Raw genomic sequence first — 72,089 nt, 5'->3', positions numbered from 1 at the left:
TCCTTTCTTCGAAAATCTCTTTAGAAAAGTCACCATGAATTAATTTGGACATTCATTCAGGGATTCCTTCAGAAAAACCTCCGGAAAGGCCATTATTTTTTCAGAAATTCTTTTGGAACTTCCTTCATAATGTCCTTAGTAAATTCCTTTAGTAAACCATACAAAATTCCTGCAGGAATAACTCCGGAACGAATTCTTATTTAGAGGAACTTTTAAAGGAATTTTGGAAGAAATTCCTAAGGGATTTTGATTGTTAAACTTATTTTCAATTAAAAAAAAAAACACTTAAACAACGGTTCAAAAAATGAGGTGAATGAATTTACAAACAAAATCTCCGAAAATTTACCAAAAGATTTTCAGAAAAAGATTTCCGAAAGAGTTCTTAAAGAATTGTTTAAAGAAATTTTCGAAGATCTACATAATGTCCGAGGGAACTCCTATAGAAAATTCGGTAGGAATTCCTGGAGAAGTTGGAATTTGTTTACTAAAGGCAAATTTCGAAAGAATATCAAAACATCTTCCTAGAGATTCAGAAAAAAATCTTTGAGGAATTACTGGAATTTTTATTAGGAATTACAAAAAAAATAATCCGAAGGTTTTCTCCTAAAGGGATTTCCGAATGTATTCCTAAAATAGTGTTCGTAATTCTTGAACGATTTTCCATGGGAATTTTCAAAGAAATTCCCAACAAGTTTTTGAGTGAATTTCTGAAGAAATTCCCAAAAGATTCCGTAAAGGAATTTCCGAAGCAATCCCCGAAGTAATTTCTAAGGAAATTCTTGAAGAAACTTTTGGAGAAATTTCGGAACGAATTTCCGAAGAAATACCCAGAAAAAATTCATGGGATGCTTCGAAAAAGTAATGAAGTAATTTCTCAATTAATTCTTAGAATTCCTTATTATTCGAATTTTTTTTTTTTTTTTATTCGTATATTTATTTGGCAGGCACTCTGTGTTCTTAGCCGCTACTGTGCCGTGATCTACTGTGGTACTCTGCTGTACAGAGTCCACACAGAATCTATTTTTAGATGTCCATAAATCGTTATTGTTGTCGTTGCCAGTCCATATAATCGTGAGTCCATTGTGTTCATTTGTCCATGTGGTGAATCCAGTGATCGTTGCTTTGTTCGGTTGCCATTAATCGAAGAACGTTGGAGGAATGCCTCCGAGAAGAACAGGTCTGTCAGTCGTCATCAGGCAGCCGTGTCGGTGAGGCGCGTTCCCCAAAACGCCACCGTACGGACTGCGCTTCTGGCGACTGACAAGGGTTTGGTGGAGGGGCTGGGAATCGAACCCATGACCATTCGCTTATGAGGCGAACGTGTAGCCAACTACGCTACGGGACCCCCTATTATTCGAATTATTTCTGAGAAATATCTTGATAAATTTCCCAACGAACTTCTGGATTTAAGTCCGAATTACTCTTTAATGAACTTATGCGTTGTGATGCGGCAATGTTTAGTGGAGGATGTAATGTAAACTTTTGCTGTGGAGTTACATGATATAGCTATTAGGATGTTCACCACATCATATAAGTCTGACTGTAGCTTGTAATTGTACAAAAAAAAACCATAGAATTCATAAAAAGCATCGTAAGCCTCACGAATTTCTCAGCTCAAAATTATTCACGCCAATTCACGCCGCCGCCGAACATTGCTTACGGCGTGACGCCGCCGACGCCGCCGCCGCCGGTGTAAAAATAGCCTTACGCCGCCGCCGTTCATAAATACTTCGGCGCACAGGTCTACTTAAGACAGGTGAAGACATTCAGAATAAGACTTCATAATTTTTCTCACTGGTTAAGGGCTAGGACGGCCATTGCGGCAAACCTATTAGGTCTCTTTCGCGGTTATCACAAACCTGTTTTCTCTTTATTTATTTAAACACCGTCTTCAATTTATAGATTGTACAGACTGATTGTTTGTTCATGCCGACGAAAAGTGATAAATCTTAGAGCTGTGATTGTCGATCAACCACCTCATTTACTAATTTATTAAGCATATACATCTAAACAGATAACACTGTATCAACAATTTGATGCCAGAAACACGGTTCGAAGCCACATCTATCCATCCTCGATTGCGTCTCACGCACGCCAAGTTCTGGTCGGCCCACCTCGCTCGATGCGTTCTTGTGGATGAGCCACCTAATGATGGCAAATAAACTTCAAAGTTCGCGTAGCGCTTGGCGCATCGTGAAAATGACCACGCGTCTCCATCAATGACATCAACAGCAACCACAGTCAATCATCTGACAAACGCACATTGTGAACTTCAACGGGAGACGAGCAATTCAAAATTTCGACATCTAGTGCTATGATTGATTGACGCATTGACGCATATTCCTACACCCACACCATCATCATGAATTATTAATTTAATTGGAGACTCATTCATCCATTGTTCATATGATTGTTATGAACTTTTTTTTCGCATATTTTATCTCTTTCCCCAAGATATCTTATATATCTCAAACTGTTTAGGTCGTTATCCATTAGGAATATTCATGATTTGAGCTTATTTCTCCAAATTACATTAAATATCTAATCCAACCTTACATGTCTTGTTTAAATATAGATGCTAATGTTAGTGTTTTACTAAATAAGTTCAATGCGAACTGCATTTGAAATAACCCATCGTGGATGTTGGTATTGTAAGAAATAATTTCCTCGCATAGTCTTGTAAGGCGTAAGATTGGCAATCCGGAGATGGTGAGTTCCATTCTCGGTCCGATCTAGAATGTTTTCGGGAGGAAAACATTCTCGATTCCCTGGGCATAGTGTATCCATTGTACTTGCCATACAAGATATATACTCATGCAATGACGGGCAAAAAAAAGCTTCTAATTATTAACTGAGGAAATGCTAATAGAATTCTAAAATGAAAAGCAGACCAAGTTTCAATGGGAACGTAAAGCCATCGAAAATCATTCTTGTGGTCAACAAATTGATTTTCAACTACTATTTCCTAAGGAGATCACTTCAGCTGTTCCAAATGATTTATTAAACATCCATTCAATTTTATTTTTTTTTTTCAATTTGGATGCATTCGCTACACGGACGATTATTTGCCAACTGAAAAACAAACGGCTTTCAAGCAAAAAGGAACAATGAATCACAAAGACAATTCAATGTTTTTCTATTTACACAATCAAGAATAAAGCCTGTCCACGTTAAATTTCGGACACCCATCTTCCAACGCGATTTTTAAACATTTTTACAAACTACGGAGACAATCCATTTACATGACAGCTAAATCTCTCCGGTCTATGTGCTGCTTTCAGCATATTTTCGCTCACTCTAAATTGATGGAATGGTGACAAATCGATTAAACATAATCGAACTGTCCGAATTCTAACGTGGACAGGCTTTAGGTACAAGTCAGCGATTGTTCCACTTACCAAGTTGTTGGAAACAAAGAAATAATTTGATTTTCAACGAGTTGTCTTTATATGTAGAAGATAGAAGATAGAAGTTTGTTTTGGAGTCAGAAAGTCAGAACAGTTAATTGCTTGACGTTATTTTGACTGATCACTGTTCGATAATTATGTTTCCGCAAAAAGCTGATAATCACTACAGAATAAATCATTAAATAATTAACGATGGTGATGAGCCGTTGAGCGAAGTAAATTGGGTTTGCTCATCCTGATGGAATGATTCCATCAAGAAGTATTTATCCGGGCTCTATAAGTAGTGTCTTAGAGGCTCGGTGTGAAATTGATATCTAATGAATGTAATTAACTCTCAATAAGCGTGATAAGGCTGATGAGTATCTAATTGGCACTGAAACAGCTTCGCTGTCGATACGTAGTCATTGCTAATTGGGTGATAGAAATTTCCGAAAATGGGAAGCAGAATTCAAATCAATGGCTCTGTGATGATGTAATACCGCATGCAAATGTCGACACCAGTTGCAAAGTACTAAAAAGTCGAAAAAAGCATTTTTCACAGGGGTTTGTATACCAACAGACATTGAATTTATTCTCACCATTGACCATGCTCACTATTTTGAGCAATATGTTAATAATACATTAGAATTCCATACATTAGTTAAAGCTAATTTCAAGTATAAGAAGATTTATTCAATTCATATGGACATAATTTTGGGTGATTGAACTTGTTTCACGCTTTTCGTTTCGACTTAAAAAAAAAACTCTAAATCGTGGAATGCACTTATTCATTGTTATACGAATCGTTAAATTCACTATAATGCAAATCAAATATTAATGTTACCTCAATACTGTCATCAGTGGTTGGTAGCCAAATATTATTAGCAAAATTATTAAAACTCAAATAACGCAAATGCAGTATCCGGATTTCCGTAATTATATTACCCAGGGCATAATGAGTCTTATTGAAACAGATAGAGACTCCAGTTCGACAGCTTCCGACACTGACTGGTATAATCCGGTCGCTAAGCATCCTCTGCAACAGCTGGCAGTCCCAAAATTAATTCTCTTGATCTACGGTAGTGGGAGCATTCCCAAGCGAGGGAGCAAAGCGTGAAAAGGCGGAAAGCTCATCATCGCACCGGGAGGGCTTCTTTGGCAAAGTGCAAGCGGAATAAATTTAACGCGATGAAGTGCTAATTAAAATTTTATGGAATGTTTCTGGCAGAATGAAATTGTTTCGGGGGATGTTTCTGCAGTCTGGTTGTAGAGAAAAGCAAAAGCGTTAATTGGAAACGAAATCTGAGGATCGGTGAAACTATTGTCAACTTCCCTTTTATTACAAAAGATGTATAGACCTGCAGGGTGTAGAAGCAGTAGTGGAGAGAAGACTGTATTTAAAGGTGTGGATGTTGCACCTTTTGTGACTGAATCCGGTCACATATAAGTTGCAGCAACCTATGTGGAACATGCGTGCTACTAAGGTTGTTGTAATGGTGCCTTTTCGTGTTTTTCTTGCTTTGATTTACATCAAGTATTGCTTTTTCATTTCAACAAAACGCCATTATTTTCCAATAGAATAGTATACCTATTGAAATGAAAACTCCCTTTTTCACATATAGAGAACAGATAAAATGTTTACATAAGCTTCAAAATTCACATAAGTAGACCCTTTCGAAAAACAAATCACCAAAAATAATAACAGAAGAATAGGATTTTAAAATAGTAAAACCATGTTTTCGTTAAAATGCTTTTCATAAGAGCACGCCAAATACACGTTTACATTATGGAAGAGATGTTTGAAACCAGTGAAGCTCAGGAAGAGAAATAAAACTAGGAAATTGAAGCTACATGCATCAATTAAAATAGGATTCCATCCATCCATTTTTCCTTAAAGGTTGCGACTGTTCTGACATGTTTTACGACCGTAACATAGACTGAACAGAAGAAACCTTTTTGTATATGATGGAAACCACTCTTGCCGTTCCATGTCATTCGTAGCTATAGTATTCTATTCAATGCTATGACGGAAATATCTCTTATCGTAGATGGAGAAGTGCAGCTAATTATAGGGATGTTCTGCTGCTGAAAATTTCAATTCTTCAGTAAAACTGAACAAATGTTTTTGATACGTTACTTCACAGTTGTTGGCACCAACTGAAATGTTGCAAATTAAATGTAATTTTTTTCTCAACAATGCACTGAATTGTAGAACGCAAATACTTAAATACGTGTTTTTACCATAATACCTACCTGGATACTTGGTTGGCTACAACGTCGATACACCTATGCCTGGCGTATTGTAGAGTTCCATAATCGTCGGTCTTGGGCGATGTTCCCCCAGTTTCCACGAACGTTTAGGGTCCCCAGGTCCGATTCCATCGCGTGCAGCCAGCGTGTTCGTGGCCTTTCTACGAAGTCGCCGACCTCTATGTGGATCTCTGTTGAATATTGTTTTCGCTATTATTTCTTCCGACATTCGCACTAAGTGACCAACTCACTGAAGTCTGCCGTATTTTATACGATTCACAATAATTTTATTCTTTGTATACCTGATACAGCTCAAGATTCATGTGTCTGCGCCACACACCATTTTCTGTTTTCCCTCCGAGTATTGTACGCAGCACTTTTCGTTCGAAAACCCCGAAAGCTCTCCGGTCCGTCATGTTGCGGGACCTAAGCTGGTTACGTAATCCGTAAAAGGTCCTATTCGCAGCAGCAATACGTCTTTTCACTTCACGGAACACCTCACTGTTACATGTCACAAGCGTTCCAAGGTAAACAAATTCTTCAACAACTTCAAACACATTCCCATCATGTACCTCCTCAGCACCAACACCACTAGGTTTTCCTCTACCTGCCACCATGTAATTTGTCTTGGTAGAGTTAATGGTTAAGCCTATCCTTGCCGTATCCCTCTTCAGTGGGACACAAACCTCAACTATTGCTCTGCGATCAATTCCAATGAGGTCGATGTCGTCCGCAAGCCCAGGAGCATATGCGACCGTGTGATGATAGTGGCGTTCCTCTGCCCTCGAGTGCAATGTTGAACTATAAATTTGAAAGTGCATCACCCTGCTTCAATCCGTCTAAGGTCACAAACGAGGTTGACACTTCGTCTGTAATCAAAATACTTGATTTCGAGCCATCCAGCGTTGCACGTATCAGTCTGATCAGTTTCGCCGGAAAACCATGTTCGGACATTATTTGCCACATCTCATTTCTTTTCACTGAATCGTACGCTGCTTTGAATCCAATGAACAGATGGTGAGTCTGCAAGTTGTACTCCCGGAATTTATCAAGGATCATCCGCAGGCTAAACATCTGAACCGTCGTTGATCGGTCTTCACGGAAACCTGTCTGGTATTCGACGACGAAGGACTCCTCATGCGCAGTGTTGGTAAAATCAATCATAAATCTCATTCAACGAGCGCTCCCGTGCGAACGAAATCGTCTGCGATTTTAAAGGAATGCATCACGCTTGAATTTTTCACGCCAAAACGCATCAATTCACTCATTTGCCAAAAAATCATTTTGGTTCAAAAACGCATTTGAAATCAATTTGGGGGCAATTTATTGCTTATACATAAAAGAGTGTCTAATATTTTATGCGACAAACGTAAATTCACTGTTTTTAGCGAAGGAGAACAAAAGAAAACCTACGATGATTCAAATGGATGATTCAACTCATCCATGAGTTTTTAGATGCCGAGTTGGGTGCGTTTCAACTCACGCTTGATTTGAATCATCCATGAGTTTTGAGTTTTTGAGTTTTTACCAACACTGCTCATGCGGTCTCAATCTGTTAAACAGGATGCGTAACAGGATTGTGTACGCCAAGTTCAGAAGGATGACCCCTTTGTAGTTGGCACACTCTAGTCTGTGCCCTTTCCTATAGATTGGGCATATGAGGCCATCCAACCAGAACCACTCATCAGGCAGTTCTTCATCCTCCCATATTTTCTGGATAATGTGGTGGATTGATTGATGCAGCTGCTCACTTCCGTGTTTGAGAAGCTCAACCGGGATCTAGTCCTTCCCAGCAGCTTTACTGTGTTGACGTTGGACGTCTTACCCGAAGGTACTGGGTGTCAAATCAGAATCTAAAATCACGAATGATGTAAGACGGGCCCTCTTTCATTTTCTCCGGGTATAAAAAGGCCCATGATTTGCGCTCGCGCATCATTTCTGTACGATGATCCACGGTGAGCTGTAACGGAGAGCGGGAACAGAGAGTGCACAGAACGATGGCATCTGTAGTGGTTTAGCGGCAAACTATCGAGTGGCTATCGTCGGCGTCAGTGAAATTTTCTTGCATGTTTCTGGATCTCGCTTTGTTTCAGGAATAATAAATTGGTTCTTTTCAGGACCACCATTTTATACAAGGGAAGGTTGTTGTGTGAAGAATTTTGCTCAAAGTGCAAAATAATCACATTGTGACGCCAGAAAGCTGCAGTCCGTAGAAGAATCATGAGGAAGAGGGGCGTCGAAGGGAGATGCTACAAATATTTATTCGCATGGAATGCATCAGTGGCAGCCAAGTGAAATTTTCTCAAGATTCTTATTTGGGTTTGTTGCAGTTTGTGATTGGGTAGTTATTGAAAATAAATCGATTCTAAGGAGCACAATTTTGTGAAAGCAAAGGTTTAGCCTAGATGAATTTTGTTTGAAGTGCTAATTATAATCGCTTGGCGATAGCAGAATGTTGCCATCGGTAGTAAAAACCACGAGCGCGTGTCAGAAGGAGAAGCTGCAAAAATGTATTCGCATGGATGGATATAAAACTTGTGATTCGAGTGATGATGATCGACAATAATTCTTTTTACTACAATAGGTTCTTTTCAATCAATTCAAAAAATGAATAAAAATCAAATCAGTAACATCCCTCTTCCAGTAATTATTGTGGCCCTGAAAAGGGCCTTTTGGTTTAAAAGATAAATTCTAATTCGCTTCATTTCCTCAGCGACACCAAGCTAAATGTAACTCGGATGCTGTTGGCATGTGAGGAAATCGATCTATATAGGTAGATGTACTTTGATTTCCTCCGCCAGCGCTACCATGCAAGAGTAGGAGGTCGCTGCAGAAAAATATACAATACTTTAGTCAATACTTAAATCATAACCATAATGAACAACAATGCGTATTGTGTTACAATAATATCCTTACATTGTCCAACGTCTACCTTGCGGTCGTGTCTTGTACACAAGCCTTCTGATTTGTTTAGCTCGTTTAGAGCCTCCACGTCCAGCGTTGGTGGTTCCACAGCTTAACCGTCGCCGACTATGTCCATTAGGGTGGCTCAAAAACCACTTTTAAAATTCTTTGATGGGCCGCCCTCTTATTCGGTTCTATTTGATGCCCTGATGCTCTGGACAAAATTTCAGCCAAATCGGTCAACGTTTGGGCGGTGCTAAACTCGTTGGAAGTTTATATGCAAAAATGTATGCAGAAACATCCCAAAACAGTGATTTTCAGTTGGATGGCACAATTTATGATCAAGAACCGTGATACTCATTCAGTTCTTGTAGCATTAAATACAGAATGTTATGCTGAAAATCGCGATTCATCAAAAAATTAAATCAAAAAATTTGAAAAAAGTTTTTCCCATACTAATTTGAGCCACCCTAATGTCCATCCTGCTCCTTAATACACCTTCATTTTCATCGTTCAACAAATCTTCGAAGTGCTCATTCCACCTGGCTGCCACCATAGTCTTGTCTATTAACAAATTCCCCTCTCGGTCATTGCACATGGGGGCACTGACGCAGCCTTATGCCACGCGCCATTGATAGTTGCGTAAAACCTCCACATATCGTTTCTATCCATGTTCTCCTGCGCTTCAGCAATCAAACTCTTTTCGTGTTGCCTTTTTTTTCTGCAGTGGAATTCGTTTCTCTTCTAATCTTGTTATACTATACCGCTCTCTGTTGGAACGGGTACCAGCCACAAGCATTCGACTCCTAATAACATTTTTCTCGTCCGTCACCCGCTGACACTCCTCATCAAACCAACCATTTCGTTGGCGTCGCTGTGCAGTGCCTAATAAGCATATGCGGTATTTCGAAAAATTTCGTTTCAGGTGGTTCGAAACGAAATTCCGCGGAATTTCGCGGAATTTGAGCATGGCGAAATCTGATTTCTCGATTTCGTTTCGTTTCGTAAAATTACAAAAATTTCGTTAGAAAAAACTAGCTTCTAACGAAATTTAACGGAATTCCGCGAAATTTCGAAACAAATTTAAACTTAAACCATACTTCATACTATCAAAAATTTCTGCTGCGCCGCTGAACTAAATCATAAAACTGTTTTCAAAACAAATTTTTCTTTAAACGCTTACTTCTTCTTCTTCTTCTTCTTCAATGGCCCTACATTCCAACTGAAAGTTGGCCTGCTTTTCAACTTGGCCTGACGTGACCAGCATTGTTATTGGTCATAAATTGGAAACACCGGAGCAAGTACAATGATAATAACTGTTTTTTTTATCCGAAGTATTGTCGCGCTTATCTTTTTCTAGACTCTCGCGGCGGTCTTACTCTCGCAGGCTCGACTGCGAAGGTAGACGTCAAGATGGCCGCCGGGTTAAAAGATAGGGAGAATTTTCCCTCTCAAAACAAAACCACGTGCTTTTCGCCAAATGACAGCAGTGTTCGATTGTATTGGTGAGAGGCAACAGGAGTCACTGAGTACATGGAGAGTATTTATCATGACAAGTGCATACGGTGGGTAAGATTTTTATTGACTCTGTCAGTCAGCAGGAAGAGATGCATAGTATAAAAACAAGTGCATATTTGCTGTTTCTCGGCCAATCATGATTAGCAACTACGATGTGTACAGTAGGGCAGTTCAAATTTCAAAAATGTTTTACTCATGAATGCTTTACAATGTTCTTTACTCATGATTGCTTTCAGCTCATACTGACCCTAACAGCTGTTTCTTGCATTTAATTGAAGTCGGTTGATGATGAAATTTTGGCAACAATTTTTGTATGCCTCATATGCTCAAACACATATACAAGGACAAACAGACAATAGCCCGAGCAGCACAAGTTCAACCAAACTGCTTGCTGCAACTTGATTGTGACTAAATCTGGTCCTTTATGAGTTGCAGTAACTTATGTGAAACATGTGTGCTGCTAGGGAGCTCAGTTCATCGAGCTGATTGTATATAAGACTATGGGCCGAGGCTCTAGGAAAAAGTTTGAATTTGAAAGAAATGATAGCCTTCTGATACAACTTTTTGTATGAGGAACGGAAAATATTTTTTTTATCTGGCAAACTGCTGCCGTGAAAACTTTGCGGTCATATTTGTGAAATGCAATCTGAAATGCATTTCATTTTTTTTTGTTTTTAACGAAATTTAAAACGAAAATTCACACAATTTCTATATTTTTATGTACTTACTAATATAAAACTGAACTGATTGATCAGATTTTCACACGCTCAACGATGCATTCCTTTGAAAGTGGCACAAATGCTGGGGTATTGCCTTATTGCCAATGGTATATAAACGGGAACGCGGCGATTTATCACAAATTGCTTCTTCTGTTATTATAACTCTATTGGTTGCAAAACAGTTACTTGACTTTGAAAAGTGAAATCAGAATTCCGTACATAATGTAAAACCAATTAATTGAAATTTCCGCGGAAAAAAAATAAAATTTCGTTTCGTTTCGTAAAGTTTCGAATTGAATGGACCTTGATTTCGTATCGTTTCGAAGTCTCGAAAGTAAATCTATATTTCGTTTCGTTTCGTTTCGAATCAACATAGACATTTTGAATTTCGTTTCGTTTCGTTTCGTTTGAAAAAAGTGTGTTATCGCATACCCTTAACACTTCCTGCGCTGTTGTAGTCACAGCTTCGTGGATGTTTTCCCACAATCTGTTGACGTCGCCTGATCCGGTGGCATCTCCTATCCGCTCGTGCAGCTTCTGGTGGTACTGTTCAGCGACTACTTCAACTGACAAGTGTTGAATTTTGAAACGTATCGTTCTGTTGTTTCTTGAATTCGTGACGCTGGAACGTCACGCCCGAATTTTTGCAACTACAAGGTAGTGATTCGAGTCAATGTTCAGACCTCTGAAGGACCGTACATCTATAACATCCGAGAAATGTCGTCCATCGACTAGCAAGTGTTCTATCTGTGAGCAAGTGTCTCCACTCGGATGTTGCCAGGTGTGTTTGCGGATATTCTTACGTGCAAAGTAGGTACTGCTGATTGCCATCCCTCTAGCAGCAGCAAAGGTTACAAGTCGCAGACCATTATCGTTGGTAGCGGAATGGGAGCTTTCCGTACCAATGACAAGACGAAAGAAGCTTTCTCTCCCAATCTGCGGATTTGCATCCCCGATGACAATCTTTACATCGTGTGTTGGGCACTTTCCGTAGGCCTTATCAAGGCTCTCATAGAACTCATCCTTCACGTTATCAGGCTTATCGTTCGTTGGGGCATAGATGGTGATCAGGCTATAGTTGAAGAATTTGCTTTTCACATGAGGGATAAATTATGTGTACAGAAAGCTGTTTTCGCACGTTTTTTTCTAATTATTTTTTAACCTTTGACTTTATTTTATCACCAAAGCTTACGCAGAATGTGCAAAATTGAAAAATAAATGCAAATCGCCTAAAACAGAATTGTACATACACCGAAACATCGTTTTTTTCAAACTTTATTACGGTGAAGTGGTTTAAGTTCACCACCCTGTTAAAAACTAATTAATTTACCTTAAGGGCCATGCATGGACAGTTTGAGGGGTAGAGAAATTACTACGACTTCTTATTTTAACAGCCAGTGAGAGTACCTCACCGAAAATGATGCAAGGGCAACGAAAGCGAACAATTCATGCCGTAGATTCCCCAAGTAAATAGCTGCCCCTCCCCGAAGAAAACTTTTCAGAGATCTACAAAAAAAGTCCTTCATAAATTAATCCTACCAGTAAGCTAGAAAAGTTTGTTCAACAGTTTGCACGTTTTCGGACATTTCTACCAAGCTACGTGATTGAAAGTAAAAAAGAGGATGTGAAAAATAAAACACCACTCCTTCCTTACTACTTTCTAACGTGGTGCCGCTGTAGTAAGTATAGATAGTGTGTAACACATGGAAAATTGTAGTGATAATGATGGATGGTTTTATTTCCGTATACAAAGCTTTAAACTTTTTAGCATGCTCTCAATAACCTAGGAGTAAAAGTAAAAATTCGACTGGCAAGCCGTCATTTGGTTAGGTAATAGTTCTTGTTGAAAGAGCAATGATTGCAAGTAACAAACGATTAACAGTGATCTTTCACTGACCTAGGCCCTAGGGTATTGCAATGCAGGTGAAAATTCAAACTTTAGGAGATGTTTTTGAAGGGAGTAGTTACAACCTGTTACAACGATTTTCGCTAGATTATGATCCAACAGATAAAAAGTATTAACCTAACTATCCAAAGATCAATTAATTACGTTAAACAAAAATTAGAAATGTTCAACTACCCCACCCGCATTTCTTTATTATTTCTTTATTTTCTTAGGAGCAGGCAAAGGCTTTTGTTACATCTTTAAAATAAAGCATCTAAAAATGTTATGTGAATCGTCACATGCCTACCTCATACATTCGTTGGAGGTGCTGGTGATAAAATTGGGTTGGTAGTTATTGAAAGTTATTTTGTGAATAACAGATGTTTTTTTCGGATGCGGGCTCGATAAGACTGTCCAGGGTAGAAACGATTTATAAAATTGACATAACAAATCAAGCACGGTATGCATGTTAGATTTTATACAAATAATAAAGGCAAAAAAGGTGAATGCATTGCATATCCTTCCTACTTCGTCGAGAAAAGAACAAAATATCAATCAATATGATGGATTCACATGTTCGAGGAATTGTTCGCTATTTTGAAAATGTTTTCACATTGCATTGTATGTATTCCAGCGATACCAACAGCAGTACATTCCTTCTTATTGATACATCTGGCTATGAATGGTACATTTCAAACAGTTTTTCTACAATTTAAAGAAACATCCAATTCCACTAAAAGCATTCGATCATGTTTTGTCGTATTTTGTGCTGCTCGCATTTTACTAAGCAAAGCGGCAAAGTTTCATTTGTATATGTATTTTCCGCTGTTCATTTTTTTAACGACTGCATTATTTTCCAAATTAAATCTGTTTTCCTCACGTTCAAATCAAACAGAAGGAATTTCGTTCCCCATCAGGATGTTAATTTTTACTGAGAAAATCCAACCCACGTGCAATAAATTGGAAGGGTCCGTTTCGAGACGAACTACCCTTTTTGCACACCTTCATACACCTGCACACAATGTTCATCGCGCAGTCTAAAACTCATAAAACTCTCCAACCAGAACGGCAAATCGTTCCGTAAACCAGGTGAAAGGGAAACTTTGCATCTATTTTCCAAAACCAGCGCTCTTTTTCCTTGGTTAACGTTGCGCGGCCAGCGTTTCTCCGTCGGTTGAGTTGGGCAACGCTTCATTGTTCTGCCCACAACTCCCGTTCAGCGTGGAACAAAGCATCGGAAGCCACTTTTCACGCATCCGAAGGAGGAAACAATTTTCATAATTTTATTAACTTTGCTTTGTTTTATTAACTGAAAGAAGAATTTCTGGAGCTCATCATAAAGCTATTAGCTCGCGTGCGGCATGTTGCTCTGATTATATTATGATGGAAATTGTGGTTCACAACAAAAGGACACGACATCTTTTACAGTGTGTTTACTTTTGAATCATGTACATAGGCAAGGTAAGCTTTGTGCGATATTTCAAAAGGCTCATACCTTCTAATTTAGGGTTAAGAAATGATTCGCTAAAACTCTGTTTGATTAACTCTATTCGTTGACTGATGGAAAAGGTAAATTCTGAGGATTTGAAGATAAACTCAAAATTAGGTGCAGTTTGACGAATCAAAATTGATTTTTTTTTTCGATTCGCCATCCGGGTAAGTGCGCGTAGGACCATAATATCGCTTGGTACATCTAATGGTAATGGTAATGTTTTTATGGCAAACATAAAATTTGCGCAGCACCATACTCTAGATTAGCGGCTCTCAACCTTTTTCTTGAGAGGTACCCCTTCGAACTATTACGTTTATTGAGGTACCCCTACGTTTTTTTGATGTAAATGAAAATTATCGTAACTCTTAAGATGTATGAAAAATGGACCTGAAAACTAACGGAATATATGTTCTTCATAAACTTTTATGAAATTCAATTTTCTTTGAAACTTCCCAATTCAAATTAAGAACTTTTTTTTACTGTTGAAGGCTTCTGAGCGTATTGAAAGGAGGCTTCTGAGCCTCTTGAAACTAGGATTCCGAGCCTCTTTAAGAAAGGCTTCCTAGCATTTTGAAGGACGCCTCTGAGCTGCTTGAAAGTATGTTTCCAAGCCTCTTGGAAATAGAATTCCAAGCCCCTTGAAGAGAGGGTTTCTAGCCTCTTGAAAGAAGGCTTCTAAACCCCTTCAAGGGTAGTAGGCTTCAGACCTCTTGAAAGAAGGCATTCGAGCCTCTTGAAAGGAGGCTTCCGATCCTTTAGAAGGGAGGCTTCGAAGCCTCTAGAAAGGAGGCTTCCTAGCTTCTTGAAAGACATCACGAGCCACTTGAAAGAAGGATTCTAAATATCGAAACGAAACCTCTGAGCCTCTTGAAAATACGCATCCAAGCCTCTTAAAAAAGTATTCCGAATTTTCGAGCTCTTGAAACAATGATTCCAAGTTTCTTGAAAAGAGTCCTCCGAGCCTATTGAATGGCGGCTTTTGAGCCCTCTGAAAGGCGGCTTCGGAGTATCTTGAATAAACACTTATGAGCCTTCCGAGCCTCTTGAACGGCGGATTTTTAGCCACTTAAAAGCACGCATTGGAGTATCTTGAAGGGACGCTTCCAAGCCTCTTGAAGGAAAAAATCAGAGCCTCCTAAAGGGAGGATTCAAACCTTTTAAAAGGAGGCTTTCGAACAACTCAAAAGGAGGCTTCCGAGACTCTTGAAAGGAGCCTTCCAAGCCTTTCAAAAGAATCCAAGCCTGTTGAAAGGAGTCTTTCGAGCCACTTGAAAGGAGGCTTAAGAGCCTCTTGAAAGGCGTCCTCCCAGCTGCTTGGATGGAGGCTTCCGAAAAGCGTAGAAGGATACTTTTGCAACGAAGCAACTGTGCTTTCAGGGAAAAAGTTTTCATGTCTCTCAAATGGAGGCTTCCGAATCTGTAGACTCTAGATTTTATTAAGAAAATTATGTTGAGCTTTTTAGTGGAAGTCGAGTCAAGTACGAGGCACTGAAGACGGCCTTACTGTTGAGGTCGAAATACGTATCTGTCAAGGTACAATTAAGTGGTGGAATTCAATGGGATTGTACAAACTCGTCTTATGGCAAGGTCTAGATTTTAGTCAAGAAACATATTCTTAACATATAATTCAACATTCTGTTTTGATCTGGTAGATTGCATAGAAGATTTTTAAAATTTGTTCGTTCGAGGTTATTCCCTTTTGATCTTTTGTCATGCAGCCCTTCATCCATTGTACTGGTTGTGGAGGACAGGATTGAAACGACCATGATGTACTAATCGCCATGCATATTATGTACAAGATAAAGTTCTAAAATAAAAAAAAAACACAAAATTATCAAAACTTTTTCAATAAATTTTTATTAAAATTGTAATTTATCCGCCATTACGCATTTTTGTACGAGGTACCCCCTGGGCCCAGCGAAGGTACCCCCAGGGGACCATGTACCCCAGGTTGAGAACCGCTGCTCTAGATCGATATAGAGGAATTGCGATTGAACGTGTTTCATATCGGTGCGGGTCCGTGTGTTTAGTCCAAAAAGGTGTGCGGTCGAAACGTGAATAAATTAGCTCACTATCGTGCGATCATAGAAGTGTTTGTTTCTGTTCTGTTGAAAATACCCAATTTTTGAGTTACGTAATTAATGGATCTTCCCTTAGACCGGTAGTCCTCTACGGACACGAGACCTGGGCGATGCTCGTGGAGGACCAACGCGCACTTGGATTTTTCGAAAGGGAAGTGCTGCCGTACCATCTATCTACCAGTAATCCGGTGAAAATGGTTCTCGACATCGATCCGACAAGAACAAGAAGGCGAGGTGCACTGCGAGCAAGGTGGATCGATCAGATGGAGGACGATTTGCGGACCCTCCGTATACTGCGTGGTTGGCGACGTGTAGCCAGGGACCGAGCTGAATGGAGAAGACTGTTTTATGTATTGCACAGGCCAGTCCGGTCATAGGCTGGTAATATATAAAAAAAATAAGTTTTTTTATATTGGACGCAGAATGATCGCGCGATAATCTTTATGTTTGGTTCTGAAAGGTGGGGTAGAAAAATCGATTAATTATTGCGTACTTATATTATTGTTTAAAATGGTCTGTTTGAAATGTTAAAAATGCTCACTAATCAGTGTGAATTCAGACCCAACGATACGTACACATTAACAAATGTTCCTTCCTGTGATTTTTGTGGAGACGAAGAGGTAAACTCGGTCTCGAAATAGGAAAACATACCTCCACATGATATTTGACTGTAAGGACGTGGTCGCCATTTTCGTAATTATCTAACTGTCCCAGATAAACGTCTGTCTTTTTCCAAATATAAACACTGTGATATAAACGTAACTTCAGAACGTATGGGATGAATTCAACCAAATCTAGAACGCACGTTCTATACGATTCGGAGATTACATGAAAAGTGGGTGGAAAGGGTTGAAGGAGTAGGGGTAAGTCGAGAATAATGGTGGTTTGGAAAAGGAGTAAGCTCACATGTAATCGAAAGTGGTCGCGAAATAAAACTGTCATAGTTAAACTGAAAGAAAGAAACAATATTTGGTTAAAACTTTTCCGTAATCTCACTCGAGAATTGGTATTGAACTAAAAGATGCAATTACGGCTTCAGAGGGATGTACCGAAGTGCAATAGCCTGCTGGGAATTCCTACCGATACCCTATTTGTTTCATCGTACACGAAGTGTATCGAAAAGCTATATGTTCGCTCCAAAAACAAACTTTCTATAAAAGGTTCAGAGAACCATAGTGTTATATACAAATCGTCTCAATTTGTTACCTGCCAGATGCCAAATATTGCTATATCAAGCTGAATAAAACTATATTCCTTCGGAACGGTAGGTTTGTAGCCGTCGATGCATGCCCAAAGTGAGATCGCATTTCTTTTAAATTACGCGTAATTTACTCAAAAAAAATAAGCGTAGTCTACTCGACAAGTCAAATCAAGTACGAGACACTGAAGACGGCTTTACTGTTGAGTTTGAAATTCGTATCCGTGAAGATACAATCAGGAGGCGGAATTGAATGGGATAGTACTAACTTGTATTATGACAAGAACACATAAAATAGCTAAAGATAGTATAATTATTGAACTGTTCGTGTGCAGTCACAGGCGTGCTTATGGTGGTCATATGGCTACCGCTTCTGTTTCATATGCAGGAGGTCGTGGTTCCAATCCCAGGCCCGTTTCAGTCTCCTACTTTGTATCTTTCCCTATATTTCTCATGATCTAGCAATCGCTGGAATTGGAAATGAAGTCCCATACTGTTCCCATCTTCTACTCCATATTTCCTACTAATCATTCAAGCATTTTGTTAGAAATAGATATTTATGTATTTCATAATAATCGTCATCTGACATCTGATGTCTCAATGACTATAAGCGTAAAATTATTGTTTAATCTAATCGTTCTATAAACATACACATAACACATCAAACATAATACCCAAGAAATACATCACCTGTTACCGTTTTGGGTACTTCACCCTAGGATCCAACCCTAGCAATGTATAGGTAGCGTAGACATTTAGATAGAGAGTATTGCAAATGTCAAGCATACTACTGTTCAGGACGAATTAATATTTTATAGGTTGTATAAAAGTTTGTATTCAAGTTTTTGAAGTAATTCACTAATAAGAAAAAATATAAGTAATCCACTCTCTAAATTAAACTCGTAATTTGAATAACAATTAAAATTGTAACGCACATAACACGAAACACACATACAAGGGGTGGGTGGATGAAACATACCGTGGAATAACGAATGGATCCAAACGAGGGGCAAAAAGGATATTTAGAAAGGATGAGGAAGTGGAGGGGAGGTAGGACATGGGTTTGCTACAATTGAGTCGGGATCAGCTCTGTCTTTTCCACTCGAGCCTTTGGACAACCAAGATCGTTTCGGAGTTTCGGAAAGTTTAAAGAAATCTTTTAAGGTTGTGACTGTGAGACTTCAATTATAAAACCATTTGAAGTTAGTTTGTTAGTGAGTGGAAACAATACCCGTGAGTGGGAATGATACCCATTCAGGATTTTCGCTACGAACATGACCTATGCCACACGGCGTCGAACATCTAATGTATCCAGCCCAAGCAACCGCCAAAGGTTTTCATAAGGAATGAAATGTTGACCATCACGCCAAGAGAGATTGCGCAAAGCAGAGCCCGCGAACTATGTTTTGCCCAGATTCGATCCTTGAGATCCAAGTGGTTTGATAAGGGCACCAAACAGTGACAGCAAACTCCAGTATTGATCATACAAACGCACAATAGACCGATCGGAGGAAATATGGGTCATGAAATCCTTTGACGATTTTCATTATAAAGTCAAGTTGTCGGTTTGCCTTAGAAATCACGTTATCGTAGTGGAAACGGAGGTTAGTGCGTCGTCAAGTATAACTCCTAAATCCCTCATGTGTTTCACTCGCCCAAGAACTGTCCCAGGCTGAACCTTATTGTCTGACATTTATGGATACTGAAAGACAAGCGGTTTCGCTCGCACCACCCCTCTAAACGAGTTAAAAGTATTTGTAGTTGAACTGCAAGACTGTTGCCAACAATAGATCTGTGCAGGATCAAAATCGAATTCACTCGCCTAATGGATTTTGAAACTTGAGCGCGGTATTAACTCAAACAAAACTTCATTTTGCGTTCATTTTCGACCCACTCAAACGTCATAATTTCTTAGGAGTGTTTATTTTTCGTTGATCTATGTAAATCTTTGCATCATCATCATAGAGTAACCTCACTCCAGGTGGTAGCACCAGTGTCAAATCGTTGATGAATATCGAAAACATTAATGGTCCTAGATGACTTCCTTGTGGTACACCAGATGAGATGGAGTGACGAAGGGATCCGAAAGAGTTGATCCGACTTTCACACGCAATTTTCGATTCGTCAGGAAAGATCTTAACAGTAGAAGCATAAGTACTAGAACGATAGTGGCGCTGTAGTCAATAAAGTTATTTTGCCAAATTATGCTTCAACAAGCTTTAATTGGCCATAATTCATGCATCATGTTGTAGTGCATGTTTTGTTTCATCACCAACATCGGTTTGACACTTGTAGTACCGGTACTTTGGCTGCCAGGTCGAAGCAACCTACATGTTAGTCACGCGAACAGTAACGACATTAGCAATCTCATACTTTGAATCAAATATCTAAACCAGTAGTGTAATTTCTCATTTTCAATGAGAGATGTCACGCGATGTTTACATATCTGCCCCTTTCAATATCTATATAAACGCGAAAGATGAATGGCATGCTGCAAAAATCTCAAAAAATATTTGTTCCGTGACATGAAAGTTTGCAATATCTGCCTTATTTTTGTGTTTATTATCACTTTCAACTCTGTGAACTAAAGGACTATGATTAATTTATCGACTAGTCACTATTCTTCGCATCTATTAAAATAATTTAGAAATTTTAATATTAAAATAAAGCACAACGTCCTTTCATGACTGCCTTTCATGCGAAATTGATCAAAGAACCCACGATTGTTTCATTTGGTCGCCTGAAATAGAAAAATGCGCTTTGCTCTCTGTCTTATGATAATCACTAATTTTATGTTGAACTTACTAGAATACTATCAGAAAATGCGGAAAAACCAAAAAAAAATATTTTTGGCCACCACTTTGTATGGAGCCGCCGTGAAACGTCCAACTTTTCAAGTTTGCTAAGTAGAATACGATGATCCACTCGGTCCATAGCAGTTTTAAGATCTAAGTATAGGACAAATGATCCAATAGTCGTGAGTGTTCCTATAGTTGCGGTAGTGTTGTTTTCACAAAATCTACGTATTTAACGCAGCAACCTATATAGTTAACCCTTTTGTTACCGACAGGGTACCCGGGTACCTTTTTCGTTTTCAAGTGAATTTTTTTTAGGGTTCTAAACATCGCAGGAAATTGAAACTCCGTGACATCTTCAAACTCGGCAAAATTAAGGTTTGGGTGGTACTCAAAATTAAAATTTAGTAAGGGGGGGGCTTGGGGAGGGGCTTCTGAATATTTTTACCCCGTAACCTACCGACAGGGTACCCGGGTACCCACGTTTTAATACAACCATAATTTCGTCAGCTTTCAACCGATTTGGACGATTCCATTTGCTATAGATTAAGAAATTCATTCTCTATCCGATCCATGTCACATAGGACCGATCCGGATTACCTGGTTACCGGAGTTCCGGATTTGCTAGACCATGTCTCAAAAATGGAGAAGTTGATCTTATAGAATCCAAATGATGATTTCTTGAATCCTGAGTTACCAGTTTCGCAGAAAACTCAAGGATTATGACTTCCCAACGTATTAGGACCACGTGATCATATGGACTCGGAACGGACATCCCGGAATAGGTTCCCGTGGGCCCTATAGTGGCCGCAAATTCATTCCTGGCAATATGAGTATCAAAATTCTTGGAATTGTTCCGGAAACATGTTATTCATGTAGTTGAGACCAGGCATTGAAAGCGTGAGTGAAGCGGACGAGCAATGATCTAATTCAATCATAGCATCCTATGCCAGTGAGTGAACAGCCTTGCTCAGATGGATACCAAACAACGATTATGAGCGATCGTTGCTGCGTAAATAACGAGCAGCAGATTTCGCCAAGCAAAACTTGGTATGGTATCTAAGGAATCTACGATTGCATTTGTGTTACGCTTGCTCTACTAGAATAAAACCAAAACACATCAGGTGTTCTGCTTTATTCACTCTGCTTTCAAGTGGCTGGGATGGAGGAGAGAAAGTATCAAAGCCTCCCATGCAGTGTATCAGAGTTCCATTCTTACAGTGGACTTAATTTTCCTAATGTCTGAAAAGATTTTTCTAACAGCGTGTGGTAACAACACTCATTGTTAGGTTACCAAGTGATTTGCCTCGCTCAGTTGTCTCCCATTGATGAGCGATGAAGATCTTTAAACATTGAATCAACGAAAGCCAAATTTCAACGATCTAGAAAGCATCAGCGATTAGGCCGCAGTAGAGCATCAAGTTGGCATGAATTTAGCCGGTTTTTACTCATGATCTGATTTTTTTCAATGCCTGGTTGAGACCATAGAATGGATATCAACCGGAACGGTCATTCTGGAACAGGTTCCCGGAGGGCCCGTAGTGGCCAAAAACTCATTTAGAATAAACCCTGGCAATATATATTAACCGGACCGCAATATATTAACCGGAACGGTCATTCTGGAACAGGTTCACGGAGGGCCCGTAAAGGCCAAAAACTCATTTAGAATAAACCCTAGCAATATGGGTATCAACATTTTTGAAATTGTTCCGGGAACATGTTTTCCATGTACTTGAGACCATAGATAGGATATGCCCCGGAACGGTCATTATGGAACAGGTTCCCGGAGGGCCTAAAGTGACCATTAATTCATTTGGTAGAAACCCTGGCAATATGGGTATCAAAATTCTTTGAATTGTTTCGGAAACATGTTTTTCATGTAGTTGGGACCATAGGATGGATATCAACCGGAACGGTCATTCTGGAACAGGTTCCCGGAGGGCTCGTAGGGGCCAAAAACACATTTAAAATTAACCCTGGCAATATGGGTATTAAAACTCTTGGAATTGTTTCGGAAATATGTTATCCATAAAGTTGAAACCATAGGATGGATATCAACCAGAACAGTCATCCTAGAACAAGTTCCCGAAAGGCCTTTAGTGGCCACAAACTCATTTAAAAGACACCCTGGTATCAAAATTCTTGGAATATTTTCGGAAACATGTTTTTCCAAGAAGATGGGACGTTGGGTAATCAGGCTGAATGGTTATTGGGTCGAATGAGAAATGAGGAGTGAATAGTGAGAAGTGGAAAGTAAAAAGTGAAAAGTGGAATGAGAGAAATGAGAAGAGAGAAGAGAGAGGTGAAAAGTTACACAGTGTTGACCCGATTTTGTCACTCCCCGATTTTATCTACCTCCGACTTTATCACATTTTCGACCCGATTTTATCACGTCCCGCTTTTGTCGCGTTTTGACCCATTTTGTAACCACACAAATTTTTGAAAATTTTAGTCGTTCTTTTTATTTTTGTAAATTATTCAGCAAACACCAATGATACTTACAGCGCCTGTGGTTCATTATAAATCATTTCTGAGTACCTGTCAAGTCTTTTTGACAAAAAATAACGGAAAAAGAAGATAGCAAGTGTTTCTTCTAAATGAGGGTCCCCTCGGAAACCTGTTTGATAATGACCGGTCCATTGTCAAACCATCTTATGGCCTAATAACCCAGAAGATCATGCTTCCGAGGCAATTTCATGAATTTTTATACCCATCGATTGCCATGGTCCAATTACTTATCGGATCATGCTTCCGATACATTTTCATGAATTTTGATTCCCATAATGCCAAGGTTTCTTCAAAATGAGTTTATGGCCACTTTAGGCCCAACGGGAACCTGTTCCAGGATGACCGGTCCGTTGTCAAACCATCCAATAGTCCAATTACTTATCAGATCATGCTTCCGATACAATTTCATGAATTTTGATACCCATATTGCCAGGGTTTCTTCAGAATAAGTTTGTGGCCACTTTAGGCCCGACGGGAACCTGTTTCCGGAATAACCGTTCCGGGATTAATTCATAAGATGGTCCTGTAACGTAGTTAAGTTATATTCTTTAAATTTCCAACGAAGTTTATTAGTCATAACGCAAGAAATCTTCATTTGGTTGAATATATATATCTTCAATTTACACATACTTTGGGACTTGGCCCAATTAATCCGGAATTCCGGTAACCAGGTAATCCGAATCGGCTCTCTGTAACATGTATCGAAAAGCGGGTAAGTTTCTGCATCCGTAGCAACCAAAATCGTCAAAATCGGTGAAAAACTGACAATGTTATGATCATTTTAAGTCCGTGGGTACCCGGGTACCCTGTCGGTAACGTAAGGGTGTTTTTTTTTGTCGGTAACAAAAGGGTTAATCAAACAGCAGCCCTTACTTTGCACCGTTCAATGTGGAAAAACGATCCATAAAAGAATAAAAACGATCCATAAATAACATCTGAATGTTCCATAGAACGCTATCATAAATCCATAAAATAGTTCGAGAGATTCCGTAAAGAATATTTTTATGATCCATAAAACTTTGAAAAATGATCCATAAAAACTATATAACGATCCATAAAATTTCAAATTTGCGCAATTTATATCCTGATGATGATCCATAATTTCAGCCATATGATCCATAATTTTGGTCATATGATCCATAATTTTGATAATGTGATCCATAATGCTTGGAAAGAAGGCCAATAAAACTATATTAATTGATCCACACATTTTATAAAATCTATGGATCATTTATCAAAATTTATGGACCACCAAAACTATGGATCATTTGAACAAAGTTATGGATCAAATGGCCAGAATTATGGATCATATGACTAAAATTATGGATCATATTACTGAAATTATGGATCATAATCACGATAAAAAAATGCGCAAATTTGAAGTTTTATGGATCAAAATATAGTTTTTTTATGGATCATTTGTCATATTTTCAAGGGAAAATAGCAAGTATTGTATTGTTTTTCTTGACCATGTTAATGGAACATATTTCCCAATTAATTGCTAAATTTTAGCTTAGTTATGGGTCGAAAAATTATTCTTTATGGAATCTCATTAACTATCTTATGGATTTATTGTAGCATTTTAAGGAACATTCAGATGTTATTTATGGATCGTTTTCCAGTTTTTTATGGATCCGTCTTTATCGTTTATATGCAAAAGTATGTTTTGCCTAATCAAACTGTTGTCCTGTCATTAGATGGAATAACGAAAAACGATTTGGATTTCCCTTAAAACCGGTAAATTATCACTGAAATACATTATCTTTTTCTCGTCTTTGCTCCAATAGTTGCGGTAGTGTTCCCATAGTTGCGAGTCCCATATAAAAGCAATGGGATTCGCAATTATAGGACCATGAATTAAAAAAATATCGCAACTATTGGAACACTGCACCAATAATTAGAGGTATCATTTTAGGCAACAACGATGGATGGTGCTGCAATTGCGAAACTTTTCTCTTGAAGCATAATTAGTGACTATTCGTTTGCATATTTGAGGTAGGTGACAAATAGTGGGAGAACGTGCTTAGTTCCTCCACTATTGGGTCTTTTGCCCTACCGCATCCACTTGCGTTGTTGTGAATTCTGTCAAGCTTCTCGCGACCGATCTCTTAGGGAAAAATCCATGCTGGTCCGTAGAGATGTACTGCCTGCGAAGCGAAGGCGAAGAGCGTGTCGTTCATTATGATTTCGAAAACTTTCAAACAAACGGAGAGAGTGGTTAAGCCACGATAATTGCTCACGTCACATTTGTTTCCTTTCTTATGAGCTGGAAAAAGGTATAACGATTTGCAGCGCATGGGAAACGTTCTGGTTCGAAGTGAGAGATTGAAGATTTTTGCTAACGGTTTAATAAGAGCACTCGAACACCGGCGCAGCAAAGCAGTGGGTATCCCGGAATATAATCGGAAGAGCACGTTTCCTATGAAAAAGCAATTCATTCCTATCACATTGCCAAGTTCTGAACCAAAACGAACATCTGTCATAGTACCAACCCCCAAATTCCAAAAAAATTCTGCATGGACTTCGTGTAAACTGCTGCAGAGGTGTTCTCGGATTTCAGCAGGCGAGTCATTACATCATCATTTCCACCCCATCCCCGATAAACCTAAGGACGAGGCCGGCGCCGTAATTGATTATTGAAAAGTATAGAGCTCTCGGACTGTGCACATTGAAATTGGGAAGCAACTCTCATGCTCATGGCAACAATCCATTTCAATTATTCATCGAGTCACATTTTTAATGATGCTCCAAGTTATTGTCTCCGATGGGGTGCCCTCAGAACCTGCCGTGCTCCGTACTAAATACCTACATCCGGCGACCGACACACGCTTCCGCCGTCAATTTCAGCGATGTTCATCCACTGGAGCAGTACTAATTCGACATTCATGCCCGAGTCCCGTTCTCGCTGTCGATTTCTCTCATTTCCGCCATTCACACGCATTCCGTCCGTCGTAAATCCAGGCTAAATGTAGATTAGCCTTTGATCCGTGGATAATCCATTTCATCCGAGCTCGTTTCCCGTCGATGTCAAAATGTGGCGTTATTCTACCGACCTACGATTGTCGAAATGCGAGCTGCGTGACATTTTTGAAAGAAAATCTTCACAAGCTATCTAGTCAAACTGTTTTATTCATTGAAGGAAATAATTAATAACAAGCGTGGTATTTGCAATGCATCAGAATAGGTAAGATCTAGTACAATGAACAAACACTTGCAAAATTTAACCGATGTGATAATACGTTTTATTTCGGTCTTTTTTTTTTTTTCTTTTCTTCGTTTTTGGCTCAGACCTATCGATCCATACAGCCAAGGCTTGTGAATGTATGTGTTATCAACTGTCACACTTATCGAATATCGACCACGACTTTTGATATCCCATGTGGCAAATTTTGTACTTTTTGTTTCGATAAGCTCATTTTATCGACATAAATGATAATATTCACTTTTGTTTTTTTTTGTTTGTATATTTATTTATTTATACTTCTCAAACATTTGCGTTGATTGTTCTCAGGTATTTGGCCAGTGATTTATAGTTATCAACGTTAAGGTCAGCTAGTAAAACTGGTAAATCGACTTTTTGTTCAAGCATGTGATGGTATTTTCTAGTTAAGCTATGTTTAGAGCAGTCATACAGTATGTGTATTAAATCTTCTGTCGTTTTACAATGTTCGCATCGGTCGTCTCTTATCAAATTCCAACTGTAAAGTCGTTCTTTAGTTGCAGTATGTCCGGTTCTAATTCTTGTTAGTCTTATTATATCTAACGTTTGGAGGTCAAAGTGTTTAAACCATGGTTTTAGTGTAACTGTCTTGGCATGTGTATAGTGAAATTTTCCCTTTTCTGTTGATTCATGTGAATATTTATCCTGCCACATTCTTAATGTTTCTTGTTTGAATATTTGTTGCATGTCACCTATAGTGTAGCTGTAATTTTCTTCTACATTCCTTGTAATTCCCAATTTCGCGGCATTATCTGCTCTGTCGTTTCCTATATGACCTATATGTCCTGGTATCCATTGAATTTTTATTGTCTGTATTTCTAATTCCAATATTTTACTTTTCAACTCCTCTATTAAGTAATTATCCGTTTCATTTTCCTTGTTCAACAGCGTGCATGCACTTTTTGAATCTGTAAAAATGTTCAGTTCTTGTATATTCTTTTCTTTACAATATTCTATTGCCTTTAGTATAGCAACAATCTCTGCGTTCATGATCGTGAATCCTGTTTTAAGTTTTCCACTGTATGATATCTTCTCTTGTGGATCATAGTAACCAATCCCTACTAGTGAATTTATTATTGATCCGTCTGTATAAATATGGTAACCTGTATTGTATTTAGTTTGTATTAATTCTGATACTATTGTTTTTTGTATGCTTTTTGGTAAGTTTTTCTTTTTTAGACCTTTAATTTCGTCGTAAACAATAATTTTATTCCTTATCTGATCTTTTTCCTGTTTTAGTTCAACTTTTTTTCCCATTTGTAAAAAGTTATAATTGTTTACTGAAGCTGTTTTTTCTAAGTATGAGGCGTGTTTTGGAATGTGATTCATATGCATTATTTCCCATAAATTAGATACTATTGGACTATTCTCATAGAAGATTGTTCATGCTATTTCTTTGAGTGCTAAATGTTCAGCTCTAAGCTTTAGTGGTAATTCCCCTGATTCGTATAGAACGACATGGTTAGGAGTTGATTGCAATAGCCTCAGCGAGGTCCTGATTGCTGAATGATGAACCGTTTCTAGTTTTTTAAATTCTGTTTTGGACGCTGCTGCTATTATTGTTATTCCATATTCTATTTGAGGTCTGACTAATGCGTTTGTGATCCGTAACATCTGTTCCGGATGTGCTCCACTTTTCTTTCTGCTGATCATTTTCAGTATATTAATTTTTTCTTTTAGCCTTTACTATTGTAGATTTGATGTGTGTTTTGTAGTTAAGCTTGTGATCTATTAGTATACCTAATATTCTGTGATTTTCTTTGATAGCTATCGGGCTGTTATTTATGTTGATGTCTATGTTAGGATCAAATTTGTTTTTAAACACTATGGATGCAGATTTTGTTGGATTGATTTCTAATCCTAGGTCTTTAAACGCTTCGTGGATTCGTCTTAGAAAATTATTCATTCTGTTAGCTGCTACTCCTGTACTAAAACCTTTTGTCATTGCTGTGAAATCATCTGCAAATTGTATTAAAATTTCGTCCTGTCTAACTATTGTATGAACTATTTTTGTGTAAATATTAAAGAGTATTGGGGATAATGGACAACCTTGTGGGAGACCGGAGTTTGTTATTTGTGTTATTTCTGTGTTATCATTGAATTTTAGTATTACTTTTCTTTCTTTTAAATAATAGTATATCCAGTTTATTATTTCAGTAGGTACTTCATATTGTTTCAGTGCTATTAGTAATTTACTGATGTTCACATTATCGAATGCTTTTGTCAAATCAATAAATGTGGCTATGATAATTTCTCCTTCTCGTTTTGCTTGATGTATTTCAGAAATTAATGCGTTGACACATGTTAGAGCTGATGTGTGTTTTTTAAATCCGAATGATTTGATTGGTATTATATTATTTGTATTTAAGAAATCCACCAATCTATTTTTAACAATATTGTTAATGAGCTTGAGGAGAATATTTAACATTGCTAAGGGTCTGTAAGATTCATGTGAATTCGGGTCTTTCTCCGGTTTCAAAATTGGAATTATTTTTATGGATCGCCATTCAATTGGAATTCTACCGGTATCTAATACTTCGTTTAAAATTTCTGTTATTCTGATTTTCATGTTCAAATTCAGTCGTTTCAAGATATAGAAAGAAAATCGTCAACTCCGGGAGTTGAATGGTCTTTTTTGCTATTAATGATTTTATCGATTTCTAAAAAATCTATTTTTATTTGTCTGTTAGTTGGTGTTGGAATGAAATTTAATTCTTTTAGCTTCGGAAAGTTAGTTGTTATGAATTGTGATGCCAATTGTTTATCCGTTAGTAGGTTATTATTATTTTTGAGGGTCTACCACCATTTATCATTTTACTGTATCCCATAATTTTCTCTGGTGCATTTCCGGATTAATTGATTCTGTTAGTTCTTTCCAACTTTTTCTTTTTCGATTCTTATTTCTCTTTTAAGAATTGCTCTTGTTTTCTTAAATTCCAATAGGTTATCATATGTATGGTTTGTGTAAAAATCTACTAGTTTTGATTTTATCCTTCCATAGCTGTTCTATTTTCTTTGTCCACCATTTTTCGGTGTGTTTGGTTTTTATGGTTATCTATGGTAAATTTTGATAGTTGGATACTTTCTTCTATGAGTTGAGGGAGATCTTCTGGTGTGTGGATCATTTGCGGTTGTAGATTGTTTATTTCGTTTATTGCTTGATTCTTATTTAAATATTGTGCATTGTGTTGTTGTGGTGTATTCAGGCTTTCTATTTCTATTTTGATTACTTTATGATTGCTAAAAATCTACGTTCAGTACTTTCCATTCTATTTTACTGGCTAGTGTTGATGTTGCAAAAGTTAGATCTATTGCTGAAGGTATTGTATCCGGTGGTTTAATGAGTGTACTTGTGCCGTCGTTTAGTATAATCAAATCTCTATTTTCCATTAAATGTTCTATAAGTTCTCCTCTCGGGCAGTTTGGATGGTATGGATTCCACATTAAGTTATGAGCATTAAAGTCTCCTGCTAGTATCGTGGGTTTATTTACTTGTTCAATAATATCTAGTATTTTTTTCAGTGGTGTTTTTATATCGGTATTATTAACGGGTAATGGTGGGATGTATATAGAAATTATTAGCATTTTAGGTATTGTATTTATAGTTTCTATAGCTATTACTTCAATTGGTTTTAGATCCGGTAATTTAATTTGCTTAAAACTGATATCTTTATGTATGAGGAATCCAACCCCTCCATAACCGGTAGGTCGTACTTCTGTTATGAATGTATATCCTGTAAATTTGTATGTTTCATTTGGTTTTAACCATATCTCGTTAAGTATAGCAATGTCAATTTTTCTTGGTTCATAAATTGTTTGATCACTTCACGAGTATCCATCAACCGGATACTCGTAACGTTATTTTGGATGATTGTTAGTTTTCTGTTATTTTGTAAGTCCATTTTAGATTGTTTAGATATTTATTTCTGGATTAATTATTGCATTTAGTTCATTGCTGATATTTATTATTAACAAATCTTGTTCTATTGTATCTGTTTTTTGTGTGTTCTGACTAATGTTGTTTTGTATGGCTTTAATCTTGTCTACTATGTTTTTCAAATTCAATTGTTTGATTATTTCTTCTTTGATGTGTTGTGTGATTCTTTCTATTTCAGATGTTCTGTGTGGGTTTTCTTCGAAAGTGTGTTGTGGTTCAGGGATAATTTCTGCTTGAGGAAATGTGTATTTTTGTTGTATGTTTTTCTTTTTGTCTTTTCTTGGTTGAGCAAAGTTCTTTGAGAGCGTTTCATTTTCAATTTCGGGGAGTGACGGAAATTGTTTCTCTGATTCCAGTCGATATTGAACTGTGCTTATGTTATTTCTGGGGTATTTTTTAGTTGCTTCGAAAAATGAGGTTTTGTTTACTGCCATGTCAACTCTGATTTTGTCTTGTCTTCTTCTTTCTGGGCATTCCTTGTCGTTAGCTTTATGTTCGCCTTTGCAGTTCACACATGTAGTTGTTTCATTTTGACATTCTTTTTCTGTATGTTCATTTCCACAGTTGTTACACCTTGGATTCTGTGATTTGCAAAATCTTTCCACATGACCAAATCGCCAGCATTTATTACAAACCTTCAATGGAAAAATGTATGGTTCACATCGCGCCGGTATTCCGTAGATCATTATTGAATCTGGGAGATGTTGTCCTTTCGCGTAAATTTTCATCGAGTATGTAGGAGTGAATTTGTTATCAGCTACTTTTCTGTTTATTCGTTCCACTTTCTGAATTTGTATATTACCGGAGGATATGTTGTTCAAGATCTCATCTTCATTGAGAGTTGGGGGCACATTTCTTACCACACCAATACTCTCTTTGAATCGACCTGGAACAAATACCGTGTATCCGAATTCGTCTGTGAGCAATTTAGATTTTATTAACTGTTCTGCTTCTCGCGGTTTGTCATACGTTATTTGAAATCGACCTCGTCCTACTGACTTCATTTCTCGATAATTCTTAACGCCAATGTTCTGCAGCATTTTGCTACTTCCATTGGGTGTGGGTATTTTCTTTCTGATTGTATTCCTTTTCAGTTCCATTTCCGTCTTTTTCTTTTTTCAATTATGAATGTTGTGTAGATAGTGTTCTTGGTCCAGGTGTCTATGTATTGTCCGTCTATTTTTTCTTTGTTTGCTCAAGCGGTCTTCCCTGTGGTGTTTGCAATGGCGCCCGTCGCTTGATTGAACGAGGGATCACGTTTGGTCTTGCTCAAATCCGCCATTTTGTTTCCGTTATGCATTTCATTGTCAGTTGTCTTGTTTCGTTTACTTTTATTTGTTTCCTCGTCACTGTCGTTTTTCCCTGAAGTTTTGTTCGATCGGAGTTTCCTTTTTTCTATTGCAGTTGTTGGAGGAGCCATCAATTGTGGATCTCCTCCATTGTCATCTTCGTCGTCGTCCCAATTCATCTGCTCATTACCATGTGTTTTCGCGACTGTACTTTTTTTTTCAACTTAACCTTGACCTCAATAACTACTCACTAACTTAAACCTTAGAAAAATCACAAATGGAGAATATTTAACTTACTTGCTATTATGTCGATATGATCTTATCACTACAATATGTACAGTTATTTACAGATTTGGGTATTTCAAAAGATTGTTTGGAAAAATCACGTTTCGCGCACCAAATTCACAAGCCTCGTTGATTTCACGATGTTGCTACTTCAACGGCCAAGGAGCGAATGTATTTCGGTCTTTCTTGTGAATAATTTATTGAATATTTTATAAGGTTTGCATAAAAAACAACGATAAAAGAAAGGCAAAAACTGTTTCGAATCATGCATTCGACGCAGAATCCTGTCTGTCTCATTGTCCGGAAATTATGGCCAAAATGCCATTTTTTAGAAAAATTTCGTAAAAAATATCACTCATTTTTAGGCACTTGCCTTTAACCGATTTGCTTGCAACAAGTTACATTCGACGCAGAATACTCTCCCATTTTTCCCTTTCCTATTGAAAATTGATCGGACTATAGGCTCAAAAGTAAGTACTTTATAGCACTTTTGACAGATACGTATTTCGACCTCAACAGTAAGGCCGTCTTCCGTGTCTCGTACTTGACTCGACTCGTCAGTATTGCACGATATACCGTCCCTATGTACAACTTTGCATGTGCCGTAGATTATCCAGTAACAAGACTTCGTAAATTGGAAACTGAGTGGACGTGCATAATCGTAAAAGTTTTCGTTAAATTCAATTTCGTGACACATCTGGCACACGTTTTGTCTTCCAGCTACTGCTTCATAGAAAGCAATTTTATAGCAGCATACGGGCTGTGAACTGAAAAATTTCTCTTCCTGCTGTGACAAATTGAAACTTTGAAGCCAAAGATGTTAACTGAAAACCTACAACGAAAACTAGGAACGTTTTATGTTTTTATAATTCTTGAAAGCCAAAAAGCCAATAAATACATCATAAGGTGATGTTTTATTTACTCAAAAAAGTTTCTTTATTCCTGAAAATTCAAAATCGCATTGGATATATACGTGTACGTAAGGGGCCGTACACATATTATGTAAGCACTTATGGGGAGAGGGGGGTTGGTCAATATCTTACGATTCATATAAATAAAAATTCAATTGTATGAAAAAAATCTTACAAGGAGGGAGAGGGGTCGAAAAATCCAGAAAAAATGCTTACGTAATAAGTGTACGACCCCTAATTGGACATGTGTTAGATCCCCTGACTCGATATTAAACTTACTTTGTAAATCTTTTACACCTTCATGTCTCGTTTAAAATAAATATTCTTAACACAGATTACCATCAATTCACACAACATAAAGTAACTTCCGACGAGGAACTTTCTATGTGTACGCTTTTTACTGCCAACTCTTTAACTTTCATCCATAATCACATATCTACTACCCGCTCCCTCCGCCATAAAATTCGAAGTTATCTAATCTGTTTGATACAGAAGCGTCTTGTTTACGTAAAATTCACACAGAAAACTTTTTCCTTTTGCGGCATGACAACATCATCTGCATGCTCAATCCGATTTGCGGGCAAAAGAAACAAAAATAGAAAATGTGTCATCGGTAGCTTAGCACAGAAAGATCCAATCTTTGTGTGTGAACTGCCAAATCACGTCCGTTTTGCTTCAGGAAATGAGCTGGATTTAGTCGTTCTTCTGCCTGTTTGAAAGCAGCTTAGTGTGAATTCGGAATCTGATGAGGCAATCGATGCCGAAGAGTGCCAGACGGTACTAATTCAGTGTTGCTCATTAGATACTTCGAAACTGTTCTCGGGAGACCATGTTCCCATAGTCAATTAATGAAATGATAGTGAACGACTATTATTCAATCAAACTGACCGCTGAACATCCGCTGTCAAAAAAAAGCATTTGTCATAGGATAGTTAGCACTATTGCTGGTCCTTCATATACAAAGTTATTTTACAAAGTCCTCCTCCTGGCATCAAGTTGAGAAAGATATAAAGGTTAGTTAAAGGAAGAAAAAGCTCGCGAAAAGCAATATTATCACCAGAGGATCTTATGAAGGACATGACTTGTAATGCACCATTGGTCAATTAGAATAGTTTTTCAACTTATTTTTGAACTCCTATAAGTAAGATCTCCATTTAGCCTTGCCTTCTATGATGACTATGTTCTATGATGACGAGTTCGATTCTCGATCTGGCCTAGGGTGTTTTCGGGTGACAAACATTCTCTTCATTGTGTTTGCCTCACAATATAGAACAGATTTGACCAATTTTTAGCGGTTTGACTGAAATATTTGCCCTGCTGGAAAATCATGCGCGACTATGCGGTATTAGAGTGAGGAAAATTTCAGTACTATTCATATATTTTTCGCATTTGATACATTTGTATATATGGAAAGGTAGAGTTGTCTACATTTGAAATAAATAACCCCGTTTTCCGTCTCTTCATCTCAAATTCAGATCCGACGAAAATTTATAGTTTATTTTTTTTTGCGAAGGGATAAACTTGTTACAGAGAATGTTGGAGAATGTTTTTTGGGCATTATGGTCCAGCGGTACAGCAATGTCGATGAGGGTTACCCGCTTCATCCTTTTATCGTAGACCACCAATTCGGACCGATTGGCACGAATGATGACATCCGTTATGATCTCGCGATTCTAGTACAGCTTTGCGAAACTATTTTCCAGAACCAGAATAGACATATATTTGTAGTAGGCGATAAACCGGTCAACCAAGTTGTTCTTTAAAACAAGCTGTTGGTGCACAATCTTGGCAACTTCGTTATAGCGACCGAGATAGAAGGCTGAATCAGTTAAAGCTGAAAACTGGGACATTGCCGCCTCGCTGATTGTGTTCATTCAGCACTTCCACAGTTATTAACTGCGAGGTTTCTAAGCCAAGTTACCATTTCTGCATGTGTATTATTATGAGGCTAACATTATGACACTTTTAAGCCCAGGGAAGTCGAGATAATTTCCAAACCGATAATTGCCTAGACCGATACCAGGAATCAAACCCAGCTACCCTCAGCATGGTTTTGCTTTATAGCCGCGCATCTTACCGCTAGGCTAAGGAGGGCCCCATTTATTGCATAGCACAACACATAAATAGGTAATACATTTATTTAGAGCTTCTTAGTGGAATGTAATTTACTTGCCATAAAACGGGTTCTATCCCATTTAATTCCACTACTTGACTGTAACTTTACAGATACATATTTCGATCACAACAATAATGTCGTCCTCAGTTTCTCGTACTTGACTTGACGTACCTACGTCGACACTTATAATAAAGAGCGAACAGGACGCCCATATTTCCCTAAGAAATGTATGACTTATTGTTTCAGTAGTGTTTATAATCCATTCTGCGTAGGGGAAGTGGGGGTAGCACGCCCATAGGGGTTAAAACGCGCCACCCCTGAATAAGGTTAAATATCCCCATTTTGATTATTTTCAATAGTCTATACGATAAAGCAATGAAAAATATTGCCATTGGATACATATATTTCATGATTTTTCTCTAGTTATACATGAAAAACTCGAAAAAACGATTTTTGCGTGTTTTGATGTTTCTAGCTCGATGGAGTTTAGTCTTTCTGTCGCTGTTATACATTGATAAATTAATAATTGAGTCATGAGCCATGCTGCTTACTCGTGTTCTTTATGTTCCACACGAAATCGTCGTCAAAAATGGTTTTAAAACGATTTTATGGGCCTTCAAGCTTATGAGGTCGGTGTGGGGCATTACGCCCATGCTCATTTCGTATGACCGAAACAGCTGAAACATTCGGTTAATTGCCTTAATGTAGGCAATTAAAATGAAAATCAGTACGATAAGCACATGCGCGTTTTAACCCATCCACTGGCGCATCTCACCCCGCATGGTTTCAAAATCATTTTTTTTCGGGTGCTTTTTAAAAATCAAATTTCTGTGCAATAAAATGGACAATTAGATATCTGTTATCGGTAGTCAGTCGCAGATATGCTGTTCTTCAGTATGCGCTGATGAAAACTGGCTGAAATGGTGGTTTTCATTGATAAAAATGGCATTTTCCTTAACGTGGGCGTCCTACCCCCAGTTCCCCTATAACTTGAGCAATTGGTCATCCGTACTGAAAAGGTACATTTTGCATCACCGTCCGCTATGCAAATCACAAAGCTAGCATTTGTTTTTGGGTCGGTTTCCCCCCTGGTTAGTAGGATAAACAGTTGCAAATCTGCCCTGGTACCGGTCTTCGCCAGGTTAGCAATGTGCTCTGTTCTTCTCAACTTTGTTTTTATCGCCGGGCAGGAAGGATTATGCAACTGTGAAGCCACACCAACCGGATGCACTTTTTTCGGGCTTCTGTCATTGGTACGGTGAAATGCAATGTCCGCTTTGGTTTGCTTGGAGAATTTGTAGACTACATTTTGTGCTTGAGACCAGTTGTTTGGTGCCTTTCAGTTTGAGATGAAAATAACATGCTCTATTGTCCGTGTTATCACGAGGCTGTCGGCATTTTTTGCACTTTGAGTTTAGGAGAGATTAACTTGACCAACAAAGATTTGAAGCTTTGTAGAGTGCCAATCACCACGTAGGGGATGATGCATTGCAAATATGAATTCATAGTTACGAATGACGGATGAGGGGATTTAGTAATGTCTTCTATGGTAAATATATCTATTTAACTAGTTATAAACATGATCTTATACTTTGTGAGATATTACGGTCCGATTTTTCGTTTCAATTAATCGAATTAAAATGCAAGAGATCAATATTTGAACTCAATGAAATAAAATTTAGATTTTCGTGTTGAGGTTGAATCTTTTTCCGTGAAGAAAAACCAATCCACTCGCCACTCCTTTGACAAGATTCAATGCGCTAATGCAAATCGCACTACATTGAAATATAGAAAAAAATTACCTAATGAATGCCTTCCATGTAAAAAATAGTTTTCAATTTAAAACATGGATTGATTTGAAATTTCTCATTGAATCATGCATAATAAAGCAACTTCGCATAAACGTTGTTTGAAATCCCGAATAAGATATATTACGCAGTGTTGGGAAAAGCTTAAAATCTCAAAACTCATGAATGATTTAAATCAATCGTGAAGTGAAACGCATCCAACTCTGCACCTGAAAACTGAATGAATTGAATCATGTATTTCAATTTGCTTGATTTCAATTTGCGGCTGAATGGAATCATGTATTTCAATCATAGTAGGTTTTCTTTGTTCTCTTTCGTTAAAAACAGTTAATTGACATTCGTTGCATAGAACAGCGAATACTCTTGCGTATGTAAACAATAAATTGTCCCCAAACTAGTTTTAAACAACTTTTGGCGCGAAATGATGTTTTGGCAATAGGGTAATGCATTTCTTCAAATTCGCGCGGGAAGACTCGATAATTGAGATTTCTGAATAATTATTCAAGCTTATCATTCGTCACCGTCCATAGCCATAGCCAAGCAGTAAAGATCAACGTTTCACATGCAGTATCATTCATTCCCACAGACTGCTTTGTCTCTTTCTAACTGCAAACAAATTAGAAAACAACAAGGTCAGTACCTAAATGTCAAATTTCATAAGGATAATGGGCCAAACACAATTGATACGTTTGCGTGCGTTTTGACAGTTTTCCCATGGAAAAACTGTCAAAACGCACGCAAACGTACCCATTCTGTTTCTGCATTTCCTTTACCAAGCTATAAACTGTTGTTTACATGAGAATTAATATTTAAATATGAGAAAAGTTTATTTGTTTATTACCAGACTAAGGTCGGAGTATAGATAGTAGAATCTATAGATGAGCGAAAGCATAGCTGAGTCGATTTTTTTGCCCGTGCACACGCGCATATGACGTCACAGCCCTTAACGTTTCCATTGAAATCGTGACGTCATGCTCGTTTGGAGACACGTTTGACAGTTCGTTTGGAGACAGAGGATTTATCTTCGCTTATCTATATATTCCACTATCTATAGGTCGGAGTGGCCTGTGCAATACATAAAAGTCTTCTCCATTCAGCTCGGTCCATGGCTGCACGTCGCCAACCACGCAGTCTGCGAAGGGTCCGCAAATCGTCCTCCACCTGATCGATCCACCTTGCCGGCTGTGCACCTCGCCTTCTTGTTCCCGTCGGATCGTTGTCGAGAACCATTTTCACCAGATTACTGTCCGACATTCTGGCTACGTGCCCGGCCCACCGCAGTATTCCGATTTTCGCGGTGTGAACGATGGATGGTTCTCCCAACAGCTGATGCAACTCGTGGTTCATTCGCCTTCTTCACGTACCGTCCGCCATCTGCACCCCACCATAGATGGTACGCAGCACTTACCTTTCGAAAACTCCCAGTGCGCGTTGATCCTCCACGAGCATCGTCCAGGTCTCGTGTCCGTAGAGAACTACCGGTCTAATAAGCGTTATGTAGATAGTCAGTTTGTTACGGCGGCGAACTCGACACGATCGGAGCGTTTTGCGGAGTCCAAAGTACGTACGATTGCCTGCCATGATGCGTCTCCGAATTTCTCTGCTGGTATCGTTATCGTTATGGAGCCCTCCTTAGCCGTGCGGTAAGACGCGCGGCTACAAAGCAAAACCATGCTGAGGGTGGCTGGGTTCGATTCCCGGTGCCGGTCTAGGCAATTTTCGGATTGGAAATTGTCTCGACTTCCCTGGGCATAAAAGTATCATCGTGCTAGCCTCATGATATACGAATGCAAAAATGGTAACCAGGCTTAGAAACCTCGCAGTTAATAACTGTGGAAGCGCTTAATGAACACTAAGCTGCGAGGCGGCTCTGTCCCAGTGTGGGGATGTAATGCCAATAAGAAGAAGAAGATCGTTATCGGCAGTTACAAGTGAGCCCAAGTACACGAATTCTTCAACCACTTCGATTTCGTCACCACCGATAGAAACTCGTGTTGGGTGGCTTGCATTGACCTCTCTTGAGCCTCTTCCTATCATGTACTTCGTCTTCGACGTGTTGATGACTAGTCCAATCCGTTTAGCGGATTCAATATTCGCACTGCGGTAAGTGCGTACATTCGTGATGTTGGAGAATAATTTGCCGTCGATTAGAACGTGGTTGATTTGGTTTTCCGTTACTTGATTAGGTGATTTCTAGGAACTTTTTTCAAATGGACGTAATTGATTCTGACCTTGATTTTTGGAACGGCGATTGTGCTCTTAATTCAAACTATTTTGGTCAACTAATGTACTCAACAGAAAGAATAGATTGCGGACTATCCGGTAGTAACGTCAGTTGAACGAAATTTGGTGAATAGACAGAGTATGAGTCGATTCAAATTTCAAGGTCAAATACAGTTAGGCCTATTTGAAAAAAGTTCCTAGATTTCCATTTGGCCTTGTGGATGTTCTTGCGGGGGAAGAAAGTGCTTCGGACTACCATTCCGCCAGAGGCTGCAAGGTTTATGCATCGTTGGCCGTTGTCGTTCGATACGGTATGCAGACTATCTGGTCCGATGACTTTCAGCCCGAGGCTGGCTCGTCTCGAGTCTATACATTTCCTCCCTTCCTACCTGAGCGTTCATGTCACCGATGACGATTTTGACGTCCCGCAGTACTGCCCATGATCACATAGTTGACGTATAAGCCAAAATGACCAAAACACACTTTTTTGCGGATATGGATTCTTCGTACGGTTATACATATGCTCCATGAAAAAATATTCATGTTTTGTTCGGAAACATTCGAGCTATGGCGATAATTGTTTTTGGAAAAAAGGTCATTTGATCGCATAAGTTGACGTACCTCCATTACCTGCTGCAATATGGAGCAAAAACCTGTCTCATATTTTTTTCGACATTCACAATCCACTAATTAAGCACAACATAGGTTTTCGCTTTACTTTGTCGTATTACAGGACTACTTTATGATTTTGGCGTAACTGATTTTTATATCAAATATTAATATGCAAGTTCCTGCTAAAGCAAGAATTTTTTGTTAAATCCACGGTATAATCCGACAAAATTAGCTTTCATCCATCGAGGTGTAGGTTAAATATTGTCGCCAAAAGTTATGATTTAAGACAATCGCGATCACTCCAAAAGGAAGTAGGTATAATATAAAAGAAGAATGAAAATCCATTAATTATGTAACGCAATGATTAGCCATTTGTGTCACACTTTTTTTTAGAAGCATATCAAAATTGTGTATGGGAAATCATACTTATCTAAATCCCCATTCCTCCTCTAAAGTGTAGTAATTTTTGGGTATTTTCTAAAAGTGCATATCAGAACCAAAATCTAGCTTCATTTTTTGTGTGACAGGAGAGGTCTGCCACTGCGGACTTGACACATAAGAATTAGTGCGTGTTAAATGGCTTTTTATGTGTATCTCAGCTTGATAATATTGGTATGTATATTTCGAGCACATTTACCTGGATAGTTTTTACAATTGCAATGCAATTCTTATTAATGTTTTTCATTACCTTACCCAGACAGAACTAAGTTATAAAACATCAGAGTGTATGTAATTAAGAGTGGCGACATGTGCCGCATTTGACAGGTCTCCTGCTCGTTTGAAACACAATTTTGTATGGGAATGACAGATGAATTTTGTTCCAATTCTGACAGTGTCGCCACTCTTAATTACATACACTCTGTAAAACATGATGTAAGATTCAAAAGAGCAGGCAAAAATATCAACAAAAAATGCACCGAAATGTTATTTAAATATCAAGATATGTTATGGATAAAAACAATCTAATAGCTCGAGATATTAATCACTTCTTCCAAATACCATTAACTGATAACATCATGATATTTCAGAGCTAATTTGGATATTGTCGTCTGATATTTTGTGCTTTCATATCCTACATATAAATCAGGCCCATATCTCATTTTGCAATCTAATCACGATTGATTTACTTCTAATCCTCGTCTACTCGGGTATTTTAAAATAGGGATTGGAATCATTTTTGCTTAAAATTTGGTTGGAACGAGGGATTTGGCCAATACATGAAAATGGTAACTGCTTGCACACTTGTTACAGAACCATTCTAATGCTGTAATAGTGAAAAAAATCCCCGTACGGTACTAATTAAATTCTTTGCAACACGAACTCTTCCACACATAATTTTATCTTTACCACATAATTTAAATTTTCACGGAAAGAGCTATCCGAAAAACCTTTTCAGGAAACTCGAACTTTTCAAAAGATTTCCCTTCTTCAATCAATAAATCGTTGGAACTAACTACAATCATTCTTTAGCGCTATATAATCACACGTAGTCTGGTTTTTACGCTATATTATGGGAACAAACATTTCACAAAACGTTTGTTTGATCGCATAAACTGTCGTATGCATATTTTGACCACTTCAATCAAAGGAATAATAATTAATTCCCCGCGGCCTTAAAATAACTACTAATATTGTCCATTTAGACAGATTAGTTCATGTATTTTGTTGATTGATATGATGATTCGGGTAAAATTAATAAAAATGCGTTTTCCCAACATCGATGGTGCTGGTTGTTACGTCAACTATGAAATCATGGGCAGAGTAGGCATCCATCGCATGTCTGCTCCAGCTGTGCATAGAACGCTTCTTTCTCGTCGTCGGGTCTCCTTTCGTGTGGGCTGTGCACGTTGATGATGCTATAGTTGAAGAATCGGCCTTTTATCCTCAGCTTGCACATCCTTGCGTTGATTGGCTGTCACTCAATCACGCGTTGGCGCATCTTTCCCAGCACAAGAAAGCCGGTTCCCAGCTCGTTGGTGGTGCCACAGCTTTGGTAGAAGGTAGCCGCTCGATGCCCGCTTTTCCACACTTTCTGTCCTGTCCAGCAGATTTCCTGCAGCGCTACGACGTCGAAGTTGCGGGAATGTAGCACATATGTTGTAGATTCGTTTCTGACACTCCTATACAACCAAATTGGGTCCCATATGGGTTGCAGCAACTAAATCAGCCCAAACTGTGCTACTAGGGTTCAGTGTTGGTAAAAACTCAAAATCTCAAAACTCATGGACGATTCAAATCAAGCGTGAGTTGAAACGCACCCAACTCAGCACCTAAAAACTCATGGATGAGTTGAATCATCTATTTGAATCATCGTAGGTTTTCTTTTGTTCTCCTTCGTTAAAAACAGTGAATTGACGTTTGTCGCATAAAATATTGGACACTCTTCCATGTATAGGCAATAAATTGCCCCAAATTGATTTCAAATGCATTTTTAAACCAAAATGGTTTTTTGGCAAATGAGTGAAATGATGCGTTTTAGCATGAAAAATTCAAGCGTGATGTTTTCCTTTAAAATCGCAGACGATTTCGTTCGCACGGGAGTGCTCGTTGATTGAGATTTATGAGCGATTTTACCAACACTGCTAGGGTTATCCTGTCGCAACCTGCGATGCCTAGCGACTTGCAGTTCCATGTTCCAAGCTTCCAATCGTGATATGAGAAACATCCCTATTTTATTATTCTGAAATTCAGTTGGAGAAAATGAAAACCAAATTGAATATGAAAGTATTACGCCGAACGAAACGACTTTATCGAGCTTGAGTGTGCTAATTTAAGGCTCCCAGACCTAAGGGGTTGTTCAAAAGTGACGTCCAAGGTTTGAGGGGGAGGGGGGTCCGAGTTTTGTGACAGTTTTTGACAGGGGGAGGGAGGGGGTTTCGTCTTATGTGACGTCCATCCACAAGAAAAAATCCTGAAAGCATTTTAAGAACAAGTTGCCTTTTAAAAACATATTCAAACTGTTTAGTAAAGGACATAACTCACTATGCTACTGTAAAAATTGTGTACGAAAAAGAAAAACCAAAATAATCGCTAAAATAAAAAATTACACATGTACGTACAGGGGGAGGGGGGAGGTCAATGATTTGTGACAGTTTGTGACAGGAGGGGGGTAGGGGTTTTGAAAATGCCGAAAAACGATGGACGTAATTTTTGAACGATCCCAAGCGATATCATCGCCACGGCCAGTCGCAGCGATTATATTGTGGGGTCACACAGCAGGTAATCTTCTTTTTGCGCTTCCATATCAGCAGCGGCAGAATCACAGAAGCCAGGCGTTTGGGGGAACCTTTAAACAATCATCGCACTTAGTTTCATAGGGGCGTAACTGTAATGATCGATTTCTCTTAATCGATTTTATATTTTGTTAATAACTCAATTATTTCAAAAGCTACAACCATGATTGATTATTGATTCTGGTGCAAGATACAACCATCCTTTATCACACCAAACCATTAAATCATTGACAAACTAGCGCAATTCGGTACAAAAATAAAAAGAAAACATCGACGAAGAGAAATCGATTTATACAGTTACGCCCCTATGAAACTAAGCGCGAGAATTGTATGTCTTGTATGAATAATTGATATTGAGATCACGTAAATCTTGGGTGAGGACAATTCGTTCTTTACTCTACCAAAATCATCCATTAAAACATTTGTCACGATTGCTGCATTTACCTAGTCAGTTCCCCGTTGTCCTTTCGAATGAAGTGTTTAGTCAATGTGTCCAAGCTTTCGGTAAATAGAATTATGATAGCATCGCAGTCACGTCCATCAAAAAAGGAACACTTTTTACTGCTTCTACGTGAGGATTTGAGCAACAAAAACAACAAAACTTGGGAAATTTGGGCCCAAGCTTTTTTTTGGAACATTCGACGCTCAGGAACCGCATCCTACTTATTTCATATCTCTGTTCTGAATCGGGGATCCATGACGTTGAACCAAGTTCTATATTTCGATTTTGCGGAAAATTCTTCGCTCAACTATGACATTGTGCATAGAAGAAGCACTTTGATTTCAACTTGTGCCAGTTGAATGATGAATTTTCTCTTCGGTTTTTTTACTGCTTGAGAACAAAATTTTTCACCGACAAAGATAAATCATTCCTGGCATCCATACAGTTATCAGCACTCGCAATGTGACTCACAGCATATTCTGAGAGTAGTCGGGGTCGGAACAGCGCCACTTTTGAGATGTGATCCCGTGGTTATACATAAAGGACAAAGTGCTTGAACATTTTTCTCGAACCATTCGTTTTCAAGCGGTATGCTTCTCAAGTCAGGTGAATCCATACTTTTTGCGGCGGCAACACCAAAGGAGCATAATTTTGGATGGTGGTTCCAATTTGTGTGCTATAATGAGGATATACCCTCGCATCGTTTGGTCGGGTGAAGAAATATCTTGGCGTTTTACAGACTCATCTGAATGGAAGACAAGCATTATTATTGTAATGTATGCAATGATGCTGTTATACCGGTCCGGTTTACAGCGAAGCAAAATCAATAAATTCCTTTAACTTCCTGATCATATGATATCATTTTTTGTCGAAAGTTAAAACAAAATCATAGAAAAATATTTCCAAATGGCAGTTATTGCCCTCCGTAACTCTCGTTGTCTTCGTGTATGCATTTTTTTTAAATCCAGAATTATTCGTAACTGCTTAAATTTAAGTCAAGTATTAAAGTCAGTGGGTGAGAGTTTAATGCCTTTAGCACGTCTGTTTATATCATTTATCACGTTTATTCGAGCTTGTATAAAATTGACTGACAGTTTGCCTTTGATAATTCCATTTACAATTCTTGTGCAGTTACGCTGCATAGTTCATTGTTTACAACTTGCCTCAGCCTCTGATATATTAGCGTCTACAACGAAAAAAAACTTTGAATATGATTGTCTTTGTTCCCAATTGCCACAACAACCGCGAGGTCGATCCAGCTCCAATTTGCGCTTCAACATTCCCCTGGATGACAAAACATTCGCACCCAATCTGCTTGCTTGTAATTTCACTCAACTGCAAACTAATTTCAATGACATCATCCATTGCTTAGCTTGTAGATTTCAACGCAAATAATTCACCCAGAGATGACTTTTAAGTGCTATACAAATCGAGAAGCCCAATCGGTGTCTATATCAAAAACTGATGGCATATATATGGAAGTCCATAAGTTTTAACTCAAATAAAACTTTCCTTTTAATTAAGTCAGTCGTGAAACTGTCCTGTATGCAATAATACCTGCAACGGTTTGTGAATGCAATGTGCTGACAATGTTGCCCCTACCAGTTAGTTCGCGCGATAATAAAGAAGAAATGAGTGAGTCATTATGAAACGTTGGCAAAAGGAATAACAGCGTAGCCAACATCTTGTGCGGAAGGAAAACTTTTGCGTCGTTAGTCGGTTCAGCAGCTGGGAGTTTCGTAATTCAAGTTTTTGACAGGTTAAATCCGTAACCCTGTTTGGTTGCAAAAATGGGAAGCATTGTTGGACCACCTTATCGTGGCTTTATTTTTTTCAAAAAAAATGAATGAAATCAAATTCAGAAGCAATCAAAAAGACTTTCCTACGGTTGAGATTCACTTCGTGAAAAGTTTCACAAAATTTGTCCAAACTTTTGTGCACACATAAAGTGCATGTGATGATTTCTCGCTTAACTTTTCAAAAGGACCTAATTAACATTTTTTTCATGAATTAATTTGAGTACTGCAATCAAAAGCTTTCATGTTGTTTTGTTGATTGCGCTATTCAAATAATTCACGAAAAAAATGTTACCTAGGTCCTTTTGAAAAGTTAAGCGAGATTTGACTTTAATATTATTTTTGGGATTTAGAATGAATTCTTCGAATTTCTCATGGCTGGAGTATGAGACTCTTGTACAAATATTCAAAGAGATTGCTGGAGCTCGCTGGCAACGACAGCCATTTGATTTGATGAGAAGCAAAACTGGTAATTTAATGTTCTCCGGATTTTTTTTTAAAGCTTGAACATTGAATATTTTTAACACGTCAGAAAAAGAAAACTTTATGAAGAATAATTACAAGCATCCCTAAAATTGAATTAAATTGAGAAGTCATTCAAGATCAGCTGAGAGGGGCTTCAAGCTTCTTCACTGTTCGCCCCTTCCTTCCAGGTTGGACCTGAGGGTGGCTCCGTTTCTCCAAGCGCCATCACTAGACAAGTGAAAAACCGATCACTGTATAGATTCACACAAATAAAGCTAGAAAAAAAAATACAAATTTGAATTGCTAGGAAAAGTTCTCTGCGGATAACCTTTCGGCTGTTTGAGCATAAATAATCAGAAGGATGGAGTAGACTGATGGAACGAAGACAATCCCAAGTCAAGCTTCACATACAGATAGTCAAAGCTGTCTTGATTTTATTTCGATTGTGCATTCAGTTTTACGACCATCTGCCACTTCTTTAAGTACAGTTCTTCTAAGGCAGCAGATTCACATATGTCGTCTGCTTCACATGAACAGATTGATCCTTTCATAATCCGTCCCTTTATTTTCCTGTTTATATTTATCTGGCAAACGGCGCTGACGACGATGATGACGACTGGTACGCTATACCCGACTAGAAGGTCATATATAAATTATATCAACATAGGGCCCTCCTTAGCCGTGCGGTAAGACGCGCGGCTACAAAGCAAGACCATGCTGAGGGTGGCTGGGTTCGATTCCCGGTGCCGGTCTAGGCAATTTTCGGATTGGAAATTGTCTTGACTTCCGTGGGCATAAAAGTATCATCGTGTTAGCCTCATGATATACGAATGCAGAAATGGTAACCTGGCTTAGAAACCTCGCAGTTAATAACTGTGGAAGTGCTTAAGGACATAGTTGGAAGAGTACCACGATGGCCGTCAATATGGCACCGGACCTTCCACGGGTCGTTACCACACCTCCCGCACTCCTCTCCCACCAACATTCGAATGCATCGAACAGCATCGAACAAAAGTTTAATATTCAAATTACTAACCTGCTCACAGCATATTTATTTACTTCCCGTGATAATTAACATGTTTCTTCAAAGAATCCTTTGCATTTCGGCTCGAATTATAGAATAAATCAGCAGCTTCGTGCCAATTTAATAGCCGTTCGCGATTTGGTGGGCTTATCACTGCACTTCACTTCCTCTTAAAGGGCATTGAAAAAATCAAGTTTTCACACACTTCTCCGCACATGAGCAGCCCGAAATGTTGATGGAATGCCAATTAAACATCACTTTTTGAAATCAGTCACTTGTTTGAAGCGAAAACTTAATATAAACTGCTATTTTTGATCGATAAAACCCACTAAAAACTGATCGCGGAGCGAATGTAAACACCGGCAGCGGCAGCAGCAAACTAATTTTTAGGGTGGCTCAAAAATTATTTTGCTCCGCTACGCTCAGTCAAATATGTTTTATATTCTGGGTGTTTTCCGATGGTTTGGGCTGGTTTGAATAGGGGCTTACAGTCCACAGGTCGTTTCAGGTTTGTATGACAGTTGATATGGCGAGGTTGAATTTTACATTATTCTGATTGTGGCGCTTCGTCATTGGGCCCTGGCGATGTGATTGGATGAAAAATTCAAGAGCTTTGACTCCATAGACAATGCATATTGAATTGTCGTTCCTATAGTTGTGAGTCGATTTTATTCGAGGTTGCCAAATCCTGATAATTAGGCTTCTCGGAAAGCATCAGTGAAACGTGTAATTCAACAAAATAGCCAGAATTTGTCTGTAATATCTATCGCACCAGGCGCAGATACTTCATACAAAAAGTGTGACATGGAAGTGAGGCAAGGAGTGAGCGGGGTATAAAATGCTTTTTTTGCGTTCCGTAATCAATGGATCTTTACCAAGGTGCGGTTTTCATTCAGCTATGTGGGTTCTCTTTTCGCCAGCGTTTGGAGGAGAGGCGCTGTAGTCAGTGTACTGAAAGGTTTAGCTTTCATACGAACTTGAACCGGCTTGTGCCCAATCAGTTTTTGTTCAAATTGGCTTTTGGCATACACTCGGAGCATGGGACGGAATCGATTGAGCGTGGTGGAGCTGGGTCGTTTTTTGCACCACCCTACTAATATTCTTTGCTTTTTTATAAATACTACACCAATACTATTACAATATATGACAGTTTTTATTGTACCAACACTTTCAAAGCTTTGTTTTGGTACTCAACCCACCTTCACCTTAATGAACACTAAGCTGCGAGGCGGCTCTGTCCCAGTGTGGGGATATAAAACCAATAAGAAGAACATATGTTATTATGTTATAATAAATTTTTATAACCAAATTTGTTAGAAACATGGTGCAGGATGATGTTAAAATATCTAAATTTCTATCAAAAATTACACTACTGGAAACAAAAAACTATCAAATTTTGTTACAATTTTATCAAAAAAATTACATATTTTGTTAGAAATTTATAACAGAATCAGATACAAAATATATTGTTTCTATGCAGTTCGAGTTTTTTTACAGGTCGTGATAAGTCTGCAGATTGTGGTCAACAATAAGATATTTTTGTTTTTGTCTGAACAAGAATATTTTTCAGGAACTTGAAACTAACAACACTACAAATAAGGAAACCTTTTCAAATGAGATCACTAGCGTTGTGATATGGCTGATAGACTTTGCTACATCTATTTTAATTGCCTACTGTTGGGCAATTCGGTGTTGAGCATTTTTTAATCATATTATGATAAAATCCTGTTACAACATTTGAAAGATAATGGCTACTAAGAACAAAATTGTATCAAAATAAGTTATAAATATTACAATATGTTAAAATTCTGTTTAGTTTCTGTTATGCTCTTCTAGTCGGGTACATTTCTGATCGAATCGTGAAAGAAGATTGATATTATTTCAACATTAACGAAGGCAAAAGTGGAGTCATATGAGAGCGTCATTTTGCTCTACGCTATTGCGAATTTGAACATAAATCCACCTACACTTCATAGCTCTCTGATGCATCGTGTGCGGCTAACAAGAACTTTTCCTTTCGAATCGGCTAAGCATTAAGCGAGCGAAAAGGACTTTTATTATGCTTCATTTCCATCTACTGCATCAAGCAATGCAATTTCCTGGTTATGGGAACATGCATGATTCAGTATATTTTTTATGTACCATTGCATGTTTCCTCATTGGCAATAACTGACCGAGTGAGTTGATCAAATTTTCATATTCGAATATTTGATGAATCTATAATGGGGCCATCCAGAAACCACGTGGTCATATTTTTGAAGATTTTCAACCCCCCCCTCCCCCCATGTGGCTTATCGTGGTCATTTGGCAGACCCCCACCCCTCCCCCCCCTATGACCACGTGGTTTTTCCTCAAGTACAAAAATAAAAAAAAAAAACCTTATGTAACTAAAACATATGGCTAAACCGATCAATTTTGAAGATGGACAATTTCAACTGATTTAAAATCAACCCAGCATGGAAATTATAAATTTTCATGAATTCGAACATTTTGATGATGTTATCATGTTATAATGTGTATCGTGTATTAGGATATCTAGAACTCGTACACCTTCGATGCATCAGGAGGATACAAAAAAATGCGGACTCGCGAATATGTTATACAAATTTCGAGAAAATATCCCTATATTATTAATATTTAAAAAAAAAATTATCAGTGATTTTTTTTAATTAATTATAAAGTTCATCACTGAATATCCTATAGATTCCTAAGAGTATTTGGGATCTTCCGTAGCTCTGGAGGAACTAGAAATTCTTAAGATATATTAACCTCAGCGAAGCATCTGAACTGAACTCTTACAACAAAAAGTTTGTCAGAGAATCACAAAGTTAATATGTAATCTTAGAGATGCAAATAAAACCTCCTACTGTTGTTTCTTTTGAGTAGCATTCCTGTAGAAATTCCAGTTTTGCTTTCAGAATCATCAAATTAGTTTACATTCCAATATTAACAGGTATTAACAGGTTTCAGTATAAATTAGAAAAAAAAATCCAGCTTACTTTTTTTACAGAATCTCTAAAGATTTTTTTTTTCAAAATCCTGGGCAACTTTAATGAATCTTCAAAGGAAATTTTTCTAAATTACCAATGGATTTTTTTTTCGTTTTCCAAAAGAAATTCTTAGACATTTTCAGCAGTTTTTTTTTAATTTCCAAAACAAATTATTCGGAATATGCCAAAATATTTCCGATGGAAATTCCTAAGATTTTCCAGTAGAAAATCGAAAAAAGTTCATCTGAAACACCAATAATGAATTTCCCGAAGAAATTTCGATGTTTTTACAAGTGGAAATAACGAAAAAATTATACTTTTGAAAGAATTCCTTAAAAAATTAAATCAAAATTTTAAAGATTTTCTGATGTGAAAATTCCTTAAAATTTCTTAATCATTTCCTGTGCATTTTTGCATGGTAAAGATTTAAAGCAATGTTTAGCTGAACCTACAAAGAAATCAAAATGACTTCCCGAAGAAGAATGAATTCCCGATGAAATTTTGGAAGAATTTATGGTACAAATAAAAAAAAACGAGAATCTCTAGAATTCTAAAGATTTATTTTTTGAAAATCCATAGAATTTTTTGAAGATAATCCAAAGACTCTTCCGTGGAAATTCTAAATAATGCCTCGAATAAAAAAATACTTGGAAAATTTTAAAAAATGTGATAGAATTCACAAAGAGCGTATTCCGAAAAATTTTCATTTCAAAATTCCAAATTTGAAAAAAAAATCCAAAAACAAAATATCAACGGAAATATCAAAGTGTTTCATGTGGCACTGGTTGTTTAATATCTTAAGGAAATTCAGAAGAGTTTTCATTGAAAAAATTAGAAGTTTTCTCTTCTTCTATGGCTCCATATTCCAACTGGAAGTTGGTCTGCTTTTCAACTTAGTATATTCTATTAGCATTTCCTTAGTTATAAATTGAAAGCTTTTATATGCCAGCCATTGCACGATTATATATCTTGTTTAGCTATTACGATGGATACACTATACCTAGGATGTCGAGAATGTTTCCCACCCGAACACATCCTAGACAGGAACGAGAATCGAACTCGTCATCTCCGGGTTGGCAACCCTACGCCTTTTCTTGCAAGGCTAACTGGAGACTGAACATTTTGAAGTGCACTCCTTAAAATGTTCGAAAAACTTCTTTTGGAAATAAAGAAGAATTTCTGGTGAAGATTCGAAAGAACTTGTGGTAGAAAATTTCATTAGAATGTAAAAGAAACTGTTTTGAATTTTCAGTCAGAATTCACATGGATTTTTTTTCGGAGTTTCAAGGAATTTTTTTTCGCAATTTACACTGGAGATGTTTTGTTTTTTTTTTCATTAACAATTTGTAGCAAAATTTCCAAGTAAAATTTTTCAGAGAGAATTGAAGTAATGTCAATGTTTTTACAGGAAATTTCTTCACTGGATTTTTCCTGAATATCCACAAGAAATTCTTTTGAAGTTTTTTCTTGGATTATTGTAAAAACATGAATATTTTTCAAATTTGTAGCCGCAGTCCGCTGATGCAAAAGTGTCGGCGGCGTTATGCTAAAAACCATCTGCGGCGGTGGCGTGGCGCGGCGGAATTTTTTTATATTTTCCCATTTTTCCTTTCCTTTTCCTTTTTCCTTTTTGAGACTGAATCGCAACCTGTTCTTTCCTTTATATTTTTATGGAAAAAGGATCTAAGGCTAAGATGGTCAAATAGCGTAGATATGCATCGGCGTTACGACCGACGCTGCGTTACTGGTTTTCTCGATGCACACCTGCGTCTTTTCAACGCTGAGTTGAAAAGACGCTACGTGGGCATCGGCCCTAAGATGCGCTTTGCGTTTAATGATTAAATCATTAAATTTTAATGATTTGTATTTTTTACACCGCTATTGTTATTCACCAAAAGTTTTTCGTGTAAAAAAAACCACGTGGTTCGAGAGCAACATCCCCCCCTCCCACCATATATGACCACGTGGTTTCTGGACGGCCCCTAACTCATGTGATCCGTAATCGAAGGTTTACCACACAATTTGGTATTCAATGCTGCTGAATGTTGCTTAATTTGTCATTCTATGTATCGATAAGGACTCGAGTATGATGAATTCAATTATTTGTAGTGCAAAACTGATTTGCAACTGAACATATCATCAATGTGTTTTTGAATGCATGGAGAAGGAGAAAAACCTCTTGTCTTGATTAATTAGATATCACATTCATTTAAATGCTCATAATTTACAAGGATTCAAGTAAGTTAATGCATAGGTTACAGCAATCCACATTACTAAAGGTACAATTGTCTAATGATTTTCATGTTCTGGTAGAGAAATCTTGTTACATCGTTTATAATCACAATCTTTTTGCTTTAATAATGTAGGTATGTAGTCATCTCCTCGACTGGTTCACGGCACACAAAAAAAAAACAAGGCAGGCTTAGCACATATGTAAACGGTCTCAGCATGGTATACAGAATCAAGATAGGCTTGTAAAGAAAATGACAGTTCAAAAGTGACGTGATTGCTATCGCTGTGTGAACGAGTGCAAAAGAAGGCCAAACTCAATCGTAGAGCGTTCACTGAAGAAAATGGACGTATGATTTTCAATCAAACGCCTTATGAAAATATGCCACAAGAAATCGGTATGAATTTCAATATGTTGCCTTATGAATGATGATTTTCATTTGGAAAAAAGTGAAGTGCGGCAGACTGGGTTCGAACCATGGACGTCGGGGTCGGGAGGCCAATATGTAGACCACACGCCCATCGACACTTGATTACTCTGGTAGCTTACTGCGTATAAGAAGCACTGTTGGTGGAATAATCAGTCGAAGATTCATAAGGCGCCAGTTATGAATTTCGATAGTCCAGTTCGCTGAGTGTTGGCTTGCTTCGTCCCTAGCAGCGATAGCAGTGACGTCAATTGTTCACAGTGAAAATTCATGTTTACGTGCGTGTTGATAGTGCCTTGTTTTTGTATGCCGTGGGTCTCAGTATGCTTACTCTTATACTCTAACTTGCGGCGATTAAATATGCGTCACTCTAGAGGGCTAGAGGTGTCATCTTTTCTTACAAGACTGTCTGTTACTTTATTCGTCAGTGATTCATACATCATTTCTGGGATAATGTTCTGCATTTTAGTTGCAATTATTTAAAACGCTTAAGTAAGCAAATTATGAAAAGCTGTGACAGTGTTATAAAATACATTGTCGGATAATTATGGTACTACTACTTCTATGGATTTACATTCAAACTGGAACTTGGACTACCTTTCACCAACTTCATTGGTTCGGTTATGGGCACCCTCTTTTTATTAACAAATCGTACAATATTACTGAGTTTATCAACAAACTTATTTTTATGCATTTTCTTTATATTATTCAGTCATAATTTATTGTAATAAGTTTTGCCTTTCTCGTATACTAAGTATACGGTAAAGGCTATATGATCGCTCCAAAAACAAACTTTTTATAGAAGGCCCGGAGACCCATAGTGTTATATACCAATCGACTCAGTTCGACGAATTGAGGTGATGTGTGTGTGTATGTGTGTGTGTATGTGTGTGTGTGCGCAAAACTACTCAAAAAATGTCACTCATTTTTAGGGCACTTATCCTTAACCGATTTGCTCGCAACAAGTTGCATTCGACGCAAAATCCTGTCCCATTGTTTCCTATTTGAAATTGGCCATATCGGACTATGGGATCGAAAGTTATGGCCAAAATACAAATTCATACGAAAAAATCTTGTAAAAAATGTCACTCATTTTTCGGGCACTTATCTTCAACCGATTTCCTCGCAACAAGTTGAATTCGACGCAGAATCCTGTTCCATTGTTTCCTATTTGAAATTGGCCAGATCGGACTATGGAATCGAAAGTTATGGCCAAAATACAAATTCATACGAAAAAATCGCGTAAAAAATGTCACTCATTTTTCGGGCACTTATCTTCAACCAATTTCCTCGCAACAAGTTGCATTCGACGCAGAATCCTGTCCCATTGTGTCCTATCTGAAATTGGCAAGATCGGACCATGGGATCGAAAGTTATGGCCAAAATACAAATTCATACGAAAAAATCGCGTGAAAAATGTCACTCATTTTTCGGGCACTTATCTTCAACCGATTTACTCACAACAAGTTGCATTCGACGCAGAATCCTGTCCCATTGTTTCCTATTCGAAATTGGCCAGATCGGACTATGGGATCAAAAGTTATGGCCAAAATACAAATTCATACGAAAAAATCGCGTGAAAAATGTTACTCATTTTTCGGGCACTTATCTTCAACCGATTTACTCACAACAAGTTGCATTCGACGCAGAATCCTGTCCCATTGTTTCCTATTTGAAATTGGCCAGATCGGACTATGCGATCGAAAGTTATGGCCAAAATACAATTTCATACGAAAAAATCACGTAAAAAATGCAACTCATTAATTTGGGTTTTTTATGGAAAAATCGCTAAAAAAAATGTTACTCATTTTCCAGGCACTTTGCCTCAATCGATTTGCTCGCATTAAATTGCATTCGAGGCAGAATATCTCATATTTTCTTATTGAAAATTGGCCAGATCGGACTATGGGCTTAGAAGTTATGGTCAAATTACTGTTTATTATGAAAAAGAGTTAAAAAAAGCCTAGCTCACTTTCTTAGCACTTATACTTCATCTATTACCCAAGCAACACAATTTCAACAAATCTGGTTGCAGTAACCATATTGTGACTGAATCCGGTCATATATAAGTTACTGTGATTGATGTGCAATATGTGTGCTTCTCAGTGCACTCGTAACAGATTGCATTCGACGCAGAATCTTGTCCCATTGTTTCCTATAGAAACTTGGCCGGATCGTACAATTGGGTCAAAAGTTATGGCGAAAATACTAATTTTAAAACTACAAAATAAAATGCCATTTTTTGCTCTTATGCTTATCCGATTAATTTGCAACAAATTGCGTTTGGTGAGAATTTTTTTTAGGCATATAAACAAATATGAAAAATCAGACTAATCCACATATTGGTGTTAATTTAGATTTTTCCAAACCTTTTGAACGAACGAGAAAGGCACCATCACCGCTAGGTGGATTAATCTGGGTTTTTTTATTATTTATTTATGTTTAAGGCACATCTAACCGTTGTATATGCGCTTTTTGGAACTAAGCGTTGACCGATTTACACGCAACAAGTTGCATTCAACGGGGAATTCAGTCTTATTGTTTGCCATTTGAAATTGGACTTTTGACTCATTGAGAAAAACGCAAAATTTTTAAAAATATATTTTTTTTGTCTGTGATGTATATAAATTAATAAAATATATGTAAATTGATAGAAAAAGTTAAATCCATCTTCCTAAAATGCTATTTTTGACCTTTCTTAAGTGATTGTTTTCGTTACCGTCTTCAATGTATGAGAAAGGCATCATCACTGCTAGGTAGACTAATCTAAGTTTTTTATAGTTTCATGACAATTAAAACTATGTAATAGAATACCGCCATCGGGGGTGACAATGGGTCTGGGGGGTGAGAATGGGTTATCGCTCTTACCGGCAACCTGGTGGTCGGATAGCAAAATCGTTCAAAAAGGTCTCTTATATTTTAGTCTTTTTACCCTCAGATACATTAAATCTATTCAACAAGCATTCTAAGTACTTGAAACAGTAACCCATTCTCATCCCCATTTGACCCATAGTCACCCCCGACGACGGTACTCATTTTCTTTGAAACTGAGTGGTTTCATTTGTTATTCTTCATTATTAGCCGGATTTTCAAGGGTGCCCACAACCGAACCACAAAACTGAAATGTCCAAAAATTCCAAGTTTGCAAAATTGACAACAAAATGTTTCAAATCGATGAAATCAAACCAATTTCTTCTCTAGCAGTAAAGTTGTACGTCTATATTTCCATTGGTATAAAAATGTGGACATAATGCCAACTAGAACCAAAGTTATGGGCAAAATTCAATAGGTGCCCACAATCGAACCTCCTCCCCTACGTATTCAAACTTAGAGAAGTCGAAGAGATGATAATAAAATATGTCAAGCTTTCAAGCAATGCCATTATATAAAATACGTACTAGCAGATCGTACCCTGCGTTGCTCGGCTAGCGATCTAGATCTTTATGTACAATAGTTTTAAATTACTTCACTACTTATCAACTGTTGTGCTGTTTCGTGATTTTGCAACTATTGTAGAGAAAATTCTGATTCTGTCACAGTCCCTCCTAAAATGAATTGAACCTATAAATTATGCTATTTGGCCCATCCGTTCGTGAGATATATTACCTCAAAGGGAAATGCAAACTCATTTTTATGTATAGAGAAGATGAGCCAATAAGCTTATTAATTTGAATTGCAATTTACCTCTATGCAATTACATCAACATGCAAAACAAGAATGGATTTTGCTGGGCTGTATTTGTCAAACACAATAAATGGATTCATAGTAAACAATCCCAATTGGTATTCAAATCGATAATAATCCATTTGCAGTTATTTGTTAATGCAATTGCATCGCAATGAAAATAAACTAATTTTATCTCCTGGCAAAACCGTATAGAAGCATCGGAGCATCCACTCTTCTACGATACACAGCAACATTCATGACTGTTGAAATATTCAAATAAAATTTCTTTCCAACTGGCAGAACCAGAATGAAGCGCACACTGCTCTTGTGCCAAAAAGAACTAGCTAGCGTTGGTCCCAAACATACAGCATCGAACCAAATCTACCGAAAAGGAAAATTGTTTTACATATTCTAACCAGAATTGCCCACTGTTTCATCCTCATGGTGCAGGCGGGACCTGCCATGCAAATTCATTCTAAGGATTAGACCCTCGAGCGCAACTTGAATCCGAACGAAACATTCAAGCAACACGGCTTGAAAAAGAAAACATAAGTCTCGCCATACGGTGTAATTTGGTTGAACTTGAAACTGGATTTTCAGCCGAGGCTGTTACTGAGGCTCCATAAATTCCACCCACGGAGCTGCTAGAAATGTCTGTCTGGTTTGCTGGAATTATGTTTGAATAAATATGTTAGTCCCCAGCTGCATGGGGTTAGCCTGTGTGTGAGTGTTTATGGCATTCAGGATGAAATAATTTGCCTCTCATCGTCTCTGCGACATATACTCAGTTTTCTTTTGCTTAAGAATCTTTATTCATCGAGGACATCGAATCCATGCAATGTTGTATGTTTGATTAATTTAAAGAACATATTGAATTAGTCTTGTACTGTGTCAAATCCGACAATAAAAGAAAAGTAACAGACCGCATTATGCTCTTGTACTATACAGTTACCTTTGCTGTAGGAAGTTTTTAATACTACCCAAAGCTATTTTAATTTCCACAGTGCTTCTCATCGCTATTTGTACCTATTTTGTATTTCCAAACAATTGTATGATAAAAAAGGGTTTCTCGTGATTGGTGATAAAATCAGAAGCGATACGGTTAAAGTTATAAAACAGAATGAGGACGAGGCCTCCTTTATTATTCTTTATGTATACTTTCGAGTGCAGATCATCTTCGAACTGCTAAGTTGGCATAACTGATCTGAATATAGGCGCCGTTCGTATTTGATAGTTATAGCAATGGGCTACTCTAATTCGTACATAACAGTACCTACTAATCCCGCTACGATCTTTGCTTGGACCCGTGCCTTCGTTTTACGTTGGTCCCGTTTGCGGAAGTAAAATTCTGACAAGCGGTGGTAATCATGCAAGAACACCGTTCTGAAAAAAAAAATCTTTTAGAAGATCACGTGCAATACTGCAATACAATACTTTTTTGACATTTTAATGGCAAAGTATGGAAAATAGTGTTAAGTTTTCACCTAACAAAGAATCAGGTCGAAATTTGCAGTACATATATTAAAAGCTACGCTAGTCTTAAAATCTGCCAATTTTTCAAAAAAAAAATTGTCTAAATCCTCGAATATATCGATTTTTCACACATTGAACAATTGTTGGAAAATTTCTTGACTTCCTTGGTCGTAAATGTATCTTCCTGTTATACTCATGATACACGTAAGCAGTTTACAACTGTGGAAGTGCTTAATGTACACTAAGCTGCGAATCGGCAATGTCATGTGGGGGATGGTTTTTATCGTGCATGTAACAAATGGCCACATTAAAGTTTCATTTTTTGAGTGAAAATTTCAAATCGTCATTTCTGAACATTTGCAGATTTCGAGTTGTGCCTGTATTGCACGAAACGGTCGATTCTTTCCTATATATCGACAAGTTATCGTCGTTGCGATAACCGACGCGTCGGTTGGTTTACGGATAGCAGGAAATGCTTTTACTTAATAAATTTCCGCTTTGATGGTTGTGTACAGTCGCGTGTACAATTTTAATTGCTTTCGGAAGGTGCAAAATGTTTGTTTCCCTTTGAATAAAAACATTTTGACGACATAATTGGATGGAAGAAGTTGCAACATTAAAAAGAAGTCATAGCTACACACTTAGTTCAGCTCGGCATTTTTTTATTCTTTTGCCGAGATCCGCACAGCCGAGCGCTCGGTTCATAACTTTCTGCTGATATCTCAGCTGAAAAAGCTATTTGTTTACTGTGGCACTCAAAGGAGCCGCCGTAATCATACGTCTATTCAGCCGATATTTCAGCTAACGAACTTAAACCGAGATTTGCACAGCCGAGATCGGTGAAAAATTTTAAGTGTGTATGTGCTGTGCAATACTTCCTCAATATGAAAGCCAGATAAGCATGATTAATTTGTAAAAGTATATAAAAGGGGTTTCTACCTTGTATTATTTGTTTTCATTGTTTTATTTGGATTTCGAATTTCAATTGCTATCAAACATTCATCAGCATACTACAGTTTGACCCAAATGATTTGTATAAATATAAACTACTAGCTGTCCCGGCAAACTTTGTATTGCCATAATATAAGTTTGTTTCCTTATGATTTCATATTCATGAAACATATGCTCTAAATATTTATTTAAATTTGAGTTTACTATTTTGAAGGTTGTTTATATCAATTCACAGATTTACATATTTTTTGAATTATAATATTTTTTCTAATTTTAAGCAACAATAAATATGATTGAACAATAAACATGTTTTAAATTCTAGTTTTTAGATTATCCCTTAATATTATTGCAATGCCTTGCTATAAACGACATTTTTAGTTTTTCCGTTTGGAGCATATACATATAATGAAGTTGGACTGCCAACCCGTGAACAGGCAACATAGAGTTGGCCATGTGAAAAACATGGAAATTCGAGATTCAATCCACAAACACCTAGTGACTGCCCTTGCGCCTTATTGATCGTCATGGCAAATGCGAGCCGTACGGGAAACTGCAGTCGCTTGAAGTTGAATGGTAGGTCTGTGGGAATCATTGGAATTCTAGGGATAAAAACATCTTCACCTTTGAATTTTCCTTTCAGAATCGTTGCTTCTATGACGTTATTCATTAGCTTTTTCACTGTCTGGTTCCATTGCAAAGTCGGGGTGGATTTATATTGCGTAACATGATTATTACTGATCCTATTTTCAACTTTAAATTGTGAGGTGGTAGTCCTGATAATTCCAACGGATTCAAAAATTCTGTAGGATAATTTAATACTTCATCTTCGCTCGTCACTGTGTCCACTGATTTGTATGTCTGCAAATCTCCTGCAATTTCGTTTTGAATAATGAAGTTCATATCATCGACATCTTTATTTTTTGCAGCAAGTATCGCCCTTTCGCTCAATCAATCGTGATTTTTGTAGTTATGTGCAATATTTGGAAACACCTGCAAAGTGTTTGTTTTAATACATTGCTAAGAATATTACTGTATACTATTGAAATAAGGCTCGCATATTTTCTATAGTAAAAATATACACAGTCACTTATTAAGCAAAAAAGAATAACTAATACATTACCTGTTCCCGTTAACGGCAACAAGACTCGGTTTCCGAGAATTTAAACAAACGCGCCCAAATATGTTGTATTTATTATATCAGACTTGTATGTTAAATTTTTCCTGTAATTGTTGAAAACAGTTTGCAATTTAACGAAAAGCTATGTCGATCTTAAAGCTCAAATTCTGTCATTCTTTTACTCAGATGATGCAAGGGCCAATGCTATTTGATTTTCCGAACGAATAGATGCCAAAATCAGCGAAATCAAAAATGTCTTTCCAGTTCCTGGGGAAATATATTATTATTTGTAGAATCCATTTATAGTTTCATTGACTCAAATAATTGAGATAAATAAAACACTTGTCTTTTTTTATTTAAAAAAGTTTAGTATTGAATCAAAAAATAAATACCTGCTGGCGCATCTAAGAAGAAAATGCCATCATTTCCATCTGTTGATATTTGCATCAGCGTTTCGTAAGCATACTTCTGTTCCGCTCTAACTCTTGATTGAATGTCTCGTGCATTGAACGGTTTGGCGCTGTCATTCCCAGTTGAGTCAATGATTTATTAGACATCATCAAACACATGTTTTCAATCAAAATTAATGCTTCATTATGCATGGTTTCTGTTATTTTCAAATTTGGATTGGATGTTCTAGTACGCATTCTATACAAAATATCATCAGCCATTTCATTTTTATATCTAATCCATAATTCCATTGGCCTCGAAGGAAAACATGTTGCGATGATGATTGAAAATAATGTGCGGATTTGGTGTGGGTTAGCAGAAATAATTGCATCGCCTAGAGTTTGCTCCCAATGCGAATCATCTTCAAGTAACTGTAAGCGCTGGCAAGCTTCCCGATATGTCCTGTATAACACACCATCTACAGTTTTTATATTTTCAAATGAAGTTGGGCCACGAACATTAACCAGTGACAAACGTAAATAATAACATTCATCATTGTTGGGATGAATAGTGTAAATGCGCCCCAGAGCGTCTGTTGAATAGACATTTTCGTATCCAGGGACTCGCTTCCCTTGCTTCCGACGTTGAAATTTCCTTGTTGATTGATTCCACGTGTAGTATTTCGGCATTTCCACATACATAAGCGTTTTGGCAAATTCATCACTGTGACATGTTTCGAAAAAGCTGGTGAAAGTTGTGGACGGTGGTCGTTCAGCGCGTTGCAGTGCATTTTCCGTTGTGAAGTATATTCTTTGACCGTTTTCTAAATGTACTGCTAAATGTACTACGGTCGGATGCCTCTCGTGTATTGCGAAGGAAAATATTCTCCAAATAGCTTCATTTGTACTCACATAACGACCCATTTGATATTGCATGATTTCATCATTGGAGTTACCAGATTCAACCCCGAACACCGCCATGTCGCTTCCCTTTGTTACATACTTGCAAATATATTTAATAGACTTTACAGAATTGCAATACTCAACGTTGATGTGAACTTTAAATGTCTTTGACAGCAGGGGAGAATATGGCACAACCCAACGATTATCAACCTAATATGGATTATCATAAGTTAAAAAATATGTTTAAAAAATATATATTATCAACCTCAATTTCTTGTTGATTAACTTGCACGGTTGTTGTACGCCCATTTTCCTCAGTTGATCGTCGACGTTTGCTACATTTTCCTTCAATCATGCATGGTGAATTCTTATTCAAATTCCCACATGGACCGTGAATCATATTTTTCTTCACTATTTCGTACAGTTCTGGATCATTCGATGGATCTGGTATTTCCGCAGAAATGATGGCATCTATTTCATCAGGCCTTATTTTGTCAATTAACCAGATTAGAATGTGAGCATGGGGTAGTCCTCTTTTCTGCCACTCGACGGAGTACATCCAGCAGCGTGTTTCTCCTAGTACGCGAAACTTCACGATGAAATCCATGAGTGATTTAAGTTTCTGCTTAAACACTCGAGCGGTAATATCGTGTCGATCCATGGGTGTTTGTCCAGCGAATAGTAGTTGTTGTATTTCTACCCATTTCGGGTTGCATGTAAATGTTACAAATAAATCTGGTCGTCCGTAGTTACGTACATAGGACATGGCGTCTTGTGCATATTCATGCATGTGGCGCGGACTTCCAACGTACGTAGCAGGAAGAATTGTCATCCGGCCGACGTTATTCGCATTTCCATCTGCATTGATAGCATCACGCAGATGTATATATTCTTCAGATCGCAGTTTTTGTTGGTTAAGACGTATGAATGTTAACCGTTCAGTTTCTACTTTGACATACATGTCAACAGCATATTGATTAAATAACTTGCCACATTGCAATATGTGATTGGCTTCGTTTTCACGCACCATCATTCTATACGAATAATAGTTCATGCTACTAACTTTCTTGTTCGTTTCAATACCTGTAAATGGATCCTGAATTGAACAAAAAGATATCCCACCTTTTATTAACTATAATATCCACCTGTGAATGGGTTTATCATTTTGATTGAAAAGTGGTAACCATCTTCGCCTTGCCAGAATATGAGCGGATACTGCAAAGCGTCATATGAGCGATGCGTCTCATGCACCCGGAGCAGTTGATCATTTCGCCGGTGTAGTACAATATCCCTGGATGCCAAATTCTCTCCTACAACGACTATTGCTACTTCGTCTATTGTTGGTGCGTTAAAACGTCTTGCATGTTGTCCGGTTGGGGTTTTGTCGGCTTTTATTACAATTTTATGGTCATCGGATGGCATCCGATCCATTGCCATTTTGAACATTCTTATCAACTCATTGTTTTGATGTAGTAAGTTTTGCAACTGTTCTACTACTTTCCTTCGTACTGCAGAATTGTTTGCACAACGTTGATCTACTTCCTCGTTAGTATTTCCTATGAAATAAATTTGCAAAAACTTATGCTCTGCATCGGGCTCAGGTAATAACGCACCTGTCCGATGGTAGATTTGGCCTTGAATCTGGAATTTCGAATCGAAATACATCGATTGTACCAAATGTTGAGAGTTAAAAAAGTGTATTAAAGTGTGCGTTTTTTAAATAAATTTATTATTGTCTCTTTTTCTTAAAAAAAATGTCCGCATTTGTATTCGCTTTGCTTAAAATATGTCATTTAGTTGATTTTATGTTAATTATATATTGTAGAGATGTATTGTCGTGCTAAGCATAGCATTCTCATGTCGTTTCTTTACGATGATATTCTTACTGTGCTAGGCGATGATGCATTTGCCTAAAAAAAGCTATTTCCTTACCAGACATCATTGCTGAATATGCCAATAATCTATTTTAGTTCTTATATTCATTGATGGATTCTTTTGTTGGCCGCTATGGCTGAAAAAAGGCTTTCGACTGAAAATGCTATGCGACAACTATGCTATGAGGCGGCAGTGTAGATGTCAGAAAAAATACTATCAATTTATCGATTACCTTGAAAGTTGGCATGAAACCATCCTTTATAATATTAGTCGCCCCAAATGATGTCATTTGGAAACAATTATTGTACTTCTGAATATTTAACAGAAAATTTTTTAGATCTATTATCCGTTCCAGACACCAATGAGTGCAACGGCTCTGGTGGTGGATTTAGTTCTGGTAATTTTACCTTACCGCTGGCGCAGCACAATCCGCTGGTTTCTTTCGGAAATTTCAAAGCATTACAACTTGAGCATACTATCGTCATTGTTCCAATGTTCACCGATTTGTCGGAAGAATAATTTTGCATTGGGTCATACCGGAATGCTAAGCGATCAAATACAATTGCCTGTTCGCTTGATTGTCCATACTATTTTGTTCCCTAACATCTTCTGAATTGTTAGGCTGATCAATTCTCATTACTTCTACACCATTTTGCTGTAGTTGAATGAATGGTGCTGATGTTGATTGTGACGATTCAGTTTGGTTATCAGAATATATTCTTTGCTGATTTGCATGACGGGTACGGCGACCGATATTTCTCCGTTTTACCTTTGGCATGTCTCGCCCTGGGTATTTAATGAAATTGCATATTGTAAGTATTGTAATAGAAATGTGAATATAACTAACCGTTTGTGGCGTGTCCGTTATGTTTGATCACTGCCAGAAAAACAAAGATAAATTTGAGATCTTAAGAATATATGTCAAACCAATATCTTCTTGCAACATCGCACTCTAGATCACTTTTCATTATTTTGTTTTATTCACCAAACATCTACATCAAATACGCATTTTCTCTATTATATTGCTTTTAATGTTATTTTTATCAAACTTTTAGTACATACAAACACTCTAGAACTTAAAACCAAATGAATAAACCAAAAAATATGCTAATCGGTCAACCCGTTCGTGAGTTAAATCGTCAGGAAGGTCACCCAAATTCATTTTTATTATATAGAAGAATATAATACTGATGACATACACTCACATTGTCAATTTGTGATTTGTGTTTGCGTTCTTTTAACGATGTTTGTAACAAGTTCTATTTTATTCTGTACAAAAATGTGTTTAGTGCTAGGATTAGAGAATTAGAATAATTTAGCTATTAAGGAAGCAATTTGTGCGACATGGTCGAAAATGGTGTATGTACTAATAAATAAAAAATATAAGATAGAAGCATCGTCAAGATAAAAGAAAATTATAATGAAAAAAATGCAGACTAATCACAAAAAATCTGGAAATCTAAGACGAAGCGCATTCCGCGTCAAGTTGATGTCGAACATGGATAATACTCTATTGACCCGTAAATGCCCAGGACGAACTTTCAATTTTGAAAACCATATATCTCTGAGGTCTTAAGAGGTTTTTACTCAAAATTTTCACTAAAATCAAGGGGAATAGTTGTACTTTTAGGCACATGCAAACCCTCCGCTCCGCTCCCCCTCCCCCTTTTTATAGTTGAGAAAACTAGGTGGCCCAAAAGCGTAATTTTAGGCAGTGATATATGAAACTGGTCATATTTGGAGATTTTATAGTCTGTTTAACAGCTCGTATGCACAAAGCTAGTCAATATGATTCAATTGTATGAGATTTGTGCAAATAATGTAACAAAAACTTTTTTAAGGCCTCCAATACATCTGGCAGATTGTTCTGAATAAATCAAAATTTCATGTGCCTGAAGCATGACCTTATAATGATCCAACAAGTCCATATAGGTCCTTAGAGGTCATGCAAATGCATCACCAGTCAAATGAGTCCAACGCAGATGTTCTAGGTTCCGACAGCAACCCAGCGTGCCCATATTAGCCCATGCGAGTGCTTCATTATTCAAATAAGTACAACGCAGATGTTCTAGATTCTCCAAATTGTCCGGAAGTTGAGTTCAATTGGTCTACCATGTCAACTACGCCTAATATCAAACCGACAGGGACCCAGCGTGTCCATATAAGTCCTAAGAGCCCATGTGAATGCTTCATAATTCAAATAAGGCCAACGCAGGCCAACGTCGAAAACAAACACTAGATGCGCTAGTTGCAACGGAGGAACAATTCCATGTTTGTGAATCATGTCAATGAACACACATTTTAAATTTGTTATGATGGAATAAAAAATAAAGCAATAAAGTTCTGAATACTTTATGTGTGTTTTGTAAAAATCTTGAAAATCCTCCTTGTAAGCCTGATCTTCAGCATATTACGCTGCCTTGCGTGTATTTTGGACTTATTTGACTAATAAAGCTTTAACAAAGGCTCTAGGGACTTACATTGACATGCTGGATTCCTATAAGCTTGGCATCAGGCGTAGTTGACCTGGTGGATCAAATGATCTGAACTTTAGGACAACTTGAAGAACTTAGAACATCTACTTGGTCCTGATTTGAATTGCCAATTATTCCTTAGAGCTTCAGAGACTTGTATGGACATGTTGGGTTGCTTTCGGATTGGTACCAGGTGTGGTTGACGTGGTAGACCAATTGACCTTAATTCCAGAACAATTTGGAGGATCTATAACATCTACTTTGGACTTATTTGAATATCGAAACATTCGCTAGGGTTCAATAGACTTACATGGGCAAGTTGGGTTGCTTTTTGTTTTTACCAGGTTTTGTTGACCTGGTAGACCAATTGACCTCAACTCCAGAACAATTTGGAGAACCTAGAACATTTGAATCGGAATTATTTGAATGATGAAGCATTCGCATGAGGTCTTATGACATATAAAGACAAGATGGGTTGGTGTCGGTTTGATATCAGGCGTAGTTGAAGAGCCTAGAACATCTACGTTGGACTTATTTGACTGGTGAAGCATTTGCATGACCTCTAAGGACTTATGTGGACACGCTGGGTTGCTCTCGGTTTGATAGTAGTCGTAATTGACCTGGTAGATCAATTGAACTCAACTCCCGGAAAATTTGGAGAATCTAGAATATCTGCGTTGTACTTATTTGAATAATGAAGCATTAGCATGGGCTTTTATGACTTATATGGACACACTGGGATGCTGTCGGTTTGATATCAGGCGCAGTTGACCTGGTGGAACAATTGACCTCAACTCCAGAACAATTTGGAGAACCTAGAACATCTGAATTGGACTTATTTGACTGGTGAAGCATTTGCATGACCTCTAAGGACTTATGTGGACACGCTGGGTTGCTGTATGTTTGATATCAGGTGTAATTGTCATGGTAGACCAATTGAACTCAACTCCCGGATAATTTGGAGAACCTAGAAAATATTGAGTTGGACATATTTTAATGGTGAGACATTCACATAGGGGTCCATTTTAGACCAAGATTGCATCACTACGTCAAATACTCAAATTTCAACTGATTTTTGATTTAATGGCCAAAACGAAAGCTGTAGGTTTCTAGAATGAATTCCCGTGTTCATTAATTCATATTGACCTCTCTAGTCCCCAAGGAACCTGTACCAAAGAGATACTGTTTAAGCTTCTCAATTAGACACCTAAATTAGGAGCTTCTTCTTCTTATTATTATTATCGTTACATTCCCACACTGGGGCAGAGCCGCCTCGCAGCTTAGTTTTCATTAGGCACTTCCACAGTTATTAACTGCGAGGTTTCTAAGCCAGGTTACCATGTTTGCATTCGTACATCATGAGGCTAACACGATAATACTTTTATGCCCAGGGAATTAAGCCCAGGCCGATGTCAAGGCTTATGTCCAATCACTATTCACTAAACGTACATCTCTATAGAATAAACCTGGTCGATAGCAACCTATGTAGGTGTGGAGCCGGTTACGATGACATCGATCACGTAGTTTGGTATTGCTCGGAAAACGACGCCTCCAGAGAGCAACTATTGGATACCCTTGTGGCCCGAGGAAGTAAGAGGTGTTTTGGGGATCGCGATGTGGTTTATATGCAGGCTATCTATGCCTTTCTTTGCTCGTCTGACAAAAAAAGTACCGCCGTCTGACCCCAGTTGGCTACCAAGATATTGGAAGCTTTCAACATTCTCCACTGGTTGCCCGGCTACTGTGAAACTGGAAGGAGTCACCGTGTTTACATCAAACGATTTGGTTTTGTTGACGTTGATGACTAAATCTGCCGAGGAGGAGCGCTCGGCAAGGTCGTTGAGCTTACTCTGCATATCAGAGCGCCGTTGCGCGAGGAGTGCAACGTCATCAGCCAATTCGAAGTCGTTCAGGTGCTCCATGGTTATAGGCTGCCATAACAGCCCGCGGTTTGGTTCACGGTCAATCGCATCTACCAGAATCTCATAGATTACGATGAGGAACAGTAACCCACAAATTCTTCCAAAATGGTCCTCCGGAAGAAGGAAAACATCTGTAAAAATGATCAATTCCAAAAAATCAGCCCACAGCCTCCCGTTTTATTTTGGAACCATTTTTGACCAAATATTCGTTTTATCCTCTTCCTATGTCCATCCTTGCCTCACACCAGCTACGACCCGGATAGGGTCGGACAAGACCCCATTGTGCAGCACTCTACACGAGAAGGCCTCGTACTGTGCCTCGATGAGGCCGATGATTTTCTCAGGAACTCCCTTGAGTCTCAGGGCGCCCCACATATTCTCGTGATTGAGACGGTCGAAAGCTTTTTCGTAGTCAATGAATACCAAGTAAAGGGACTCTTGGAAATCGTTGACCTGCTCCAGAATGATGTGGAGCGTGACAATGACGGCATGACGCTACGCCATACCATTAATGACGTCAAATACCCGTATGAGCAGCTGTAATACTTACTTACTTACTTATGGATCCTGTACACCTCCGGTGGTGAAAAGGGCCGACTTGAAAGATCTCCATCCTGAGCGATGCCCGGCTATCGCTTTAACCTGTTGCCAGGTTAGATTTCGGTCGACTTCTTTTATTTCTTTATTGAGGCTTCGCCGCCATGAGCCTCCGGGTCTGCCTCTGCTGCGATGTCCCGCTGGGCCCCAGTCTAATGCTTGCTTACAGATTTCGTTTCCGCCCCTACGTAGAGTGTGGCCGACCCAGCCCCACTTCCGCTCCCGAATTCCTGTTGTTATCGGCCTCTGGTGACAACGACGATGGAGTTGAAATTGTTGAGTTGAAAATTCGTATTTTGGTGCGTTCACTTATCTGCCTGTTTTTCCAGATATTTCTTAAACTCGCAAAGGCAGCCCTTGCTTTCTTGATCCGTGCGCCAATGTCGATCTTGGTACCACCGTCTGACGCCATTTGGCTACCAAGATATTGGAAGCTTTCCACATTGTCCACTGGTTGCCCGGCTACTGTGAAACTGGAACGAGTCACCGTGTTGACATCCAACGATTTGGTTTTGTTGACGTTGATGACTAAACCTGCCGAAGAGGAGTGCTCGACAAGGTCGTTGAGCTTACTCTGCATATCAGAGCGCCCTTGCGCGAGGAGAGCAACGTCATCAGCCAATTCGAAGTCGTTTAGGTGCTCCATGGTTATAGGCTGCCATAACAGCCCGCGGTTTGGTTCACGGTCAATCGCATCTACCAGAATCTCATCGATTACGATGAGGAACAGTAACGGTGATAGAATACATCCTTGCCTCACACCAGCTACGACCCGGATAGGGTCGGACAGGACCCCATTGTGCAGCACTCTACACGAAAAGGCCTCGTACTGTGCTTCGATGAGGCCGATGATTTTCTCAGGAACCCCCTTGCGTCTCTGGGCGCCCCACATATTCTTGTGATTGAGACGGTCGAAAGCTTTTTCGTAGTCAATGAATACGAAGTAAAGGGACTCTTGGAATTCGTTGACCTGCTCCAGAATGATGCGGAGCGTGACAATGACGGCATGACGCTACGCCATACCATTAATGACGTCAAATACCCGGATGAGCAGCTGTAATACCTCAAACCCAAATCCCAACCTCATCCATCCTGAAATTACGCAATCTAATCTTGAGTCGCCACGAGTATCTTGGTCTATGCCCCTTTTCTCCTACTAACTGTTGGTAATAAGATGATATCGATTGTAAATATCATAAAATCTTGGGTCCGGTAAGTTTTTTTTTTTTTTTTTTAATCTTTATTTCTGTGTTTTTTTAATCTACAGATTAAGTTCAACACCAGGGTCCGGTAAGTGTTATACACGCCTGAGCCCGTCAAATAAACGCAATAGATAAAAAAATATGCCGAAGGAAGTCGAGGCAATTTCCAATCCGAAAATGGTCTAGACCGGCACCGGGAATCGAACCCAGCTACCCTCGGCATGGTCTTGCTTTTTAGCCGCGCGTCTTACCGCACGGCTAAGGAGCTTCGTACTATGAAGCATAAAATTGCTTTCTAATATCGACATTGTTGTTTCAAAAGGGCGAAAGTCGCAAACGTAAACATTGACTTCTTCTGCAGATTTCAGTAAGATTAGAGACTTCTGGCGGTATTATCCACTTCCGTTCGATAAAAGGAGCGGAGCGCCACCAGTTCCAAGTGGTTGTTGGCTGAGAGCGGTCCTAGTTGTTGAGGAATTTGCAGGAAAAGGCATTGTTTACGTTTGCGACATTGGCCCTTATGAAACAACCGTGTCGATATTTTCTCTGATGATTCCAGTTCTATTTATATACATCATTTCTGGGAAATTTCATCCATTGGGCGATCATCGGAAATCCTCTGGAAGATCCGGAACATCCGTAAAAGATGCCGATTTGCGATTTTTACTTAACCCTTCAAACAAGCGAATTGTGTATGCAATCAATAGTGAATGTCTCAGGTGACCCACAAATTCTTCCAAAATGGTCCTCCGGAAGAAGGAAAACATCTGCAAAAATGACCAATTCCACATGTTCTCGTTTTTTTTTTGTAACCATTGGACTGCTAGTTCTAGTGTATCTTAGTGCTAACGAAACAGTTTTGAATGTGGAATCTTTGGGAAGGTATTTAAAGGGTATTTTTTTTATATGGTTGCTTGCTATCATAAGTCATATCGGGTCTTAGAACTTCGACTCATGAAAGGTTCACTATATGCCACTTGATGATGTTGTGCATTTTGTTAACATTGGATTTGGAAACACCTTTATCGCCTGGGCAAATTGTTTTACATATGCATCTTGTCTATGACAGTGCACATCATTTTTTTGCTGATCTTGGGTTTATATAATCATGTTAGCTTGTAAATTCACTAATGTTACAACGTAGTTATCACAATGTACTGAAATACTCACACTTGCTGATAGGTACGAATTATGTATATTTTCCTCTTAAAGACTTATTTTGAAATTTCTCTGAAATCTGACAAAGACAAAGAAATTCTATCACGAAAACAAGCTACACACGAAGCTTTTCTGCGCAGAGATTTTTATGCAAATTTGTGTTAGTTAGCTCAGTGAACCATAAAAAATCAATGGCAGCAAACAAGACGTCCCGAAGCGGAACCAAACAAAAATTCCGAGCGTCATGCTTTCATTTTAGTTTTCTTGACACTCTTCAGCAGTAGTAGCAGCAGCTAACTTTTTCATATTCCTCCCTTCGTGTTTGCTGTTTTGCCTCCAACTTGACCCACAATGACGGTTCAACACTCTCTTTTTGAGGGCATCCATAAATTTCCTACTGATTGGAATAGTCTTATAACTCATTTTGACTGAAATAAGTAAAAAAAATATTAAAAGATTTGAAAAAAAATGTCAAAGAGTTCGCAGTTATTGATGATTCCAAATTGTTGTTCATTGCCACGGCACATATACTATGCATTTACGGCTTTTTGCGTTTTATTAGCGGTTATTGGGATTCTGCCCTAACGTATCCGAAAAATTGGGAGAGAAACCTATAACAAGTACCCTTGTCCCTTTTCTCAAGGTAACGTAATTTATGACCGGTGTTGTTTGCTTGCCGGAAAAGTGAACCCAGCCTCCGACTATGATAATTACTGCCTGGACATGACGGCGTGACGCGACAAAGGAACGTGGCTTGGTTCCTTGTTTGCTTTCGGCTTATCGACGCTCCGGTAGACATGGCCGTAAGGATGGAAGAGGGCGAACCCTGTTTAATTAATCTTGACATTGGCGCGTACCAACTGGTTTGTGTATACATACTAATGCATATCGGAGCGTGAAACGTGATACTGGACCTGAATTGGGGATGTGTCCTGGATGTGTGCCACACAATGGAGCACGCCCATCATGGATCAATCATAATTCTGCTCGGACGCGCTTGACATGACTGCAGAATAACGTGGCTCAAAAAACACTTTTCACTTTTTTTATGCGCCGCCCTCTTATTCCGTTCAGTGTATTTCAGCCAAATCGGTCAAGGTTTGGGCGGTACCAAACTTATTTGAAGTTTAAATGGAACAATGTATGGAGAAACATCGAACAGAAACTGTGATACTCATTCAGAGAACTGTGAGACTCATTCAGTTCTCACAGAATTAAATACAGGATGTTATGCTGAAAGCCGATTTTCTTCCCCGCATACGACGGAATTGCGTTTTCAGAGTGTGATGGCCTTGCCATATTGAAAGTAGCAACGCTGGACTAATAAAAATGATACTTGTGTGTGGCTTCTGTTTTGAATAAGGTGCCCTTGAAAGCACAGGTGCATTTAGTTTTGGGTTCCAAGAGGCTTGTCCTTAAATTGGATTGCGCTTTGTGAGAACAATCAACCGTTACATGGGTGCTGTGTTTATCGCGGGAGAAATCTTGATGATTTGCTAATCGTTGGCTAAGGATGAATAGGCATCGTGTGGTATAAAATAGCTAACGATTTGTTCTTCTTTATAGTGCCTGTCCACCTATCTCGAAAATGACAATATAGTTTATTTTGTTCGTATAATAGATAATAGAAAAAGGCTGTGAGGTGCCTATGTTCAAGAACCTTATGCTCAACTGGAACCAGTGACGGGAAACGTCAAAAAATGTCGTGGGATTGTAGTTACTAATTTGCTAATAACTTTTAAGTTATTAACAATTAGAATTTTTTGATTAACATATAAGCCATGAAAGTGAAATTTAAAAAATGTCACGGAATTTTATGACATTAATCTCGCATTTAACACTAATTCGGCTCTCACGCCGCCTATATCAGATTTAGAGAAATGACCTATTTGAAAAAGTTATAGGGTCCATTGAGGGCTACATGTTTATATAGAAAACATAGTTGTAAATAATGTGTGAAAAAAGTTATTAGCAAATCAGTCTCATGACATCAAAATGACGTTTCTCGTCATTGATTGGAACAAGCGATTTGACAGCAAACATGTTGTTCTAATTTTGACATAGCGTCTATTTTTGTTATTATTGCAGCCTCGTTATAATCATTATAGGATCTTTAGTTTCGACAGCTTCGACCGAGGGAGACTCGTGTCGACACCAGGGGGTAGTATGCACTGCATCACGCCAACTCAGCATGTTCTATGAGGCAAATGCAAGGAATGTAATTGTCGCTGAAAAATGCAAAAAACAAGCGACAAAAGAGAATAGCGATAACTCTTTGTCCCCATCTGCAGAGGATAAAGACATTGTTGCGTTCCATTTTATTTGCAACAAACATGGAGAGGTAATTGTTGTGAATTTTTCAAACTGCGATTACTTGTATATTTCAGAAGTAAAACGCAAATCATGTCAACAGATGGTTAAGTTTATGTCTAATCTATGATAACTGATACTAATATAACCAAAAACATTATCGGAAACTACTTCTCAAAATGCGTGGCAGGCGATCATTGTCCTATTCTGATGCAGTTTGGGACAAACGCTTATTGCGAGCTGAGTTTGTCCCAACATTTACAAGAGAGGATAATGTTGTTGTCATTGGCAATGTTGTTATTTTACAT

At 38.2% G+C, this 72,089-nt stretch overlaps 1 protein-coding gene across 1 annotated transcript; it reads right to left on the bottom strand.

Annotated features, from left to right (window-relative positions):
• Window positions 1–31,088: 31,088 nt before the first annotated feature.
• Window positions 31,089–61,680, bottom strand: LOC134209646 (uncharacterized). Its single transcript, XM_062685637.1, has 4 exons — window positions 61,389–61,680; window positions 60,509–61,326; window positions 60,253–60,453; window positions 31,089–31,361 (listed from the first exon to the last, which is right to left on the bottom strand). The coding sequence occupies exons 1-4, from the start codon at window positions 61,678–61,680 to the stop codon at window positions 31,089–31,091; spliced, it is 1,584 nt and encodes a 527-aa protein (XP_062541621.1).
• Between the last annotated feature and the right edge of the window lie 10,409 nt (window positions 61,681–72,089).

The sequence above is a fragment of the Armigeres subalbatus genome, chromosome 2, assembly GCF_024139115.2.
Source record: "Armigeres subalbatus isolate Guangzhou_Male chromosome 2, GZ_Asu_2, whole genome shotgun sequence".
NCBI lineage: Eukaryota > Metazoa > Arthropoda > Insecta > Diptera > Culicidae > Armigeres > Armigeres subalbatus.
The sequence above is the reverse complement of the archived record's forward strand: the minus strand, read 5'-3'. Positions and strand labels throughout refer to the sequence as shown.

Coding starts and splice junctions, on each gene's coding strand:
- LOC134209646 (XM_062685637.1), bottom strand. CDS start 61,680: ATGGCAATGGATCGGATGCCATCCGATGACCATAAAATTGTAATAAAA. Junction 60,454..60,508: donor TTAATCAACAAGAAATTGAG/GTTGATAATATA, acceptor AATCCATATTAG/GTTGATAATCGTTGGGTTGT. Junction 31,362..60,252: donor AATATCAAATGGGTCGTTAT/GTGAGTACAAAT, acceptor GGTAATGAGCAG/ATGAATTGGGACGACGACGA.